This window comes from Myripristis murdjan, chromosome 1, assembly GCF_902150065.1.
Source record: "Myripristis murdjan chromosome 1, fMyrMur1.1, whole genome shotgun sequence".
Classification (NCBI taxonomy): domain Eukaryota; kingdom Metazoa; phylum Chordata; class Actinopteri; order Holocentriformes; family Holocentridae; genus Myripristis; species Myripristis murdjan.
In genome coordinates, this window is record NC_043980.1 from 3,578,258 (window position 1) to 3,650,346 (window position 72,089).

The window sequence follows — 72,089 nt, forward strand, 5'->3', positions numbered from 1 at the left end:
ATGTGGCTCATTGAATCCACAAGAGTCTGCAGGACATAATTAATGCAAACCAAACTCCTCATCAGTGTAAATGTTGTTGTGTAAATGTGTTCATGTCTTTAAGCTGGAACCTGCATGACTTCATGATTTGAGACACAAACCATCTGAGAGCAGAGAGAAGCAACACTTTTGGAAATTCCTGTCAAAATAAAAACAAACAAACAAACAAAAAAAAAACAAAACACAACGACCGAGTTCTTTGTTCACATTTTTTTATTTTCATTTTTTTTCCTCTAAAGAGGGAGATCCTCTTTAACATGAACACAACAATCCATCGCCTTTTTTAAAAAGTGTTTCCCAGACTGATAACAAAACAATAAATACTGGTGAAGCACGTGGAGAGACACGTACGGACACTCTGACGGTGTGAAGACGCCGCTGCTCGCTCGTGTTCGCTGCCCGGCCCTGACGGCAGCGTTCTGCACGCACACACACACACACACACACACACACACACACACACACACACACAGAGGCACGCACACACACATGCACACACTTTCCTACAAAACCTGGTCTGGTTAGCTCGGCCGCTAAACAAGACGACACACGGCCGACGGCGGCGGCATCACATCGTTTTGGAGATTGGACGGGCTCTTTTTTTTTTTTTTTTTTTACTTTTATTTATTATTATTTTCATTCTGTTGGCTTTATGTTCAGTATTTTCCAAAACTCGTAAAAGGGTAAATCTAAGTTTTAAAAAAAAGACACTAATTTGATGGATGAAATTAAAAAAAAAAAAAAAAGAATCCCTTGGATCAGACACCTCGGAGGAAGTGATGGAGGACGAGGAGGAGGAGAAGGAGGAGGAGGCCGGTCACGATGGAGGAGGTCCACATGAGGAGGAGGAGGCAGGAAGGGGGCGGGGCCTCTCGGTCCTCTGATTATTCTATATCGTCCTCGCTCAGGCTCTGTGCGCTCACGATACGCTGCAGACAGGAAGAGACACGACACATCAGAGAAAACGCAGGGAGGCACCGATCGATCAGTTTGGTCGTTGATCAGCTGTTTGATCAGCTGGTCACTGACGGTGTGTGATGACTTTATTTTTACAGGCTCTTTAATGCGAGGGCGTGTTAGTGCTGCTGTAGGGAGGAAAAAAGTAATTACAGCCGGGGGAGCGGGGGGTAATATTCTGAAGGAAAAACTCAGAATTTCTGAGATTAAAGTTGTAAATTTATGAGGAAATGACGGCGAACAGCTGCGTCTGCAGCGTGAGGTCGATCTGACCCTGCAAAGTGAAGCCATGAGGCTCTCTGATGAAAAAAAAAGTGAACAGAAAAACAAATTTACCATTTTATTTTTTATTTATTTATTTATTTTAATTATTAATTTTTCTAATTCATTTATTTATATTTTTCTGTTATTTTTTCTCTGTTTCGTATAGCTGTGATATATATTCATATGTTTTTTTGTGTGTTTTTAATTGTTGGAAATTTTCAATAAAAATATAAAACAAAAAAAAAAAAAGAAAAACTATGTTCTAAGTTTTTTCTTGCCAAATTTGTGATTTTATAATTTTTTTTCTCAGAGATGTGCGCTTTTTCTTGTAAATTTACCACTCTAATATCAGAGAACAGCCAAGTTTGTTTCTCAGAAATGTATGACTTTTATCTCAGTTTTTCCCCCAGGAATATATTTTTTTAAACAGACCTCAGAAGTCAAACATAACATTGACTGCAAACCTAAAGCTGAAATCCAACTGTGTCGTCTCCCAGTGAGACTGAAGCTGCAGTTTAACACGCTGATGTTTTTATCTGCGAGTCCTTTTCTCTGATCTGCTCTCTTCAGGAGGAGAATCACTGCAGCTCCGCTCGCTTCCGTCTCTCAGCAACAAACAAACGATCAAATATCAGGAGTGACTTTTTGAAGGAATTTTGAAAATCCCATTCATCTCTCCCAGAGACAATCCCTTTTTTTATCTGGAAAGTCTCAAAAACAAATCAGAGACGAGTGACAACGTGACTCCTGAGGCATTCTGGGAGGCTGGGCAGTGTGTGTATGTGTGTGTGTGTGTGTGTGTGTGTGTGTGTGTGTGTGTACCTGGCTGATGCTGGGCAGTGTGTGTGTGTGTGTGTGTGTGTGTGTGTGTGTGTGTGTGTACCTGGCTGATGCTGGGCAGTTTGGTCAGCAGCATCTGGAAGACGGGCGGCGGCAGCGTCTGGTGCAGCACCTGCAGCAGCTGCTGAGGCTGACCGCACACGGCGATGGCGTTGGTCAGGTGATCCACGCCGTTCTCATAGTCGCCTGCAGAGACACACACACACACACACACACACACACACACACACACAACAGGGTTTACAGGACATCCGAACTGGAGTTGGGACCAATTTCAAACCAAAGTAATAAACCAAAAAGTCAATAACAGAATTTTCAAACATAAAAACTCAAACTATATAAATATACATATACACTACTCACAAAAAGTTAGGGATATTTGGCTTTCGGGTGAAATTTATGGAAAATGTAAAAATGTTCACGCTACAGTGATATTATATCATGAAAGTAGGGCATTTAAGTAGAAGCATACACTGGTGATTTCCTCATCTCAAACAATTTCTTGAAACAAAAGCCAACAACAGTGGTGGATATACCACAACAAAAAATGTCAGTGTCAATAACTTGTCATGTGCCCTTGAGCAACAATTACAGCTTGACAACGACGTCTCATGCTGTTCACAAGTCGACTTATTGTCTGCTGAGGCATGGCATCCCACTCTTCTTGAAGGGCGGCCCTCAGGACATTGAGGTTCTGGGGTACAGAGCTCCGAGCCTCTACACGGCGACTCAGCTGATCCCATAGGTTTTCTATGGGATTCAGGTCTGGAGAAAGTGCAGGCCACTCCATCTGAGGTACCCCAGTCTCCAGCAGCCGTTCCCTAATGATACGACCTCGATGAGCTGGAGCATCAAACACCTGATGTGAATTTTGCCATTAAACTCCTTGTTAGAGAACAGCAACTTGTACAAAAAGTACTGAAGACCTTTATGGCCAAGAAAGTTGGAGTTGAATCTCATTTTACAGGGCTGTTTACTGTGCCTGATATTTTATGATCTAAAGTTTTATATCATGATCAAATTACACTTGTGGACTTTGATACTGAAGTTATGAGGAAGTTATTGCACCTTCAGATCTAAAGTACTCACACTCTCAGGACTGACGCAGGAGAACAAGCGGTGTCTTCTCTCTCTGGGTTTCCTCTCCAGGTGAAGCTGGAAAGTCTCTTGGATTTGAGGTGGATGTGATTCAGCAGGTAAAGACCCAACCAGGGATCAGTAGAAATGTTTGAAGAACAGGCTCCTACATTGTGTTTTATAACTGGAGGACTGGAGAGCAGACGGGGATGACAAGATGGCGGTGACATCTCTCAAAATGTGCTTTTGATGTTTTGTAGATCGACATTTTTACTGGAATTCCTTGTACCATTGTGTTTTCATTGCTAACATTTGACTTTGTCAACAACATTAATATTGGCTAAAGGTGTTTACCTGAATTTTTTTCAGTGGTGACCAAAGTGAGCAGTCAGTTTGATTTTAATCTCAGATCATGTGGTGAAATATGCAGGAGGAACAACATAAGGAATGCTCTTTATTCAAACATACTGTATCTAAGATGGCGACATGGATATGCTTGACTGAAAACAAATGAATTATAATTCATTACCTTTCACTTAAACTGTTATTTTCCCCAGTCCATGTGTGAAGAGTCCCAGAGGATTCAAAGTCCTCTGTAGATGAAGCTGCTCAGTGGGTTTGATGTAAAGGGCGGCTGCTCTGAGTGTTACGTCCACTCTGTATATGTGACATGGTGCTGACAGGAAGACAGCACACATCCTGTCATGGAAAGCTTGTTGTCATCGATCAGCCGCTGTGTTTGTGTCAAGGTGTTCGGCTATGAAATCGGCTCGGAAGAGGAAGAGGAGGCTCCCTGCCTCTGAAAGCACTCTGTCTGGGGAACATGACAGCCAGACCAAAGCTAAGAGGTGAGATGAGGATCTCTGACTGTCCATGACTGTTCTCCATCTCAGAGCTCAGCAGGCAAATCAGCACAGCAGCATTATTCACAGGAAAAGCTCTGTGTGTGCTCACATTAGATTATCTCTTACACATAATGTTGCTTCTGAAAATAAGTATTTCACTGATTCTTGGGAATTTGGATAAAACAGGTTTTAATCTTGAAAAAAAAGTGTGTTAAATTACAAAATCTGAAGGTATATCATTATAGGCCAAGGTCTTGGCTGTTCAGCAATGTACTGGTGCAACCTCCTCATTTTGCATTTTTTTCATAAAATAGGTTTTTCCAGTTATTAGGCTACTTTGTTTTTGTCATCACTGTCACTGTAATGTTTTTTTTTTTATTTGAAAACATATTTTTGTATTAAAGAGACTATTACTTTAATAACTCAACAGCACCAAAGGAACATATTGTAAACATATTCATTTAAAACAAATATAACTGCCTCTGACGGTGGTGACACTAATCTGACGGTGGTGACAGTGGCCTCATTAAAACATACATTTCCAAAATGTATACCACTCAAGTCAATGGCTTCTTGCTTAACAACTTTATTTAACTGTTTGGTACAAAAAATAACAATCCTGAACACTGTTATAAGCATTTTTCAGACATTTTTCAGCATTTTTCAGAATGTTTCTATCCAGAAACTGGATAGAAATGAAGTTGTCCAATTTTAGGTGTTTTTGCAGAGCATTCCAGTCAGTGGCAGCAGCTGATTGAAAAGGTGCATGACCAAGGGAGGATCTGGATTTAGGAGTAGTTAACTGTATGTGCAGAGAGGACCGGGTGTTGTATGTGACGGGGAGTCGGTGCAGCAGACGAGACAGATAGGGGGGTGTGCGGTGAAGGAGGGTCTTGTAGATGAGGGTGAGCCAGTGAATATGGCGGCGGGTGTGAAGAGAGGGCCAGCTTACCAGTGAGTAAAGGGTGCAGTGGTGGGTGGTGAAGGGGGCATTAGTGGCAAAGCGGATGGCAGAGTGATAGAGTGTGTCAAGTTTTGCGAGAGTGCCCTTGCATGCAACGGTCCTTGCAACAGTGTTGTTCATAGAGACACAGATCCCTTCACTGTGTTCATGATGTTTCTATCAGGATCCAGCAGGAGAGACCAGACTCCCCTGGACCCAGCTGTGTGTCCTTCGAGAGCGACGGGTCTATGGATCGACTTGATGAGTTCAAAGACACACAGCCCTCTGCTGATGATGGGTAATTATTTAAAGATGCAGAATCGGTTGGGCCCCTCAGACTCTGTTGACTGAGTTTCCTCTTTCAAAACATCACATCCAATAATCAGAGCAGCTTCTAACATGGAGTTCATTTTGTGTGTGTGTGTGTGTGTGTGTGTGTGTGTGTGTGTGTGTGTGTGTGTGTGTCCTCCTCAGAGTCCAGCAGCAGAGCTCGGAGGTTCCCAGTGGTCAGTCTGCCCAGGAGCATCAAACACACCTGGCCTCCATATTTCTGGTGTGTAAATGCAGCGATATGACACCAGAGCGAGTGCTGTTCTACTGAACATCAGCTCTCATGGAACGCCTCTCGTCCAATCAGATTGCTCCACTGGCACTAACTGTTGTATAATGAACAACAAGGTCCAAACTGAGCAGCAGCTCAGGTCATAATCGTCTCCATGCTGCACTTTGGACTTTCAGGCTCTTCAACCTGGATCTGATTTTGTGTTTTGTGTCCAAATTTGAAAATGGAACTTGGATTCTTTGATTTTTCTGTTGCAGCTGCTGGAGGAGAACATCAACACCTTTGTGAAGAAGGAGCTGAAAAACCTCCAGAGGTCTCTGAGTCCAGATTACCCAGAATGCTCAGAGAGGCAGAGGGAGGATGAGGAGGTGTTGGACGGTGAGGAGGAAGAGCAGAGGAGGAGCAGCAGGGAGGCTTTTCTGCAGATCACACTGCACCTCCTGAGGAGAATGAAGCAGGAGGAGCTGGCTGAGCATCTGAGGAGCAGTAAGAGGCTTTTAACTCCTTTAACAGGATGGAGAAGAGGAATGATGGAAAAACTGAATGTTTGCATTTGTAATCTCTGCTGGAAATACAGACATTTCTAAAACAAGAGCTCAGCAATCCCAGATTGGAAGGGAAATGAGCACAATCCTCATGGAGAACCTGCTTAAAGTGTTGATTTGTTCATATTTGTGTAAAATGCTGAACACAAAGTTGACATGGAAAATGTTGCCTTTCACATTTGGCTGCAGACAGTCAGGACTGGTTTTTCCACCAGCAGCTATGAGCTAAATGGATGCCATGCAGCCACAACTCAGATACATTTACCAGCAAATTTTCACATTTCTCTCATTAATGTGACATTCACTTACTGATGTTTTTGTTGTTTGTTCATTCAGAAACTGCCGCTGCAGCGTGCCAACGTGAACTCAGATCTAAGCTGAAGAAGAAGTGTGAGTGTGTGTTTGAGGGGATTGCTAAAGCAGGAAACCCAACACTTCTGAATCAGATCTACACAGAGCTGTACATCACAGAGGGAGGGAGTGGAGAGCTCAATGAGGAACATGAGGTCAGATGGATTGAAACGGCAGCCAGGAAACCAGAAACACCAATCACATGTGAGGACATCTTTAAACCTTTATCTGGAAGAGATGGACCAATCAGAACAGTGATGACAAAGGGAATGGCTGGCATTGGGAAAACAGTCTTAACACAGAAGTTCACTCTGGACTGGGCTGAACACAAAGCCAACCAGCATGTCCACTTCACATTTCCATTCACTTTCAGAGAGCTGAATCTGCTGAGAGGGAAAAAGTTGAGCTTGGTGGAACTTGTTCATCACTTCTTCACTGAGACCAAAGAAGCAGGAATCAGCAGGTTTGAGCAGTTCCAGGTTGTGTTGATCTTTGACGGTCTGGATGAGTGTCGACTTCCTCTGGACTTCAACAACAACCAGATCCTGACTGATGTTACAGAGTCCACCTCAGTGGACGTTCTGCTGACAAACCTCATCAAGGGGAACCTGCTTCCCTCTGCTCGCCTGTGGATAACCACACGACCCGCAGCGGCCTATCAGATCCCTTCTGAGTGCGTTGGCATGGTGACAGAGGTGAGAGGCTTTACTGACCCACAGAAGGAGGAATACTTCAGGAAGAGATTCAGAGATGAGGAGCAGGCCAGCAGAATCATCTCCCACATCAAGACGTCACGAAGCCTCCACATCATGTGCCACATCCCAGTCTTCTGCTGGATCACTGCTACAGTTCTGGAGGACGTATTGAAAACCAGTGAGGGAGGAGACCTGCCCAAGACCCTGACTGAGATGTACATCCACTTCCTGCTGGTTCAGTCCAAAGTGCAGAATGTCAAGTATCATGGGAGAGCTGAGACAGATCCACTCTGGACTCCAGAGACCAGGAAGATGATCCTGTCTCTGGGAAAACTGGCTTTTGAGCAGCTGGAGAAAGGCAACCTGATCTTCTATGAAGCAGACCTGGCAGAGTGTGGCATTGATATCAGAGCAGCCTCAGTGTACTCAGGAGTGTTCACACAGATCTTCAAAGAGGAGCGTGGGCTGCACCAGGACAAGGTTTTCTGCTTCGTCCATCTGAGCGTTCAGGAGTTTCTGGCTGCTCTTCATGTCTTTCTGACATTCATCAACTCTGGAGTCAATCTGCTGTCAGAAGAACCAGAAGAACAATCAGCCTCCTGGTGGTCTGCATGGTTCAACAAGAAATATGAACTAAAACTCCTCCAGAGTGCTGTGGACAAGGCCTTACAGAGTCCAAATGGACACCTGGACTTGTTCCTGCGCTTCCTCCTGGGTCTTTCACTGCTGACCAATCAGATTCTCCTACGAGGCCTGATGACACAGACAGGAAGTGGCTCACAGACCAATCAGGAAACAGTTGAGTTCATCAAAAAGAAGATCAGGGAGAATCCGTCTCCAGAGAGAAGCATCAACCTGTTCCACTGTCTGAATGAGCTGAATGACCATTCTCTAGTGGAGGAGATCCAACAGTACCTGAGATCAGGACGTCTCTCCACAGACAAATTGTCCCCTGCTCAGTGGTCAGCTCTGGTCTTCATCTTGCTGTCATCAGAAGAAGATCTGGAGGTGTTTGACCTGAAGAAATACTCTGCTTCAGAGGAGGCTCTTCTGATGCTGCTGCCAGTGGTCAATGCCTCCAGGAAATCTGTGTAGGTTCAGAGAAAACTGGACATATTAAACACGATGCTTTCTACTGAAGAGAGAAAAATGACAGATATTGTTTTCATCTTTGATTCCTCCTCAGGCTGAGTGACTGTAATCTGTCAGAGAGAAGCTGTGCAGCTCTGGCCTCAGTTCTCAGCTCCCAGTCCTCTAGTCTGAGAGAGCTGGACCTGAGTAACAACCAGCTGCAGGATTCAGGAGTGAAGCGTCTCTCTGCTGGACTGGAGAGTCCACACTGCAGACTGGAGGCTCTCAGGTCAGTGTTGTTGAATGTTTAAAGGGAAACCTTGTTAGTTTAACATCAGGATTTAACAGCCAATTTACTGCTCAGTCCCATGAAAATGGAAATCCTGAGCATTTTGTTAATCAGTCTTCTTCTCACCCAACTTTACATCCAGACAATTTAAACACTGACTGTCAGAGCTCATATATGAACCACATTAAATACTAGAGAGCAACATTTCTATGTCCATATATCTTTCCTCAGGCTGAGTGGCTGTAATCTGTCAGAGAGAAGCTGTGCAGCTCTGGCCTCAGTTCTCAGCTCCAAGTCCTCTAGTCTGAGAGAGCTGGACCTGAGTAACAACGATCTGCAGGATTCAGGAGTGAAGCTTCTCTCTGCTGGACTGGAGAGTCCACACTGCAGACTGGAGGCTCTCAGGTCAGGATTCCTCAACCTGCTCAACACATGACCAGTTCAGTCCTGATTTCCATGCAGCTTCATGTCACTGAACACATTCCTAAGCTGTGTAGGTTTTTGTGAAAACACAAAGCAGATGATGTGGTGGACTGATTGTGTTTGTGTTGGTGTGCAGGCTGTCAGGCTGTCTGCTCACACAGGAAGGCTGTGCTTCTCTGGCCTCAGCTGTGAGCTCCAACCCCTCCCATCTGAGAGAGCTGGACCTGAGCTACAATCATCCAGGAGACTCAGGAGTGCAGCTGCTCTCTGCTGGACTGGAGGATCCAACCTGGAGACTGGAGGATCTCAGGTATGGAGAGACACACACACAATGTCTTATAGAGGCCTGAGGAGTATTGTTTCATGGTTTATGGTGTATATGAGTGACATGGTCTGCTAAATCATTCATAGGGAAGGTTATTTACTGCCCATGTTTCCATCCTCAAAGAGAATCTGCTGCTCTGACTCTGTTTCTTCCTCCAGGGTGGACCATGGTGGACAGCAGAGGTTGAATCCAGGTCTGAGGAAGTGTAAGTGTGGATTTAGTTTGATTCATCAACACAAAACCTTCAGCTGTTTAGATGGTGCAGCTGCAGTTTCTGCTGTTTGTTCTCAGCTGCTTTTACCTGCTGAACCAAACACAAACAGATCTGATGTTCCACTGCAAACATGATCAGTTTTTCAATTTGGTTTTTACACATTTCTCCAAGTTAAGCTCCAAACTTTCAAAACTTGTAAATGTGCTAGAAACAAGAACAACCTCATGTAATTATGTAATAAATGACAAAATGTATGAAAGCATTGTTTGTAGCTTACACCAAGTGAATATAACTTGAAGATAATACTAATAGAGCAATATTAACATCTATAAAGAAATATATCAAGTGTAAATGTAGTTCAGTTTGTATATAAATGGCTCTTCCAGATGTAAAGTGAATTTCCACAGCAGTTTGTGACGTCCATTCATTCAGATCCTGCTGTGAATGAAGAGGACGGCTGACACCATGTGTCTTCATCAAAGAGTTAACAAATCAATAATCAAACTGTGAATCAATCAGCAGATAATAACCACAGCAGGTCTGTTGTGTCTTGTTCTCTCCATCAGATTCCTGTGAACTCAAACTGGACACAAACACAGCAAACAGACACCTCGTCCTGTCTGAGGACAACAGGAAGGTGACAGCAGTGAGAGAGGAGCAGCCATATCCTGATCACCCAGAGAGGTTTGACCGCTGGAAACAGATCCTGTGTAGAGATGGTCTGACTGGTCACTGCTACTGGGAGGTCGAGTGGGAAGGATGGGTTAATATAGGATTGACTTACAGAGGAATCAGAAGGAGAGGAGGCAGTTATGACTGTGAGCTTGGAGGGAATAAAAACTCCTGGAGTCTGTTCTGCTCTGATGGTGGATTCACTGCCAGACACACTAACAGAGGAACATACATCCCTGCCCCCTCCTCCTCTAACAGAGTGGCAGTGTATCTGGACTGGCCTGCTGGCTCTCTGTCCTTCTACAGCGTCTCCTCTGACACACTGATCCACCTCCACACCTTCAGCAGCACCTTCACTGAACCTCTGTACCCGGGGTTTAGGGTTGGGTTTGGTTCCTCAGTGTCTCTGTGTGAGATCTGAGGAGTGAGAGTCGCCTCCTGTGTGGAGAAACTCTCACACTGCTGATCAAAGACAGCTGCTGACATGACAGTTCACTCCAGAGGAACTTTCAAAAGTCAGTTTTATAAAGTTATTGTACGTTTTACAAACAGAAAAAACCTGAGAAACAATCACAATCAGAAATACTTTATCTCAGAGGGAAATTGGGTCAGTCGCAGTTACTCACATTACACAAACACTAACCCTTACCCGAATATAAGGGCATTTTAAGGATACAAGGATACAAGGATACAAGGAAGTTTATTTGTCATTATACAACAGGTTGTATAATGAAATTAAAGTGTGGTTCCCTCTTGACTGATTAATTGATTGTATAGAAAATAAAATTATTAAACATGGAGGAGTGCAGATGGTGCATTTAGTAGTCTCACAGCTTGAGGGAAGAAGCTGCTCTGTAGTCTGGTTGTACGGCAGCGGATACTTCTGTATCTTTTGCCTGACGGCAGCAGGGTGAACAGGCTGTGGCTGGGGTGGGTGTTGTCTTTTAGGATCCTTTTGGCTCTGCGCAGGCACCTCACCTCCCCGATATCACTGATGCTTGGTAGATGGGTGCCAATGATATTTTGGGCAGTTTTAACCACTCGTTGCAGAGTCTTCCTGTCCTGGGCCGTGCACATCCCATGCCAGTTTGTGATGTTTCCAGTCAGGATGCTTTCAATCGCTCCTTTGTAGAAGCTGACAAGAACTTGGCGTGGGAATTTTGCTTTCTTAAGTTTCCTTAAGAAATACAGCCGTTTCTGGGCTTTTTTAACCAGGGCAGAGATATGTGAGGTCCATGTTAGGTTCTCTGTTATGTTGATTCCCAGGAACTTAAAACTGCTCACTTGCTCCACCTCAGCTCCATTGATGTAGACAGGGTTGTGTGTCTTTGCCTCTTTTTTTCGAAAATCAACTATCAGCTCTTTGGTTTTGCTGACGTTGAGCAGAAGGTTGTTGTCTGTGCACCATTTTGCAAGATGGTTGATTTCCTCCCGATATGAAAACTCATCATTGTTGGAAATCCGGCCGATGATGGTGGTATCATCTGCGAACTTCACAATAGAGTTCTCTCCATGTCGGGAGTTGCAGTCGTGGGTGTACAGCGTGAACAGGAGGGGGCTGAGCACACAGCCCTGGGGCGCTCCGGTGTTGAGCACTAGAGTGGAGGAGGAGAGACTGCCAATCCGAACTGACTGGGGTCTGTTTGTGAGGAAGTCCAGTATCCAGTTGCAGAGAGTGGTACTGATGCCCAGAGTGTTCAGTTTTCCAATCAGCTTCATGGGGGAGATTGTGTTGAAAGCTGAGCTGAAGTCAACAAACAGCATTCTGATGTAGGTGCTGCTTTTCTCCAGGTGAGTGAAGACTGAGTGGAGAGCAGTGGAGATGGCATCCTCTGTGGATCTGTTGGTTCTGAATGCAAACTGCTGAGGGTCCAGACTGGCAGGGATGTTGTTCTTTATGTGCTGGAGAACCAGTTTCTCAAAGCACTTCATCAGGATGGGGGTGAGTGCCACAGGGCGGTAGTCATTTAGATTAGACACTGCAGACTTCTTAGGCACAGGGATGATGGTGGCTGTCTTGAAGCAGGTGGGAACACTCTCCTGTGACAGTGATATGTTGAAAATGTCGGTAATGACATCTACTAGCTGGTTGGCACATGTTTTTAGTACACGGCCAGGGATGTTGTCAGGCCCAGCAGCTTTACTCATATTCACTTTCAGCAGGACTTTCCTCACATCCACTGTGGATACTGACTGTGGCCGGTCCTCTGGAGGCGGAGTAGACTTTACAGCTGATACCCTGTTGAGGAGGTCAAAGCGAGCATAAAAAGTGTTCAGCTCGTCTGGTAACGTGGCCTCACACATGATGGGAGCGCTCCTGGTTTTGTAGCCTGTCACATTTTTGACCGCCTGCCACAAGTCTTTGCTGTTGTTGGTGTTGAGGTCTCTCTCCAGTCTCTGCTGATGCCTTCGCTTTGCCTCCTTGATGCCAGCTTTCAGTTTTGCTCTGGCAGTGTTGTAGGCTTCTTTGTCACCTGACTTGAAGGCAGCTTTTTTGGCTCTACATAGAGCTCTCACCTCTCCATTCATCCAGGCTTTCTCATTTGGGAATGATTTAACTGTCCTTATTTTTACCACATCATCAGCACATTTGCTGATGTATGATGTCACTGATGATGCATATTCTTCAAGGTCAATATGGTTCTCCTGGGTAGCAGCATCCCTGAACATCTGCCAGTCCGTGCATTCAAAACAGTCCTGTAGAGCCGCTGCAGCTTCATCTGTCCACACTTTAATTGTTTTTACAGTTGGTTTGACCCTTTTTGTCAGCTGGATGTAGGTAGGCAGGAGAAGCAGGGAGATGTGGTCTGACTGGCCAAAATGAGGACGAGAGAGGGCTCTGTAGCTGCCATGAACATTGGTGTAGACATGGTCCAGTGTGTTGTTTCCTCTGGTGGGGATGTGGACGTGCTGGTGGAATCTAGGCAGAACAGTTCTGAGGTCTGTTTGATTAAAATCCCCAGCAACAATCATAACAGCATCTGGCTGTTTTGCCATCTGGCTGCTGATGACATCATATAATTCCTGGAGTGCATTTTTTGAATTTGCATCCGGTGGAATGTAAACAGCAGCAACAAACACACTGGTGAATTCTCTTGGCAGGTAATATGGCCGACATCTGAGCAGTAAAAACTCAATGTCAGGTGAACATTTTCCATCCACTCTGACTGCACCTGTGCACCAAGCATCATTGATGTATACACAGAGCCCGCCCCCTCTCGTCTTACCGGAGTCCTGTGTTCTGTCGGCCCGGAACAGGCTCCGCCCGTCCAGTGTTAAAGCCTCATCCGGTATGTTTTCATGGAGCCACGTCTCTGTTAGGATGAGAACGCCACAGTGTCTGATCTCTCCCTGCTGGGTCAGCCTGAGCCGTATCTCGTCCATTTTGTTCTCCTGTGATCGGACATTAGCCAGGAGTAGGCTGGGTAGCGGCACAGCCTTGGGTCCAAGCCTACTCAGCCTCAGTCGCACCCCGGCTCGCCTCCCCCTCCTCCTGCGTCGACTACACCGCCCGCGATGACGTCCGATCCGAACGCCCGGGTCGTCGGATCTTAAGATGCCTAGAGCAGATATAATCCCAAGGTCCGCGGCACTCAGTTCAATTTTTGCACTTCCTTTCCTGATGTTGAGGAGTGTATTACTGTCATAAGTAATACACACGCAAGTGGTACGATTCTCAGCAGTAAAAACAGAAGAATCGCTCCTATTTTTGTTAAAATTGAGGGAGCCATCAGCTGCTGCATGCATGTGCGCCGCCGTTGCCATGGTATGGATTAACATAAAATTACCACATTTTGTGACAAATCAAAACTGACCAACCTGTTTCATTCAGTTAGAATTCACAACTTCAAGATATTTGGACTTCATGGTAAAAATTCAAAGCATTCAGAAACATAGAAATGACCTAATTTTTTATATCAATTTATATGTGCAAGGTTCTGGAGAGGACATTCTGTTGGACATGGATTTCTGTCACATTTAGCATCACATTAAATGATGCAATTCCTGTTATTTGGTCATAAAAAGGCAAGGGAACTTCTGTTCATCATAAATTCAATAACACTAGGGAGCTACTGGAAGGACTAGCAGTGAAATAAAGGCAGCTGAAAAGATACAACAAAAGGATCATTACCACCAGAAACAGAATAAATAGCAAAAAACAGTAATCAGGGGCCAGTTGTTCAAAGGTTTTAATCCAGATTAAAACTATCTGGATTTGGAAATCCCATTTTTTGCTATCCAGGATCAGGTAATCCACTGGATTGGATCACCCTGATCCAGATACTGTTGCAAACTCACGGAGGGAGGACCCAAGAGTAGAAAAAATGAATCTATTTTCAAAAAGCAAAAATAAGGTTAAGGCTTAGGGAAGGGGAAAAAATGGAGTGTCCCACTTGGGAAGAGGGAGGTGATGGTGGTAGTGAATGGCTGGCGTTGGCTGGAGGGAGAATGGAGGCTTTGTGGTAGGCAGAGGTGGCTTGGAGGAGGCAGACTGTAGGGCGGGCAGGCTGGTGGTAATGGTCCTGGAGAACAGCAGAGAAGACAGGAGTTAGTAGGAGAATCACAACAACAAAAGTTTTCAAAAATGTTTGTTAAGCAGGTCTGAAGTTTTCACCACGGAGGCTGAACAACAATCTGGTGTGGAGTGGAGGAGTGGTGGAAAAGCTGGAACAGATATACTGCAGTGGTGATGAGCTGATGGACTGCAGGCGTGGAGGAATCCAGGGGCAGAGTGAGTGGAGATGGCCACGCCCACACCAGCACACACAAAGAAAAACACAGGGAGAGAAACAAGGAAACAAAAGGGAGGGGAAACACAAGGAAACACAGGGAAATACAGGGCATACAGCCATGGCCACAACAGATACACAGTTTTCAGGATTACCAAATCTGGATTAGCAGTGCTTAAAATGGGACAACACATCACAATGTAGGCTACCAGCAATGTAAACAATAACAGGTAGAAAAGCCAACATGGAGACACTTTAGGTCTTCATTATTTTGAGACAAAACACAAAAATAAATGTCCACAAATATACATTAACAAATACATTGTGCATACTTTGAAAACATCTTAAATTAAAAAAAAAAAAAAAAAAAAAAAAAAAAAAAAGATGTCCAATAATTAACAAATAAAAATGTTCTGGGTTCTTCTTCCTCTGAGGAGAAGCCCTGTTTTTAGGAGCTGGATCTGAAGTTTTGCTTTGGCTTGCAGCAGTTTTGTCAGCTTGATTTGTTCCTGTGCCAGGAGGATCTGGTTTCTGCTCTTTCAGTTTCTCGTTCAATAAGTGATTCATAGGCATCATCATTATTATTTGGCAAAGGACGCCTCAAGCCTCTTTTCTGAGCTCCTGTGACTGCTGGCTCTACCAGTGAAGGTCCAGGTTGTTCTTCAATAACAGGATTGAGATTCAGAATAAATGTTGTTAGAAATGATTTTTGACAGGTTCATCTCTGATGATTGTTTGTTTTAAATTAATATTCAGTGATGAAAGACAGAAAAAAAATGAATGTATTATCTTTGTTTGTTATTGAAAGCTGTTTGATTATTTCATGGGTCATTTTCAAGATCATTAGGCCCTCGCCCTCCCAAAGGGAGAAGGGCCTATTGTTTCTGTACTGTTTCTTTCTTCTTCTTATTATTATTACGCGTCATTCGACCTTAATTTGACCCCCTAAACGTGCTCAAAAACTCACCAAATTTGGCACGCACCCCAGGTCTGGTGAAAAATTCGAGAAAATGGCAACTCGGACCCCCGAAGTGCAAAAATGGGCTCTCTAGCACCACCTAGGCACACTAAATCGGCCGCTGCGGCCCACAGGAACGTGATAGAAAGACCAAACCAGCGCCGAAACGTAGGTCTCATCAAGGCCGAGATTTCACGCACTTGCCCCCCCGACCTAAAATCAACAGGAAGTCCGCAATTTGGCTTTCAAAGTAAAAGTCGGGCCCCGAAATTGCGCGTTGAACAAAATTTATCTCCTCCTAGGCCGTAAATCGTGGCGGCTCGAAAAGCTAATAGATGAAAGAGGATACAGTGCTGAACAAAAGTTCTGAAGGATTTATTATTAATTCGAATCGTTTTTAAATTATAAGCCCTCGAAGTCGGCGTTACCGCAACCAAAAAGCCGTTTTTTCGCATGGAGTTTGGCGTGAAGAGGCGCACACTTGGCGCTAATCAGGCCCCTGGTGTCTAAAGTAAACGTCGCACGGCTTCGAAACGTATGCCGACGGAAAGAGAATGAAAATTCCTACAAAAATATGAAATTAATTTTTAAATTGGAACAAGTTTGTGGCCGCTGTCAAGACTTTTCAACCATTTTGGACCCTGGTGTCCTCTCCTCTGCACTCTGCCCGGTCATGTCACTCACTATAGGCAACGGACAGTTCCGCAATACACACCCATTATAAACCGTCAGCAGGAGCAGAGAAAACAGTCAAACTTAAACTGCCATAACTCAAAAACGGTAAAAGATAGCAAAATCGTGTAAATACGAGATTTATAGAGCCGAGTCTTGTGACTAGTTTAAACTTCGAATCACGTCTGTAACTCAAACGATGTCCGAGCGGCATTACCTCAAACAGGTGTGGGTTTGATCGATTTCTCCATTGGATTGCATGGGGATTTCTCTGTCTGCCTGCATTTTGGTCTGATCATGACACAGCTGCCAGTACTCATGTATTAGCGCAGTACTCATGTCACTCACACACTAGGACATCCTGGGCCTTTCAAAATAAAAGCCCAAAACTCTTTCCAACTTAAAGCACCGAAAAATACCCTTACAAATGGGAAAAAAGGATGAAATGTCTGCACTTCAAAGACACGAACATTGTCGCGGACTGGCACCGGTGCGAGGGCCGACCAACGCTGCTTGCAGCTTTAATTTTTAATTTCTATTTTCTTTTTACTTTATTGTACTGAAAAGCTTTTAAATTGTTGGCCTATGTCTGCTTTATTTACTTTATCACTGTAAGGGTTAAACAAGTCAAGTGCAAAATATAAATAAAAGTATACACTAAATGATACAAATGTTGTATTATTTGGCCAATTTAAATGTTTTACTACATTTTCTTCCTGAAATCCACCTTGAAATCCTAACCTCTGCTGGGATAAGGATAATCCTTTTTTTAATTAATTAATTTATTATTTATTTATTTATTTATTTATTTATTTATTTTTATCAAAGTTACCCAAATCCTACTGAAAAGTTTTGAACAACACAAAATGAAGATTTGATCCAGAAAAAAACTGAATTGGATTACATGATCTAATCCAATTTCAGGTTGGCGTCCTCCCGATGGCGCATTACCGCCACCTCCTGCTGAAACAGTAGACTGAAAAAAGTTGTCTCAAAATTAAATAATTTCCATTTAAATGAAAACAAGACATATATCCTACCACCTATACTTGAATTGAATTGAATTGAATGCCTTTATTGTCATTGTACATTACATTGCAATGAGATTAAGAGTGCTACTCCACCATGGTACTCAACTACAATAAATAAATAAATACACAGTATACAATAAATGCAACACCTGAACAATGAATAAAACAGTTAAAATACAGAGCAGGTGCACATGTGCAAGAGGACAACAGGAGGGGAGGGATTCTTATCTGTGTTTGTTTAATGAGGTTATGGCGTATGGATAGAAACTGTTTGTGAATCTGGTGGTTCTGGATTTGATGGACCTGTAGCGCCTGCCAGAGGGGAACAGTTCAAACAGATGGTGGCTGGGGTGAGTATTGTCCTCAATGATGTTTTTAGCTCTTGAAAAAATGTGGCAGTTTGCAATGTCTAACAGAGAGGGGAGGGGGCAACCGATGACTTTTTCTGCTGTCTTTATTATTCTCTGGAGAGCTTTCTTGTCTGCAACAGAGCATCCAGCAAACCACACAGAAATGCAATATGCCAGGATGCTCTCAACTGTTGATCTGTAGAAGGAGACCAGCAGCTTTTCACTCAGGTTGTTTTTCCTGAGTATTCTCAGGAAGTGGAGGCGCTGTTGTGCCTTTTTAACAGTTGCAGAGGTGTTTAGTGACCATGACAAACAGTCAGTGATATGGATGCCAAGAAATTTGAATGAGTGAACTCTCTCCACACACACATCATTAATGCAGAGAGGCTGGTGGCTTGTGTTGGGTTTCCTAAAGCCGATTATGAGTTCTTTTGTTTTTGTAGTGTTGAGGATGAGGTTGTTAGCAGAGCACCACTCAGACAGGTTCTTGACTTCCTGCCTGTAGGCGGACTCATCCCCGCCTGTAATAAGTCCAACCACAGTAGTGTCGTCTGCAAACTTCATAACAGAGTTAGAGGGGAATGTTGGTGTACAGTCAGAGGTGTATAGTGAGTAGAGGAGGGGGCTGAGCACACAGCCCTGAGGTGAGCCGGTGCTGAGTGTGATTGTGGAGGACAGGTGGGGGCCGACTCTGACGGACTGTGGACGGTTAGTCAAGAAGTCTTTAATCCAGCTGCAGGTGGGTGGGGGCAGGCCAAGGTTCAGCAGTTTGCTTATCAGGATGTCTGGGATGATGGTGTTAAAGGCGGAGGAGTAGTCAACAAAAAGCATCCTGACCTGCACTCACGCGCGCCGCCATTATACTATTTTTCCTATGCCTAATACCAGTAATCCTTTCAGCAATCCATCATGGCACACAGGCTTAAATGCCTTACCACTTATTTCTGATGCCAAATCCCTAAGTCGTAGTTTTAATGCCACAAGTTGTCAGCCGTGTCATTGATTTCAGCTTTGTATTGTAGGTGAGTATTTTCTGGGGACTAAATAGAACTAGGTGTACCAGGGTGTACTCAATGTTTTTGTAAGAGGAGCCACACAAGAGCAAGAATAACATCACTCACAAAATTCATATTTATTCAAAGGGCTGATCTGCAGGCCTGGACTGGCCATCTGGAGTTAAGGCTGATTTGTGGCTCTGCGGACACGAGACGCAAAAACCATAAATCGGCCTTTACTTTCACTGTTGGAGTCGTACCCAACATAAATGTGCAACAACAGTGTAGCTCAGAGGAAGAAGTGGTAGCTATTGAGGTGGATTCGGAGGAGGAGGAGGTCCAGAGAGACGTGACCCAGGGACAGATTGAGGAGGAGGTCAGAGGAGCTGCTGCCAGCCCGGTAAGGAGTGATGTCAGCAGAATGAAGAGGGACTTTGATGCAGGGAGAGAGGGCTGCTGTGTGGCTGCGGGTTAGAGTGACCACCTGCTCCGCTTTCCATTGGTACATGCATTTGAGCCCTGCTTTTATATTGCACAATTGTCACTGAGATGAGAAAACACAAATTAACTATCCAAAACAAATCAACGAGCGGCCGGCTTCATAACACCCTCAACTTTCATCCAATGAGAGATGAAGTCAGTCATGAAGGGTCGAAATTGCTGTCAATCAAACTGACGCAGTACAACAAGCAAACCTATCCGATTTCTTTGCGAAGGCAGGCCCACACACAGGTGCACACACACAGGCACACACACACACACACACACACACACACACAGGGCCACATAGTCAGAGAGAAAACAAATGTTGTTTCAGACTGGAAATGACACAGAAATGATGACAGCCTGTGGAATTAAAAAGAAAAATGTTTTGAGATGTGTGTGTATCTTAACCAGATAGTACCAAAGGGGACTGTAAATGCGTGGAAATTGCTCAATATAGGAAATTATTAAAGGTCTCAAAATTTTATTCAGTCAGACTAAAAACATTCATTATAATAAATAAAATGATTTCACTAACTAGGACCACGCCATTATGTAAGGTTTAAATAGTTTATTTGATCAACAAGAAGATTCAGGGAGAGATAAGATGAGGGTCGTTGACGATGGATGTTAGTGTCGGAGGGAGTGATGGGATCTTGATGAGGGCGGATGGCGTGTGCGGAGAGAAGAAGAAGTCGAGGCAGGAGCGTCTGGGAACCCGGGGGAGGAGACTCAGGGTGGGGGCACGTCTCGATGAGCAGTTTTTTCTGCTTCATCATCCCCCGATGGTTCCTATGATGAGGGAGAGAGTAGAATTACTGAGGGTTTGGGGGGGTGGGGTTTGAGAGAACTGAGACAAACGGGAGAGGTGGAGGTTAGGCGTGCTTATATGTGCGTGCAGGTATGTGGCTGGGAGTGGCACAGGTGATTTGGGTTAACAAGGCACGGGTGTTGTGAATTAGTGGGAAGGAGCGAGGCGTGGTCCTGTTCCTGAACTTAGTTATAATAATAACTTCATTAGAATTATTAGCCTGCTTTTGAGCTAGACATTGGCAAAGATCTATATTTCATTGAAAACTGAAAAGACATCTCTAACAGTGTTTCTTTGACAAGTCCTTTCACCTGAAGATGGCCATTGTGTGCCCTGTGGCCATGTCTCCCAACATGAAAGTCTCTCTGTGACTGAAAGAGCGTATTGATTTTTTAGCATGGTTACTTACTAATCGTATATCATATGAATAATCATGGTGAACTCAAACCATATACACTACTCACAAAAAGTTAGCGATATTTGGCTTTTGGGTGAAATTTATGGAAAATATAAAAAGTTCACGCTACAGTGATATTACCGTATATCATGAAAGTAGGGCATTTAAGTAGAAGCATACACTGGTGATTTCCTCATCTCAAACAATTTCTTGAATCAAAAGCCAACAACAGTGGTGGGTATACCACAACAAAAAATGCCAGTGTCAATAACTTGTCATGTGCCCTTGAGCATCAATTACAGCTTGACAGCGACGTCTCCTGCTGTTCACAAGTCGACTTATTGTCTGCTGAGGCATGGCATCCCACTCTTCTTGAAGGGCGGCCCTCAGGACATTGAGGTTCTGGGGTACAGAGCTCCAGCCTCTACACGGCGACTCAGCTGATCCCATAGGTTTTCTATGGGATTCAGGTCTGAGAAAGTGCAGGCCACTCCATCTGAGGTACCCCAGTCTCCAGCAGCCGTTCCCTAATGATACGACCTCGATGAGCTGGAGCATCAAACACCTGATGTGAATTTTGCCGTTAAACTCCTTGTTAGAGAACAGCAACTTGTGCAAAAAGTACTGAAACACTGAACAGTTGGACATGTGCATTCAAAAGTTTACAGAAGGTCACATTAAGTTCACCTGTAAAGGTTATAATACATTTTAGCTTCATCCTGAAATTTCACCTGAAAGCCGAATATCCCTAACTTTTTGTGAGTAGTGTATATTGTGCTTATTGTGTTTGTGTTATGCAATAGGCGGCATATTTTTGATACCTGAAATCTCAGGTCAAAGGGTGTTGTTGATTATTTATTAACCAAATGGAAGAGAAGGTGGATCACATACTTAAAGATAACGTGTCAAAAGACTTTAGTTTTTAATAATAAAGAAAAGAGCCTTTTAAGAGAAACAATGCTACAGTCTGTCTCTGGAAGTTGCTGTCCTCACTGACTGAGACTTTCCTTCATGATATCAGAATCAGAATCAGAAAGACCTTTATGGCCAAGAAAGTTTGAACAACAAGGACTTTGAGTTGGAGTTGAGTCTCATTTTACAGGGCTGTTTACTTTGCCTGATATTTTATCATCTAAAGTTTTATATCATGATCAAATTACACTTGTGGACTTTGATACTGAAGTTATGAGGAAGTTATTGCACTTTCAGATCTAAAGTACTCACACTCTCAGGACTGACGCAGGAGAACAAGCGGTGTCTTCTCTCTCTGGGTTTCCTCTCCAGGTGAAGCTGGAATGTCTGTTGGATTTGAGGTGGATGTGATTCAGCAGGTAAAGACCCGACCAGGGATCAGTAGAAATGTTTGAAGAACAGGCTCCTACATTGTGTTTTATAACTGGAGGACTGGAGAGCAGACGGGGATGACAAGATGGCGGTGACATCTCTCAAAATGTGCTTTTGATGTTTTGTAGATCAACATTTTTACTGGAATTCCTTGTACCATTGTGTTTTCATTGCTAACATCTGACTTTGTCAACAACATTAATATTGGCTAAAGGTGTTTACCTGAATTTTTTTCAGTGGTGACCAAAGTGAGCAGTCAGTTTGATTTTAATCTCAGATCATGTAGTGAAATATGCAGGAGGAACAACATAAGGAATGCTCTTTATTCAAACATACTGTATCTAAGCTGGCGACATGGATATGCTTGACTGAAAACAAATGAATTATAATTCATTACCTTTCACTTAAACTGTTATTTTCCCCGGTCCATGTGTGAAGAGTCCCAGAGGATTCAAAGTCCTCTGTAGATGAAGCTGCTCAGTGGGTTTGATGGAAAGGGCGGCTGCTCTGAGTGTTACGTCCACTCTGTATATGTGACATGGTGCTGACAGGAAGACAGCACACATCCTGTCATGGAAAGCTTGTTGTCATCAATCAGCCGCTGTGTTTGTGTCAAGGTGTTCGGCTATGAAATCGGCTCGGAAGAGGAAGAGGAGGCTCCCTGCCTCTGAAAGCACTCTGTCTGGGGAACATGACAGCCAGACCAAAGCTAAGAGGTGAGATGAGGATCTCTGACTGTCCATGACTGTTCTCCATCTCAGAGCTCAGCAGGCAAATCAGCACAGGAAAAGCTCTGTGTGTGTTCACATTAGATTATCTCTTACACATAATGTTGCTTCTGAAAATAAGTATTTCACTGATTCTTGGGAATTTGGATAAAACAGGTTTTAATCTTGAAAAAGAAGTGTGTTAAATTACAAAATCTGAAGGTATATCATTATAGGCCAAGGTCTTGGCTGTTCAACAATGTACTGGTGCAACCTCCTCATTTTGCATTTTTTTCATAAAATAGGTTTTTCCAGTTATTAGGCTTCTTTGTTTTTGTCATCACTGTCACTGTAATGTTATTTTTTTTTTTTATTTGAAAACATATTTTTGTATTAAAGAGACTATTACTTTAATAACTCAACAGCACCAAAGGAACATATTGTAAGCATATTCATTTAAAACAAATATAACTGCCTCTGACGGTGGTGACACTAATCTGACGGTGGTGACAGTGGCCTCATTAAAACATACATTTCCAAAATTTATACCACTCAAGTCAATGGCTTCTTGCTTAACAACTTTATTTAACTATTTGGTACAAAAAATAACAATCCTGAACACTGTTATAAGCATTTTTCAGACATTTTTCAGCATTTTTCAGAATGTTTCTATCCAGAAACATTCTGTTTCTGGATACAAAATGAAGTTGTCCAGTTTTAGGTGTTTTTGCAGAGCATTCCAGTCAGTGGCAGCGGCTGATTGAAAAGATGCATGACCAAGGGAGGATCTGGATTTAGGAGTAGTTAACTGTATGTGCAGAGAGGACCGGGTGTTGTATGTGACGGGGAGTCGGTGCAGCAGACGAGACAGATAGGGGGGTGTGCGGTGAAGGAGGGTCTTGTAGATGAGGGTGAGCCAGTGAATGTGGCGGCGGGTGTGAAGAGAGGGCCAGCTTACCAGTGAGTAAAGGGTGCAGTGGTGGGTGTTGAAGGGGGCATTAGTGGCAAAGCGGATGGCAGAGTGATAGAGTGTGTCAAGTTTTGCGAGAGTGCCCTTGCATGCAACAGTCCTTGCAACAGTGTTGTTCATAGAGACACAGATCCCTTCACTGTGTTCATGATGTTTCTATCAGGATCCAGCAGGAGAGACCAGACTCCCCTGGACCCAGCTGTGTGTCCTTCAAGAGCGACCGCTCTATGGATCGATTTGATGAGTTCAAAGACACACAGCCCTCTGCTGATGATGGGTAATTATTTAAAGATCCATAATCGGTTGGGCCCCTCAGACTCTGTTGACTGAGTTTTCTCTTTAAAAACATCACATCCAATAATCAGAGTAGCTTCTAACATGGAGTTCATTTTGTGTGTGTGTGTGTGTGTGTGTGTGTGTGTGTGTGTGTGTGTGTGTGTCCTCGTCAGAGTCCAGCAGCAGAGCTCAGAGGTTCCCAGTGGTCAGTCTGCCCAGGAGCATCAAACACACCTGGCCTCCATATTTCTGGTGTGTAAATGCAGTGATATGACACCAGAGCGAGTGCTGTTCTACTGAACATCAGCTCTCATGGAACGCCTGTTGTCCAATCAGATTGCTCCACTGGCACTAACTGTTGTATAATGAACAACAAGGTCCAAACTGAGCAGCAGCTCAGCTCATAATCGTCTCCATGCTGCACTTTGGACTTTCAGGCTCTTCAACCTGGATCTGATTTTGTGTTTTGTGTCCAAATTTGAAAATGGAACTTGAATTCTTTGATTTTTCTGTTGCAGCTGCTGGAGGAGAACATCAACACCTTTGTGAAGAAGGAGCTGAAAAACCTCCAGAGGTCTCTGAGTCCAGATTACCCAGAATGCTCAGAGAGGCAGAGGGAGGATGAGGAGGTGTTGGATGGTGAGGAGGAAGAGCAGAGGAGGAGCAGCAGGGAGGCTTTTCTGCAGATCACACTGTACCTCCTGAGGAGAATAAAGCAGGAGGAGCTGGCTGAGCGTCTGTGGAGCAGTAAGAGGCTTTTAACTCCTTTAACAGGATGGAGAAGAGGAATGATGGAAAAACTGAATGTTTGCATTTGTAACCTCTGCTGGAAATACAGACATTTCTAAAACAAGAGCTCAGCAATCCCAGATTGGAAGGGAAATGAGCACAATCCTCATGGAGAACCTGGTTAAAGTGTTGATTTGTTCATATTTGTGTAACATGCTGAACACAAAGTTGACATGGAAAATGTTGCCTTTCACATTTGGCTGCAGACAGTCAGGACTGGTTTTTCCACCAGCAGCTATGAGCTAAATGGATGCCATGCAGCCACAAGTCAGATACATTTAGCAGCAAATATTCACATTTCTTTCATTAATGTGACATTCACTGACTGATGTTTTTGTTGTTTGTTCATTTAGAAACTGCCGCTGCAGCGTGCCAACGTGAACTCAGATCTAAGCTGAAGAAGAAGTGTGAGTGTGTGTTTGAGGGGATTGCTAAAGCAGGAAACCCAACACTTCTGAATCAGATCTACACAGAGCTGTACATCACAGAGGGAGGGAGTGGAGAGCTCAATGAGGAACATGAGGTCAGATGGATTGAAACAGCAGCCAGGAAACCAGACACACCAGAAACACCAATCAGATGTGAGGACATCTTTAAACCTTTACCTGGAAGAGATGGACCAATCAGAACAGTGATGACAAAGGGAGTGGCTGGCATTGGGAAAACAGTCTTAACACAGAAGTTCACTCTGGACTGGGCTGAACACAAAGCCAACCAGCATGTCCACTTCACATTTCCATTCACTTTCAGAGAGCTGAATCTGCTGAGAGGGAAAAAGTTGAGCTTGGTGGAACTTCTTCATCACTTCTTCACTGAGACCAAAGAAGCAGGAATCAGCAGGTTTGAGCAGTTCCAGGTTGTGTTGATCTTTGACGGTCTGGATGAGTGTCGACTTCCTCTGGACTTCAACAACAACCAGATCCTGACTGATGTTACAGAGTCCACCTCAGTGGACGTTCTGCTGACAAACCTCATCAAGGGGAACCTGCTTCCCTCTGCTTGCCTCTGGATAACCACACGACCCGCAGCGGCCAATCAGATCCCTCCTGAGTGTGTTGACATGGTGACAGAGGTGAGAGGCTTCACTGACCCACAGAAGGAGGAATACTTCAGGAAGAGATTCAGAGATGAGGAGCAGGCCAGCAGAATCATCTCCCACATCAAGACGTCACAAAGCCTCCACATCATGTGCCACATCCCAGTCTTCTGCTGGATCACTGCTACAGTTCTGGAGGATGTGTTGAAAACCAGTGAGGGAGGAGACCTGCCCAAGACCCTGACTGAGATGTACATCCACTTCCTGCTGGTTCAGTCCAAAGTGCAGAATGTCAAGTATCATGGGAGAGCTGAGACAGATCCACTCTGGACTCCAGAGACCAGGGAGGTGATCCTGTCTCTGGGAAAACTGGCTTTTGAGCAGCTGGAGAAAGGCAACCTGATCTTCTATGAAGCAGACCTGGCAGAGTGTGGCATTGATATCAGAGCAGCCTCAGTGTACTCAGGAGTGTTCACACAGATCTTCAAAGAGGAGCGTGGGCTGCACCAGGACAAGGTTTTCTGCTTCGTCCATCTTAGCCTTCAGGAGTTTCTGGCTGCTCTTTATATCTTTCTGTCATTCTTCAACTCTGGAGTTAATCTGCTGTCAGAAGAACCAGAAGAACAATCAGCCTCCTGGTGGTCTGCATGGTTCAACAAGAAATATGAACTAAAACTCCTCCAGAGTGCTGTGGACAAGGCCTTACAGAGTCCAAATGGACACCTGGACTTGTTCCTGCGCTTCCTCCTGGGTCTTTCACTGCCGACCAATCAGATTCTCCTACGAGGCCTGATGACACAGACAGGAAGTGGCTCACAGACCAATCAGGAAACAGTTGAGTTCATCAAGGAGAAGATCAGGGAGAATCTCTCTCCAGACAGAAGCATCAACCTGTTCCACTGTCTGAATGAGCTGAATGACCATTCTCTAGTGGAGGAGATCCAACAGTACGTGAGTTCAGGACGTCTCTCCACAGAGGAACTGTCCCCTGCTCAGTGGTCAGCTCTGGTCTTCATCTTGCTGTCATCAGAAGAAGATCTGGAGGTGTTTGACCTGAAGAAATACTCTGCTTCAGAGGAGGCTCTTCTGAGGCTGCTGCCAGTGGTCAAAGCCTCCAGGAAATCTGTGTAGGTTCATAGAAAACTGGACATATTAAATACATGATGCTTTCTACTGAAGAGAGAAAAATGACAGATATTGTTTTCATCTTTGATTCCTCCTCAGGCTAAGTGGCTGTAATCTGTCAGAGAGAAGCTGTGCAGCTCTGGCCTCAGTTCTCAGCTCCCAGTCCTCTAGTCTGAGAGAGCTGGACCTGAGTAACAACCAGCTGCAGGATTCAGGAGTGAAGCGTCTCTCTGCTGGACTGGAGAGTCCACACTGCAGACTGGAGGCTCTCAGGTCAGTGTTGTTGAATATTTAAAGGGTGACCTTGTGAGTTTAACATCAGGATTTAAAGGCCCCATAGCCTGAAAATGCATTTTTCGTTGTTTTTGCGTGATAGTGAAGGTCTTGGGGCCACATAAATACTGTCCCATGCATTAAACCTGTGATGAATGGAGAAGTGCGCACAGCCTGTTTTTTGAAACTCTCCCTGTAAAACGAACGGATTGCACTTCTGTTAATTGATGATGTCATGAGGACATGACTCCACCCACAGCTCGCCTTCCGTCCCCAGGCAACAAGCTCAAAGTCAGCAAACTTAGCCAGTCCGGCTCCGTTCCCCCGGCAACAAGCTCACAACATATTTACAACATATTTAACAAACATAACTTAACATTCTGAAACATCCTGTAATAAACGGATTTGAGGTGGTTCGGTTTCATCTGTGGTTCGGGATCGGAGTCGGGCTCAAACACGTACGGTTGTATAACATCACGCTCAGCGGTTGCCATGACAATCTTACATAAGATGGTAATTCCTGTTTACCGGTGAGCACCATTGAGCTCCGTTGAGCAGCAGAGGTTTCAGTTACTTGTGATTGGCCCGACCATATATCACTCAGAAAACAGTCAGCCAATCAGTGGAGAGGGGCTGATTCTCTCTTCTGATTGGCTAAACGAACCGTGCTGCCAGAGCTCTGGAAGAAAGGCAAGAGAGAGGAGCTGTGAAACTATATTCATCAGACCACAGGTACTCAAAACCACAAATACATCATGCAGGGAGATCAACAGTTAAAATAAAACCCTGGAAAAGTTTGCAGCATGGGGCCTTTAACAGCCAATTTACTGTTCAGTCCCACGAAAATGGAAATCCTGAGCATTTGTGAATCAGTCTTCTTCTCACCCAACTTTACATCCAGACAATTTAAACACTGACTGTCAGAGCTCATATATGAATCACATTAAATACTAGAGAGTAACATTTCTATGTCCATATATCTTTCCTCAGGCTGAGTGGCTGTAATCTGTCAGAGAGAAGCTGTGCAGCTCTGGCCTCAGTTCTCAGCTCCAAGTCCTCTAGTCTGAGAGAGCTGGACCTGAGCAACAACCAGCTGCAGGATTCAGGAGTGAAGCGTCTCTCTGCTGGACTGGAGAGTCCACACTGCAGACTGGAGGCTCTCAGGTCAGTGGTGTTGAATGTTTAAAGGGTGACATTGTGAGTTTAACGTCAGGGTTTAAAGGCTCCATGGCATTAAAAATGCAATTTTCATTGTTTTTGTGTGATAGGGAAGGTCTCGGGGCCACATAAATACTGTCCCATGCATTAAACCTGTGATAAATGGAGAAGTGCACACAGCCTGTTTTTTGAAACTCTCCCTGTAAAAGAAGTGGATTACACTTTTGTGAATTGATGATGTCATGAGAACATGACTCCGCCCACAGCCCACCTTCCCTCAAAGCTCAAAGCCAGCGAACTTAGCCAGTCTGACTCCATTCCCCAGGCAAAAAGCTCACAACATATTTACAACATATTTAACAAACATAACTTAACATTCTGAAACATCCTGTAATAAACAGATTTGAGGTGGTTTGGTTTCTCCTGCTGTCTGTGGTTTGGCATCGTACGGTCGTATAACATCACGCTGAGGGTCCCTCAGGATTTTAGTCCAAATTTGCTCATCTGTTGGGCTCAGTTCAGCGCCGACTGTTTCATCAACCCGACACAATACAATGCCGGTTTTGTCTGTGGTTCGGGATCAGAATCGGGCTCAAACACGTACGGTTGTACAACATCACGCTCAGCGGTTGCCATGACAATCTTACATAAGATGATAATTCCTGTTTACCGGTGAGCACCACTGAGCTCCGTTGAGCAGCATAGGTTTCAGTTACTTGCTTGTGATTGGCCCGACCATCACTCAGAAAACAGTCAGCCAATCAGTGGAGAGGGGCTGATTCTCTCTTCTGATTGGCTAAACGAACTGTCCAGCCAGATCTCCGGGAGAAAGGCAAGAGAGAGGAGATATAAAACAATGGGTTTGTCCCAATTCAAAGGCTGTACTCTACCTAGGTTGTATCTGTAGGCTGCTTACATCATGGCGGCGCGACAAGTGCTGTCCCAATTCAGTTTTACCGCGTGGGGTCCTGCAAATGCAGCCCACAGATCAAGGCTATTTCTGACTAATTTGCAGGAAACACCTCCACGATGCTTCACGGCTGACATCACAGCCTACTTCCCAGGGTACCTTTCGGTCCAGTTGAATTTCTGGATCAGCCACCATTGCTGGAATTATGAAGCATGTTTTAGACCGTCTTAATGTTTATATCATGACGTTTTGATAAGTTTTCATGCCTATAACTACCACCATAGATTCGGTTTAGCTGTTCACTGTATCCGAACAACGCTTGTAAATGGAAGTTTAGTTAGATGAGCTAGATAGGCATTTTGCATGATGTTTCCATAGCAACCATCAGCGCATCAGGTACATTACAATGTAGCCATGTGTACAATTACTTTAATTGGGATAGTCTGTTGCAATTTGTGAGGTGTAATAATTATCTTAATTTTCTGCATCTTCACGAAGACAAAATAAAATAAAATACATAAAACTTCAGAATCAATGTTGTCCATCTTGAAAGCGTTGAAGCTGCTTATCGTTTGGTTTCATGCACAGGTGTTCACCGACACACCTCCCAAACCTACTTTGGCATTTTACACTGCAGCACTCGAATGCGCTTCGGGAAGCCTCGATAATAATGACGTAGGAATCCTCCGCAGGCTACACCGTCCCAATTCACTAAACTTTTAGTTCCGGAAAACTTGATACCAGCACCTACGTCGGACGCCTCCTACGTGGGCACCGTAGGCTGCAACCTAGTAGTCATCCAGCCCTTCGACTGAGACAGACCCTATATTTATCAGACCACAGGAACTCAAAACCACAAATCCATCATGCAGGGAGATCAACAGTTAAAATAAAACCCTGGAAAAGTGGACAGCATGGGGCCTTTAACAGCCAATTTATCGTTCAGTCCCATGAAAATGGAAATGCTGAGCATTTTGTGAATCAGTCTTCTTCTCACCCAACTTTACATCCAGACAATTTAAACACTGACTGTCAGAGCCCACATATGAATCACATTAAATACCAGTGATTAACATTTCTGTCCATATATCTTTCCTCAGGCTGAGTGGCTGTAATCTGTCAGAGAGAAGCTGTGCAGCTCTGGCCTCAGTTCTCAGCTCCCAGTCCTCTAGTCTGAGAGAGCTGGACCTGAGTAACAACCAGCTGCAGGATTCAGGAGTGAAGCGTCTCTCTGCTGGACTGGAGAGTCCACACTGCAGACTGGAGGCTCTCAGGTCAGTGTTGTTGAATGTTTAAAGGGTGACCTTGTGAGTTTACCATCAGGATTTAATAGCCAATTTACTGTTCAGTCCCATGAAAATGGAAATCCTGAGCATTTTGTTAATCAGTCTTCTTCTCACCCAACTTTACATCCAGACAATTTAAACACTGACTGTCAGAGCTCATATATGAATCACATTAAATACTAGAGAGCAACATTTCTATGTCCATATATCTTTCCTCAGGCTGAGTGGCTGTAATCTGTCAGAGAGAAGCTGTGCAGCTCTAGCCTCAGTTCTCAGCTCCCAGTCCTCCAGTCTGAGAGAGCTGGACCTGAGTCACAATGATCTGCAGGATTCAGGAGTGAAGCATCTCTCTGCTGGACTGGAGAGTCCACACTGCAGACTGGAGGCTCTCAGGTCAGGATTCCTCAACCTGCTCAACACATGACCAGTTCAGTCCTGATTTCCATGCAGCTTCATGTCACTGAACACATTCCTAAGCTGTGTAGGTTTTTGTGAAAACACAAAGCAGATGATGTGGTGGACTGATTGTGTTTGTGATGGTGTGCAGGCTGTCAGGCTGTCTGCTCACACAGGAAGGCTGTGCTTCTCTGGCCTCAGCTCTGAGCTCCAACCCCTCCCATCTGAGAGAGCTGGACCTGAGCTACAATCATCCAGGAGACTCAGGAGTGAAGCTGCTCTCTGCTGGACTGGAGGATCCAACCTGGAGACTGGAGGCTCTCAGGTATGGAGAGACACAGACAATGTCTTACAGAGGGGTGAGGAGTGTTGTTTCATGGTTAATGGTGGATATGAGTGACGTGGTCTGCTAAATCCTTCATAGGGAAGGTTATTTACTGCCCATGTTTCCATCCTCAAAGAGAATCTGCTGCTCTGACTCTGTTTCTTCCTCCAGGGTGGACCATGGTGGAGAGCAGTGGTTGAAACCAGGCCTGAGGAAGTGTAAGTGTGGATTTAGTTTGATTCATCAACACAAAACCTTCATCTGTTTAGATGGTGCAGCTGCAGTTTCTGCTGTTTGTTCTCAGCTGCTTTTACCTGCTGAACCAAACACAAACAGATCTGATGCTCCACTGCAAACATAATCAGTTTTTCAATTTGTTTTTTTACACATTTCTCCAAGTCAATGTCCAAACTTTCAAAACAGTTAAATTTGCTAGAAATGAGACAAACCTCATGTAATTATGCTATAAATGACAAAATGTATGAAGCATTTTGTGTATGTGGTATACACCAAGTGAATATAACTTGAAAATAATCCTAATAGAGCAATATTAACATCTATAAAGAAATATATGAAGTGTAAATGTAGTTTAGTTTGCATGCAAAAGGCTCTTACAGATGTAAAGTGAATTTCCACAGCAGTTTGTGACGTCCATTCATTTAGATCCTGCTGTGAATGAAGAGGACGGCTGACACAATGTGTCATCATCAAAGTGTTAACAAATCAATAATCAAACTGTTAATAAATCAGCAGATAATAACCACAGCAGGTCTGTTGTGTCTTGTTCTCTCCATCAGATTCCTGTGAACTCAAACTGGACACAAACACAGCAAACAGACACCTCGTCCTGTCTGAGGACAACAGGAAGGTGACAGCAGTGACAGAGGAGCAGCCATATCCTCATCACCCAGAGAGGTTTGAGCAGTGTAAACAGATCCTGTGTAGAGATGGTCTGACTGGTCGCTGCTACTGGGAGGTCGAGAGGGAAGGATGGGTTGATATAGGACTGACTTACAGAGGAATCAGCAGGAAAGGAGACAGTTATGACTCTGGGCTTGGATATAATGAAAACTCCTGGAGTCTGTTCTGCTATGATGGACGTTTCACTGTCAGACACAATAACAGAGGAACATACATCCCTGTCCCCTCCTCCTCTAACAGAGTGGCAGTGTATCTGGACTGGCCTGCTGGCTCTCTGTCCTTCTACAGCGTCTCCTCTGACACACTGATCCACCTCCACACCTTCAGCAGCACCTTCACTGAACCTCTGTACCCGGGCTTTGGGGTTTGGTTAGGGTATTCACCTGGTTCCTCAGTGTCTCTGTGTGAGATCTGAGGAGTGAGAGTCGCCTCCTGTGTGGAGAAACTCTCACACTGCTGATCAAAGACAGCTGCTCACATGACAGTTCACTCCAGACGAACGTTTAAAAGTCATTTTTATAAAGTTATTGAACTATTTACAAACAGAACAAACCTGAGAAACAATCGCAATCAGAAATACTTTATTTATCTCAGAGGGAAATTGGGTCAGTCGCAGTTACTCACATTCTCAAGAGAAGAATTAAATTATAATAAATGCAATAAATAAACTAACACTAACCCTAACCCGTATATAAGGGCACTTTCACATAAAATGACCACGTTTGGTTTCAAATACAGTGAAAAATCAAAACTGACCAACCTGTTTCATTCAGTTAGAATTCACAACTTCAAGATATATGGACTTCATGGTAAAAAATTCGAAGCATTCAGAAACATAGAAATGAAATAGAAATAGAATTTTTTTTTTGCGTCAAATCATATATGCAAAGTTCTGGAGAGGACATTCTGTTGAACATGGCTTTCTTTCATGTTTAGCATCAAACTGAATGATGCAATTCCTGTTATGTGGTCATAAAAAGGCAAGGGAACTTCTGTTCATCATAAATTCAATAACACTAGGGAGCTACTGGAAGGACTAGCAGTGAAATAAAGGCAGCTGAAAGGACACAACAAAAGGATCATTACCACCACAAACAGAGTAAATATCAAAAAATAGTAATCAGGATATAGAACAAAGGTAATAGCAAAGAATAATACAAACATGCACATTGTCCAAAAATATGTCCCCTCCAGAACATTACTGGTTGCTTTCTTATTGTTGATAAGTAGAGCACAAAGCTAATTGTAGCCATTATGTACAATCATATAAATGCTGTTAGAAATGAAAGCAGTTGTTTTTGTCTAAAACGAGTCTTTGTCAATAGTATGAGGATATTAGCTGAAGTGGAAGGCTGCTTAAAAACATATTTTGAGAAGGTGATCATAATTTAACTTATGAGCAGAGAAAACTGTAATTTGAACATGTTAAGGCAAACAGTAATAATACATTTATGAACAAAATTAATCATAATATGCATATCCATGAAGTTCAAACCCATTAAATCTAATGACACACATTTTGTCCTGGAGAGGACATATTGTCCAAACTACGTAAAAGCTCACAAAAATTACAATTCTCATGAATATATTCAGTTCTGAAGTATATCTGATTTTCATTTCTAAATTTTGTGTTAATTTATGTCACTTTCATTTTCCTCATATTAGTGAGTAATAAAATAAGGAATGTGCTGGAGAGGACTGGCTTTGGACGGACATTTACAAGGATACAAGGAAGTTTATTGGTCATTATACAACAGGTTGTATAGTGAAATTAAAACGTGGTTCCCTCTTGATTGATTAATTGATTGTGTAGAAAATAGAATTATTAAGCCTGGAGGAGTTCAGATGGTGCATTCAGTAGTCTCACAGCCTGAGGGAAGAAGCTGCTCTGTAGTCTGGTGGTACGGCAGCGAATACTTCTGTATCTTTTGCCTGACGGCAGCAGGGTGAACAGGCTGTGGCTGGGGTGGGTGTTGTCTTTTAGGATCCTTTTGGCTCTGCGCAGGCACCTCACCTCCCCGATATCACTGATGCTTGGTAGATGGGTGCCAATGATATTTTGGGCAGTTTTAACCACTCGTTGCAGAGTCTTCCTGTCCTGGGCCGTGCACATCCCATGCCAGTTTGTGATGTTTCCAGTCAGGATGCTTTCAATCGCTCCTTTGTAGAAGCTGACAAGAACTTGGCGTGGGAATTTTGCTTTCTTAAGTTTCCTTAAGAAATACAGCCGTTTCTGGGCTTTTTTAACCAGGGCAGAGATATGTGAAGTCCATGTTAGGTTCTCTGTTATGTTGATTCCCAGGAACTTGAAACTGCTCACTTGTTCCACCTCAGCTCCATTGATGTAGACAGGGTTGTGTGTCTTTGCCTCTTTTTTTCGAAAATCAACTATCAGCTCTTATATGTGTACCATATTTGACATCAACTTGGTACATGTGAACAAAGTGACTCCGTAACCTCTTCCACGTCATTAATAATCATAATCCTTTGTAAAACATATAATTAATGTCAAAATGTGAGATAGTGGTTGTATTATCTTTTTGATAGGCATTATTCTGGAGAGGACATTATGAAATTCCTTTGGATGGACAAATTGTTGCTTCACAAATTTTGTTGTAAAATCTTTATTGGATGGTGGATTTTCTTCAAATAAACTCTGTTTTACTCATGAGTTATGTACTATCTCAGATCATCATTGGAAAATACCTTTAGTAATTCATATATGTAGGAATGTATTGTGATAATATTGACTGAAAAAAACATGTCCAAAAACAGGATTTCCACAACATTTTTGCTCCGATTGATATGAAATTTGTTCTGCAGCTTGAGAACAAATTCTCAAGCTGCAGGTAATATAAGTAAAATTGACACGGTGTTGAAGATTTTCACAAATAACAGGACATAAACGATGATGAACAGAGTTATATCATTTCAACCCCACCTTGAAATGATAATGCTAATCACCTTTTCAGGCTATTATCAATTTACCTCAGAAATAAAGACGACAGTTTTCTAACCCTACTCTAACTCTAACCCTAATGAAATCAATGTCCTTGGCAACTCATAAAGAATAAACAAATGAATAACGATTAATAGGCTAATTAATAACTGATAACATTAACGCATTAATAACAAGAACAAAGTTATAGCTGCACATCTCCGTGGAAACTCTGACAGGTACTGTCCGTGGTGCTGAATCTGCCTCAGCAGGTACTGTCCGTGGTGCTGAATCTGCCTCAGCAGGTACTGTCCGGGTGCTGAATCTGCCTCAGCAGGTACTGTCCGTGGTGCTGACTCTGCCTCAGCAGGTACTGTCTGTGGTGCTGAGTCTGCCTCAGCAGGTACTGTCCGTGGTGCTGAATCTGCCTCAGCAGGTACTGTCCGTGGTGCTGAATGTACCTCAGCAGCTACTGTCCGTGGTGCTGAATCTGCCTCAGCAGGTACTGTCCGTGGTGCCTCTGAGGCATTTCATTCTCTTTATTATAGAAATTAAAGCTCCATAAAATCCACGGAGGATCTTGTTCAGCTCTTCTTTCCTTACAGCTGAGAAATCAGCTGTTTGCCCGGTGTTTGTCAGGTAGTCTTGTAGACATTTGACGGCCCAAGACGTTGACTGGGCCGTACCGGCTTCATTTCCTGACCTCTCCAGCTGATCCAGCTCTTCACTCGTCACTCTCGCGTATCTCGGCTTTATCTGTTCTGTCTTGTCTTCCTCCTTCAGCCATTTATCCAAACTTAGGTCGCCAAATAAATCAAAATTTACAACCAAACTGTCCATTATGCGGGCGAACAAAGTTGACAGTGGCTTTTGATGCGGGTTTCAGTGAAAAGTTTCGTGTTGCTGTGGAAACCACACAGACTCTGGCAATAAGATCTTTAGTTCTTTGGTTTTCCACAGTGCTTTCATAATTATTTACCCATAAATAGGTAATCTAATGGGCGCAAAACGATGAAAAATGCTTAATAACAAATTTACTATGTGGCTGCGCCATATTTTGTCATTCTGATGTTTAGCAATGTGTATATTTGGCATTGAAATTTAGCCACATTGTCTCCTGTGCTGTCTACATGCACTCTGTTTTATTGAAAATGTTTATTTTGTTGTTTTATTGATGTAGGACTACAGCTCATGCAGAGGATGATCCAGACAAACTGCAAACACATATTCTGTGTGTTGCAGGTGTGTTACTGTATGTTAATGTGAGCTCAGTGTTGATTGCTCCTGTGTCCAGCAGGTGGCGACAGTTTACACTTGTTAGGATTATGTTTGTGTTTAGCTATGCATTAGGATAATATGGACAGAAAGATATGTTTTTCCTTATTAAATGCTGCCTCTGTCTTTCTAACATGTAGAATTCATGTTAGTTTTGGTGATTTTGTGAACACTATACTATCACTGCCTTCCTGGATTGCTGTATGTTTATTTTAAGGACAAAAGTGTATGTGTTTTTATTTTATTTTATATTTGTTATTCTGGAAACTTAACCCAGAGCAGATGTTTTTCTCTCTGCTGAGGGGGTACAGCTCATTCAACAGATGATCCAGACAAACTCCAGACACATATTTTATGTGTTGCAGACATGAAATAAATGGAGAAAAGCAGTCCATGTTGCTTTTAACTGTTTTTGAGCACTGGAGAATTAATAAAAATGGTCAGAAGTCCCTCCAAAATCCCACATTAGGACACCAAGACCATGAGGAACACCACAGAAAAATTCATTTTTGATTTGGTGAGAAAAACTTTTGACTTTTGCAGCTTTCTATAAGACTTGCTGTATTCCTGTGACTGGATGTTGGGCGTTGGGTTGTGGAAATGTGTCAGAAACTGGCCCTTATTGTCAGTCTACCTGGAGAAGCAGAGCTCCTCTGAACGGCCTCGCTCTCTAGTTTGTGTCTGTAAAGTTTGATGAGGCTGTGATTCTCCTAGAGGTCACTAGAGGTCATTTTCTCCAGCGACGTCCAGTTTGACAAAAGTCTCTGCCTGCAGTGAAATGGCTGCTATGGGGGCCAACATCATCACACAGGAATCAAATGTGGCTCATTGAATCCACAAGAGTCTGCAGGACATAATTAATGCAAACCAAACTCCTCATCAGTGTAAATGTTGTTGTGTAAATGTGTTCATGTCTTTAAGGTGGAAACTGCATGACTTCATGATTTGAGACACAAACCATCTGAGAGCAGAGAGAAGCAGCACTTTTGGAAATTCAAGTCAAAATAATAAAAAAAAAAAAATTAAAATAAAAACAACACAACGACCGAGTTCTTTGTTCACATTTTTTTATTTTCATTTTTTTACCTCTAAAGAGGGAGATCCTCTTTAACATGAACAGAACAATCCATCGCCTTTTTTAAAAAGTGTTTCCCAGACTGATAACAAAACAATAAATACTGGTGAAGCGCGTGGAGAGACTCGTACGGACACTCTGACGGTGTGAAGACGCCGCTGCCCGCTCGTGTTCGCTGCCCGGCCCTGACAGCAGCGTTCTGCACACACACACACACACACACACACACACACACACACACACACAGAGGCATGCACACACACATGCACACACTTTCCTACAAAACCTGGTCCGGTTAGCTCGGCTGCTAAACAAGACGACACACGGTCGGCGGCGGCGGCGTCACATCGTTTTGGAGATTGGACGGGCTCTTTTTTTTTTTTTTTACTTTTATTTATTATTATTTTCATTCTGTTGGCTTTACGTTCAGTATTTTCCAAAACTCGTAAAAGGGTAAATCTAAGTTTTAAAAAAAGACACTAATTTGATGGATGAAATTAAAAAAAAAAAAAAAAAGAATCCCTTGGATCAGACACCTCGGAGGAAGTGACGGAGGGCGAGGAGGAGGAGGAGGAGGAGGAGGCCGGTCACGATGGAGGAGGTCCACATGAGGAGGAGGAGGCAGGAAGGGGGCGGGGCCTCTCGGTCCTCTGATTATTCTATATCGTCCTCGCTCAGGCTCTGTGCGCTCACGATACGCTGCAGACAGGAAGAGACACGTCACATCAGAGAAAACGCAGGGAGGCACCGATCGATCAGTTTGATCGTTGATCAGCTGTTTGCTCAGCTGGTGTGTGATGACTTTATTTTTTACAAGCTCTTTAATGTGAGGGCGTGTTAGTGCTGCTGTAGGGAGGAAAAAAGTAATTACAGCCGGGGGAGCGGGGGGTAATATTCTGAAGGAAAAACTCAGAATTTCTGAGATTAAAGTTGTAAATTTATGAGGAAATGATGGCGAGCAGCTGCGTCTGCAGCGTGAGGTCGATCTGACCCTGCAAAGTGAAGCCATGAGGCTCTCTGATGAAAAAAAAAGTGAACAGAAAAACAAATTTACCATTTTATTTTTTATTTATTTATTTATTTTAATTAATTAATTTTTCTAATTCATTTATTTATATTTTTCTGTTATTTTTTCTCTGTTTCGTATAGCTGTGATATATATTCATATGTTTTTTGTGTGTTTTTAATTGTTGGAAATGTTCAATAAAAACATAAAACAAAAAAAAAACAAAAAAAAGAAAAACTATGTTCTAAGTTTTTTCTTGCCAAATTTGTGATTTTATAATTTTTTCTCAGAGATGTGCGCTTTTTCTTGTAAATTTACCACTCTAATCTCAGAGAACAGCCAAGTTTGTTTCTCAGAAATTCATGACTTTTATCTCAGTTTTTCCCCCAGTTACCCTCCCGCTCCATATTGTCTTTTCTCCCTACAGTGGCCCTAACATGCCGTCACACCAAGTCTAAAATAAAAAAGATGACATCTGTCACATGACCTGATGTGAAGTTGGTTTTTGTTTTGTTGGTGTTGTGGTCAGGCAGCTGACTGATGCACAAACACGATCATCATGCTGCACTTCAGTTTTCTAAGAGTTACTTTACGCATCAAATGTGTAAATTTTCATCTCAGTTACAACGGCCAAAAAAATGAAACCGGTGCCTCCCTGGAACAAAACCGAAAAACTGACAGGAAAACAAAACGTAATCTGTCAGAAAAACACAAGAACCAAGCAGGAAGACGGTACAGACACAATGAACATCCTGATCAATTATTTCAGTCAAAAATACTGTGACGTGATTTTGTCCCTCTCGCCCAGCCCTAGCTGCAACTTTTTTTTTTTTTTTTTTTTTTTTTAAAACACAGACCTCAGAAGTCAAACATAACATTGACTGCAAACCTAAAGCCCAAATCCAACTGTGTCGTCTCCCAGTGAGACTGAAGCTGCAGTTTAACATGCTGATGTTTTTATCTGAGAGTCCTTTTCTCTGATCTGCTCTCTTCAGCAGGAGAATCACTGCAGCTCCGCTCGCTTCCTTCTCTCAGCAACAAACAAACGATCAAATATCAGGAGTGACTTTTTGAAGGAATTTTGAAAATCCCATTCATTTCTCCCAGAGACAATCCCTTTTTTTTATCTGGAAAGTCTCAAAAAACAAATCAGAGACGAGTGACAACGTGACTCCTGAGGCATTCTGGGAGGCTGGGCAGTGTGTGTGTGTGTGTATGTGTGTGTGTGTGTGTGTGTACCTGGCTGATGCTGGGCAGTTTGGTCAGCAGCATCTGGAAGACGGGTGGCGGCAGCGTCTGCTGCAGCACCTGCAGCAGCTGCTGAGGCTGACCGCACACGGCGATGGCGTTGGTCAGGTGATCCACGCCGTTCTCATAGTCGCCTGAAAACACACACACACACACACACAACAGGGTTTACAGGACATCCGAACTGGAGTTGGGACCAATTTCACACTAAAGTAATAAACCAAAAAGTTGTCAATAACAGAATTTTCAAACATAAAAACTCAAACTATATAAATATACATATATATACACAGGTTAGCAGCCTTATGCAGCTGTTATTGATGATCAGTGACTCGCTTGTCATTCAGCCAATAAAAATTTCAACCTTTCTGATTCTTGTCTTACTTTTCAGTCTCTTTGACATTTAAAACACTTTAATAAAAATCGACAGTAGGGATCATGATTGGGTCATGATTCTTGATCAGTAACAAAACTGTAGAGAGTATATAATCAGAATATTATCCAACATTTCCCTGTAGATACTTAATTATCTGAAAAGCCCATCCTTGATTAACAGATTAATCAGTGAAAACAATCATTAATCTTCGCCGTGTTTGGTAGTTTCAGCAGGATGTGGCGTCACCTGCTCCACATCTGAGGACAGGAACTGATACTTTATTGATGCTAATACCAATATTGATTCTGCTTATTGTCCCATTCTTTATCGATTCCTGATCAATTTTCTGTGAGACAATAAAAGCAGAACTCTGTGTGTTTCCAGTGTAAATACTGCTGGTCTTTCCAGCCTCACTGGAAATTACGTGACAGTCTTTACAACGAGCACTGCTGTCCTTTTTTTTTTCTTTTGGAGAGAAGAAGCAGCGAAGACGCGTGAAGTCGACATCGATTTCCAAGCACAGCGCTCAGAGGAACAGGAACCGATCAACTCGTGTGATTCTGATGGATTAGATAATCTGGAGGCGGTGTGTGCAGATCTCCGGCTCTGCTCAGACTGAACCAGATTATGTGCTGCGTTCTGTGCGGCCGCCGGGGCTGCTGGGAGTCTCACCCTGAGCCAGCAGCTCCTCTCCCAGCTGGATCTCCTCCAGGAAGAACTTCTGCACGGCCTCGGCGTCCTTCAGGTCCGGAAGCTGCACAACGACACCAGATCATCACATCACATTTCGTTTCGTTGTGTTTCTCAATCCATCTTAGCACAACTCCAACAAGAAACCTGCTCTGGTCTTTGCATTGCTGCACCTCCATCTCACTTATCCATCCCTGACAGTTCATCTTGGCCAATTTTATTTAATTGCATAATTGACTGTCTCTCTTTTAGTGTCATTGTCTGCCGGTCTCTGTTTCCCACATGGATATGTTGTATTTTTATTCTAATTTTATGTCTCCTGTGTCCCTGTTTTTTATGTATTATGACCCCTGTGTCCCTTTTTGTATATTTTAATGGTTCTTTAACATCATGCCGGAGGACTGCGGTTGTAAACTAGCCTCTGGCTAACACTGGCGCATTTACAGCAATGTTAATTAATGTGCACTGTCCTCTCTAAATAAATAAATAAAATAAAATAAATAAAAAACATCACATCACATCACATCACAGCAGAGAAACATCAACAAACTGAGATGGGACTTTAGTGAAAAATTAAAATGATTAAGTGATGATTTGAGGATATTTTGGAAAAAAAGCCCAAAAAACACTGAAAATGTAACAACACTGACTCATGTTAATCAATTATTCATCAATAACTATTATTTCATGTCAAAAATATTGCACTCTATACTCTAATGAAATAATAGTCATCTTTTATTGTAATAATGTGATGTGTCATTACATTGGAGCAGATTTTATGACTCATTAAAGGAACATTTCACTACATTTCAGGTCCTGTGGGCCATAAACACAGCAGTCGGCTCATACTGGAATATTAAATATGTAAGAAAACTGTTTTTCATTTTTATTTTTTCATAAAGGCATGTTGATTTGATTGACAGGTGGTGTGTGAGGAGCAGAAACACCACAGGAAGTGGCAGACTGACCTTGGACAGGCCGGCTCTCTCTTTGGCTGCCTTCTGCTTTCTCCGCCCTGAAACACACACACACACACACACACACACACACCACTGTTAATGGAAACTGATTCAAAGCCCTGGAAATCTCTCGCTGAGGCAGTGAATCCACACTAGAGCTGAAATATGTGAGGGAAAAAAAATTTAAAATATGATTCACAATTTCAGTAGGAATGATCATCATAATTTAAATTTTCACTGAAAAGCCAATTAAAGGGTTTTTGCTGGGTTCCATAGCAAACAAAAATGTTTTCTGGGATCAGGAGAAACATGACTTGTATGAAAAAAAAAAACCCAGCAGCTTCAGCGGTTTGGATCCTGCACTCAGACATACGGCAATTTCAACAATGTTTTGATTTTGATAATATTTTTGATTGTTCAGCCCTCGGCCAGAGATCAATTAAAGACCAAAGACTGGAAACAGAAGAAATTAGGGATGCTAACCGGTGGCTGTTTGATCGGTTGTTGACCGTTTGAACTTTAACCGAATCATCTTGACGGTTAATTTTAAGGCCGAACGTGTCGTCGCCGACACAAATGCGCATGTCATCTTGTAAATACTGTAACTTCCATAAAGTTTGCTCTATCAAAAAAATTCCAACTGTTCCTGAAAGCTAAGAAGTTGCTCTTGCGCCCACATACAGTTTAATACGGTAAACATGGCGACGGGACACTCTGCCAGGCTTGGATTACGCCATTACGCACAGAGCTCAGCTCGGTAGAGACAGACCGGAGAAGCAAGCCAAGCTCATAGTGATCACGTAGAGTTTTGAACAAAGTTTGTCATGCAAGTCTGCAAGAGTCATAAAACCACCAAGCAGACTCATCGAGGGATCTGGAGACAATATTTTTCACGAGGAGAGAGAGATTTCTTCTACACCACGGTAAGCAACATGCCTAAATTATATAATGTTTGTAGGATATCATGTAGGCTATGTACAATATTTGACTTTGGGATGAATGGTGTTCCATATTATCTTCTGTCTGAATTGGTTTTGGGCCTGCTGAGGGGACACCCGTGGTACAGAAGGGACACGGTCGCGTTCTTGACTGTCTGTAAACTTTACAGACGGTCAAATAATATTTTCGGTTAACCGAAATAAACCGATTAATAGGCCCGGTGGTCGACCAAGAAAATTTTCCATTTTCACCATCCCACCATCGGACTGACTGTGGATTTTTTCCCTCCTCTTTCTTGGCCTGGATAGCTGTCATTCCCATGTCAACTACACTGCAATTTACAGGAATCCTCCAGAGTTTTGGAAGTGAAGCTGTCTGAGTTACACAGTGGATCATGTGGATTTGAATGACTCAGTGTGGGGAAGTCGAAAAAAGGGGGATTTTACCCAAAATGTTGAGGTATTCCTTTACAGTATGAAAAACGCTATATTCAAAATAATTCAGCTGAGCCAATGCAGCAGAGGCGTCAGGATATCTGAAACATGTGGATGTAAACGGCTTTCAAAACAATAAAGTTTTGTGTGTGTCAGGATAAAAGATGATATCTGGAGCTGCCCTGTCCTGAGAGGCACCGACAGGCTGATCAGCTGACCTGCACACATCCCTGCTCTGATTTCCAGTGCTGCATTGGTGCAAGAGCTTTTTCTCTACAGGTTTATTTTCTGGACTGAAAATCCTCAGGAGGAAAACGTCACAGTGGATTTTCAATCTGTTCCGGAGCCGGTCGGCCTCTCTGCCCGGCTGCCAGACGCCTTTAACAGGTCCACTTTTACTGTGAAACTCCGGTTCAGCGGTGTGGGCTGCAGGAGGAGAGGCAGAGCGCGGCCTGGCCTGCAGCCTCAGCAGAAAGAAGACACCACTCACTGTTTTGGTTTGAGCTGAGAGCCGCTCACATGTCAGCATGTAAACAAACTGAGCACAGGAAGCCAACAGGACTCGACCAACACCGACTCCAAAACACACCGAACTGCAGCAGAGGGCGACAGCCATCACCGACACCCCGCTTTAATGTGGATCTTAAAGTGCATTAGGGTGAATTTTTCCTTTAACTGACACCACAAATCATAAAAAGTCCCTAGTTTTGCTTTTGGAGGAGGGCTGGGGGTCAAAGCGAGTTCCCCCGGTTCCTGTGTGTTTGTTTACAGAACAGAGGACTGTATGCAAATGAGGGGGAGGAGTCTGTCAATCAGCAGAACAGCATTCATGACCTCTGTGCTGGTGAGACGCTGCGTTTGGTTTTGGAGACGAGACGCTCAGAGACTGAAATCGGCCAATCGAGAGCGATGTTTTAATCATTTGTATTTGCAGTCTCTCGCTCCTGGGTCATTCCATGTCAGATCATCAGAATTTTCATACGTTTGTCACCATGACCTCGGGAATTTCTAAGAAAATCTCACATCTGATGAAGCTATATGTGAAACAAACAAATTCCTAACTCAGTTGACGAGTTGTGTTTCGGCACACCTTCAATGTGCTGTAACTTTATTAATTTTACCCAGACCTCCTGTTTACCACGTTATGGCATTATTATTATTTTCAACTTTAGCAGGGCAGTAACTGGAATGGGTTCTTAATTCAGACATGCTCTCTAGTTATTTTAGTTTTAGGAGTGGAGATAAATACATTTAAACATGCCAGCTCAAACCTTGTGACATATCTTGGTTCTGAGAGAGTCCCAATAAGGCACAGCCTGAAAAAAATTCAAAGTTTGGTCCTCAGTAGCTCCAAAAGTTTATATTTTAGACAGAAAGCAACAGCAAAATCTGATTTAGCACCTTTCATTTAGTAAATATGCAAAGTTTCACTACTCTAGGATCAAAATTTATAAAGTTACAGCACATTGAAGGTGTGCCAAAATGCAAATCTGTATACGATGTATGTCAAAAAAAAAAAAAAAAAAAAGTCAACATTTGTAAGACAGCACCCCACTTTGAAAATTCACCAAGAATCTATTTTTCGTCCAAAGTGGGTGAAATTTGGAAAATGCTCATAAAACATGGTTTTCTAACTATGGGATCAAAGTCATTGAAATCTGAGTCGCCACAGTGACACCCATTTGATGATCTGACATGGAATGACCCTCCTGTTGTTTAAAAAAAAAAAAAAAAAAAAAAAAAAAGACACCTGAACGCAGCTTGTATCACACATTAAACCAATCGGGGATCTTTCAGCGCTGAAACTCCAACCTGACAGGATGAAGGAACTCAGAAACAGGAACCGGCAATTCCATATTTTTCGGATGTGGAATAAGTCAAACAGTTTCTGGGGTTAAAGCAAAAATTGCTGCAGAGCTAGAAACAGTTCCAGGGGTTGAGTTAATATTCAAAATACTGCACAAAAAGATGACTGGCTGCTCTTTATGACCGAACAAACATCAAGAATTTGTCGGGTAATCTTGGAAATGGAAAAACAGACTTAACAGCTTAAGAAGGAGATCCAGTCACTCCAAATAAAATACAGGAAATGTGACAATGAGGAAGGAGATGTTCAAAAGCCTCTGTTGCAGTGGCTAAAACATATTTAAAAACTTAAAGTCGACATGTTTTGACCACTGAAGGTCTTCCTCTGGCCTTCAGAGACTCTCACTGTGTGTACTTGTGATGGTTTGTCTTTTTCTTTGCTTCACAAAGTCATTTATACTTTTCCGATTCTTTCAGTTCAGAGGTTGGAGTTGAAAATGCAACTGGAGTCGGTTCTGATCCCAGTTCTTTTGAGAACGGATTCTCAGAGTAAACGTGATGGAACTGAGTGTAAACCAGAGAGAAGACATGATCCCCGGGGGCAGAGAGAGAGAGAGAGAGAGAGAGAGAGAGAGAGACAGGTTCCTCCAGTGGGAACAACAGGTTCCTGGTTCGTGCAGCTGAGGAGTGAAACACTGCACACGGTGTAGAGAACGTCTTACCCCACTCTGAACGCCATCTTGGTGTTCTCGGTCATGTTTACTGAGTTAAAGGAGACAAACTTTCAAACTGCCAAAAAAATCAACTGTTGTTTTTGCACCTCTTGCACAATGCACGTAACGACCACTTTTTACAACAACGATTAATGCACAAAGCAGGATTAATGCACATATTTCTAAATAATGCACACGCTTTTTTAAAATATGTACAAATTCTCAAAGCACGTTTTTCTATTTAATCTTCTATAACAAATATAACTGAGCCGATTTCCCTTCGGGGATCAATAAAGTATTTTTGATTCTGAAACTGTGTATGGTCAAAACCATTGTGACACAGATTAGTATTTGATGATATCTCTGCTCCACTTCACCCCCCCAAAAAATCAGCAACATCTGACGACAGCCTCCTTTGCCTTCTCTAACGTCTAGTTTGTCCTGAGTGAGGAGCGTCGCCTCACCTGTCAGCATCTGCTCTGCAGGTAAAACCCACGAGGCCCCCTGCAGAGACCATGAGGGGAAAAGCAAAACTGCAAACTGCTTTACCGCCTGAGGTGTTTCCAAAGGCCGAGCCCTGCTGAGAGGTCTGCCAGCACAGGCCTCAGTCAGCACAGCAAACCACCTCAGTTCTCACACGGCTGACCTCAGACCTGCATTAATCCCTGTTTGGCAGGACGCTGCTGCTCACTGCTTACATAACAGCTTCATTTGTGGACCCGAGCTTTATGAAGTGAATGAGCCTGCACAGCTCCGGTCCGGGGGGGTGGCCTTCATTCACATGAGGAGTCCTGGATGCAATTAGAAAATGTGAATAACAGTAAAAGCTGATGCAGCAAAGACTCTCAATCTCATTAACCTCACCTGCCGTGTTATCCAACTTACTATCCAAACTCCAAGCGAGGTCAACAAGTCAACACGGGTCAGGACGGCAGAGATCCAGCAGCTGCTGTTCTCGTGATGCAGAGAGGCTCACACCAACGTTCATTCAAATTTCTGACACTTTGATGAAACCTTGCTTATTCTCAAATGCCCATACATGGTAGAAACCGAGTAAAGAACATTTAAATATCATTAGGAAGGGTTCTACAGTTCGGCTTGTAGCACTTGTTTGAATACCTTCCACTTTCATAATAATCTCCACTTTTGGAAACCTTGGTTCACTCTCCTCCTCCATGCAGAAAGTGAGGTTTAATCTGAATAAATTCCTTGTAGGTGTGTGTCGTTTACAGGCCAAATTCATCAAAGAATATTACCAATTTGTTTAAGGTGTAATAATCTGTTCTAACACTGCAACTTCCTAAGCCAGCAAAAAAGCCAAACTGGACTGACAGGTTTTTAAATGGAGTTTGATTTAGCAAAAAGCCATGTAACATTTCTGTACACAACTGCTGCTTATGTGAAAACATGCAGTGTGGCTAGCAGACAGGTTGAACCCAACCAGGCAAGACTCACAAAATGATTACACCGAGACCAAGACGAAAGCCGAGGCCGGTGCACCTGCTGCACTCTTTCAGGAAAAAGAACCCCACACCAAACTCCATTCAGATTTCTGTCGGTTTTATGTGACCTTGTTTGTGCGACCCGAATTAAGAGGGATTAACAATCTTTACAATTCAGGAAGCACTTACTTGAATAATCCCCACCTTTAAAATAATCTGTACTTTTACTGACAGCCTTCTTCACTGTGGAGGAGGCAATTATTGTGGAAAATCGGGTTTGATCTTTGTATAGTCCTGCTTGGTGGTTCACTTGTATGCCGAATCTAGCAGAAGACACCACTGATTTTTTTTAAGGTCTAAATCTATGTCCTGTCGCTGCTATTTCCTAAAATAGCACAAAAACTTATACTAAATTCACAGATTTTAAATGAAGTTCGTAGTGCCGAAACGCCCTGTATCATTTCAGTAGATAAGCCTGCTTATGTGACGGCACACAGTGCGCATAAAGTCAGGATTATTGTGAGTGTTAGCCCTGCTTAGTGGATCACTTGTACGCCGAATGCAGCAGAAGACACCAACAACTTGTTTAAGGTCTGAAATTTGTTCAGTCGAGGCAGCAACACAGAGCCGATAGGAAAAGAGCGTTAAAATGACAGATTTGTAAACGGAGCCTGGTGCGGCCAGCGCGCATGGAGCGTCCCCGAGCCTGACGGCTGCTGCCCGGCTAACAGCGCGGCGAGCTGACGGGCTAAAGACACAACAAACCAGCCGGGGACGCAGACTGAGACAAGCCAAACCGAGGACACGGAGACACCGGGTGGACAGCAGAGCCCGGCCGAGGAGGAGGAGGAGGAGGACCGGGGAGATGAAGATGAAGAGCGACGTGAGGTCAACACTCACGTTCTCGCAGCCTGTTCTTGAAGTTGGGGTCACTCCGCCTTTTCCTGTCGAAATAAATGCAGTAGCCGACGAACAGGGCGCCGCAGACCCCGGCGGCTATCGTGCTCGATCTTCCGCCCATCATAACTCCGGGAGCGGCGGTGCGTCTGCGGCTGAATTAGCGATAATTAAACCGGGTTTAATTAGTAGGACAGGGTTTAGTAAGGGGGGATGTCGGCGCAGCGCTGTCAGGGCAGGAAGGACCCGGAAGGACCCCGTCGCTCCACGGGCTTAGCTGTCCGCCCGTTCGCTTGAGTGGAAATAATATTTTCATGAGTGGAAATGTGCGAAATAAAAGGTTTCACGGACACAGAGGCTGGAGAGTGAGTCGCTAGGATGGAGTGCATACATCTGATTTTTTTTTTTAACTATACAGTACAACACCGCTTCGATTTTAACGATGAATTGCACTTCTGCGCAAAGCGGCGCGCAAAGGCCCGCTGCGTACATCATTCATTGAGTGACGGCAGATGATGCACCAGGTAGGGAAGGTGTGCGCACCTCCAAGACCTGCTCATACCGACTGTCCAACCCTGCGTTCCAATACCCATACTACCATACTATTTAGTAGGGAAAAAAAGAATTAGTATGTCCCAATACATACTAAACTACATACTTTGTAAGGGCAGCTGCCTGCAGTACATACTAAAAGTAAAAAGTATAAGTATGCGATTTGGAACGCAGGGAATGACCCAGCATCTGAAGAAATCAACAACACACACACACACACACACACACACACACACACACACACACACACACACACACACTCATTTTGCTTGGAGAAATAAACAAAACCGTCTAAAAAAATGAAGTAGTGTTGCTCTGAACGAAACTTTTAAAGCGAAATGGATTAAGGAATGTCTTAAAGCTCCAAATTCTAAGTGGTTTTTCATTCCAATCAGTACTTTCAGAAAACTGGGTGGTATCCATTATCTACCTGTAATTTTAACATGAATTGCCTATAATATTATCTTAATTTTATCAACAGACCCTCCTCACTTGGAAATTATGTTTCCTACGTAACGTTTCCCCTCACAAAACCAGCAGATGGAATAATGGAGACATTACAGTTGGGAAAAAAAAATCTGTATTTTAGCAAAACTGGGTGGATAAATGTAATGATGTAACAGTGAAGAATCAGTCCCAGCTGAACCCTTAATGCTGTCAGATGGTACCGACATTATCAATACTAATAATACAATAATAAACATAAAGGTAATGTATTCTATGAAAGTTGTTCTGATGTTTCTGTATAATCAAATGTGATGATCTGAATGTTAGAACAGCCCAACCACACCGTTTTTTGTTTATTTATTTACTTATTTATTTACTCATTTACTTATTCATTTATTAATGTAAATCTTTTCAATATATAAAAAAAAAAAAAAAAAAAAAAAAAAAACACTGTACAATGTTATGTGTGATATTCTGAGTGTTGTAAATGACCGTCCCTGGTTTTTGGTTATTTATTTACCCATTCATTCATTCATTCATTTACTTATTTGCTTTTTTATGTAAAGCTGTTTAATATGCAATACATAACATGCAGGTATAATGAATTTATAAAACTGGGACTGAGACTGTAATATTTTATTTTTTTATCAGAGTAGAATGAAAAAACAGCTTCAGATTATTTTTCCAGACCTGAAAATTAATAGAAAATATAAAAATATAATTTTTCTAACAGCACGGTTGTGGCTGAATATTACACCCACAGATTCAGGTTTAAAAGAAAAAAAGGTCTTCCTGAATTCTGTATTATGACAAACAATCTGCAGAGGGTGTGTGTTTGTTTTTGTGTTTTTGCATCATTTATTTAATTTTTTTTTTTTTTTTCCTTTTCCACATTATGATCAGGGGCTTTGACTGTTTTGGTTAAAGTGAATGAAAAGATAAACAGTGGAAAACCAGAGCCACTAGAGGGCAGCAGCACTGCATTAAAAAAGCTCTCTGTGTGTGTGTGTGTGTGTGTGTGTGTGTGTGTGTGTGTGTGTGTGTGTGTGTATGTGTGTGTGCGTCAAAGCCCTTGTCCATCCTCGTCCTTACACCACAAGTCCCTCGTGGGCACCAGCTGTGTTGCCGTGGTTACCTGGCCAGCCTGTAACCACGGTAACGGAGCCGGAGATTGCGGCGTGACGCAGCAGGAGTGAAGTAACTGCTGAGTCAGCACACAGAAAGTGCTGAGGTCACAGTTTCTCAGCAGCACAGAAGTGTAATTACTGCTGTTTTTTCTTTTTTTTTTTTTTTTAAAGAAAATAAATAAACTTCAGTGGAAGTGAAAAGTGTCTCGTTTTAAACTGGTTTCCTGCTGAGACCAGGACGCGTTCCCACTGCCGGGCTTGATCTGGTTTGGATCCGGATTCGTTGCCAGTTTGGAGTTTGGAGATGAAACATCACGAGGACGGGACTCCTTCTCAACCTTTACTGACATTAAAACAGATTTGACAGCATAAAATAAAGCATGAACCCACATTTCTTGACACAAGTATATTATTTTGTTATTTTCACTGCTGTCAGTTGTTTTATTTTTAATCTCTAGTTTTTAATGATTATTTTTTCTGTATTTTGTTGATTTTTTTCCTTCTCCCATAATAATATAAAGTCCCTCTCAGGCTAAAAACGCAGCTCTTTAGGGAACACCTCCTCATCTAATGGATTGGGTAATCCCCCATATAACTAAAAAAAAAAAAAAATCTCCCTCTGTATTTTCTTCCTCTGTCCTCTGCACCAGAAGCTTCATGGAGCTTGATGTCGTTGTTCTCCTGCATTGATCTTTTCTTGTTGGTGTATAAAGTCTCATATGTGCGTCACAGCCAAATGTGAATTGTCATTGTAAATGTAATAAAGCACACTGCACTCCATTTGTCTCTTGTGGTTTGTTGTTGTTGATTTATATTTCACTGTTAACTTTGTGTTTAATGTCCTTAGTGCAGCATGGGTAAATGTGCTCGATAAATAAACTTTACATTTTAATGTAGGAAAACTATAGCTAATATTTGATCGTTTTACATTCCGAAACCTGTTTGGTCCAATCTTGGATTTAAACTGTAGAGAAATAAAACACCGAGCATATACATAAAGGATGCAAGTGACTGGATAACAAGCGACTTTTCATTTTGAGGGTGAACTAACTTTCTTATTTCAAGAAGTGCTGGAAAAAAAACCCAACTAATAGCATACTTACACGTAAAAAAAAATATGAAAGCACAGAAGAATGAAAGTGAGATATAAGACCTTAAGGATGCTCAAAAGCCTGGGAGAACATGTGAGTCTTCAGGTCTGTCTTTAAAAGGAGATCGAAAATGACACCTATATTTCTGGCAAATGGATGTAAATTAGGTGCCAGGAGCCCCAAGTGCTCAGCGAAACCCCCTGGTGGAGCTGAGGGGTCCAAATAAAACCATGTTGGTCTCACTGTCTTTTAGCTGGAGACGGTTTTTATCCATCCGAAGTTTCACATCCTGGAGACGAAGGACGAGGGACGTAACTGATTCTGTGTTGTTGTGACTCTAACAGGAAGTACAGCTGAGTGTCACCTGCATGGCCGTGGTTTGAGATGCTGTGTTTTTGGATTATGGAGCCTCGTGGGAGCGTGCAGAAGGCAAATAAGGTGGGACCCAAGAGGGAGCCCTGTGGTACTCCACAGCATGAGGGGTCTGGCTCCAGACAGATTTGGGCTCAGAGTTTAGTTCTTCTTTAAGGTAAGAGGGGGATTTACACTTGAACGCACCAACTGAAATAAACCTCGAGGCTTTAATGTGTTTTTGATATTTTTTTATATTTTATCCTTACCCTTTTATTTTTCTGTGTCTGTGGCATCTCAGGCAAGATTATTCAGCAAATTATTCAGTGAGGACCATCAACTGATCAATCTGTATGTTTAATTACTAGCATTTTAATTTGACAAAAGGTGCATAATGCAGCTTTAATGAAGGTTTTAGATCAATTATGTAACTTCTGCAGGAGCTCTCTGTCTGCCTGCATGGATTCATAGCAGCAGTTTTACAGTTTTGTTTTGGAAACAGACGCTTTTATAAGTTGATCAGGAGCACCCTTCTGTGTGTGTGTGAGTGTGTGTGTGTGTGTGTGTGTGTGTGTGTGTGCTAGTCACTGCAGACCAACAGAAGTTTAATTATTTTGAGATTCTTTGTGTGTTTTGGCGAGAGAGAGAGAGAGAGAGAGAGAGAGAGAGAGAGAGAGAGAGGGAGTTGTGTGTTTGGGTTTGAATGGAGGACGAGGCTGAAAAGGGAAACGAGGGAGGCGAGCGAGGCAGAACAGAGGGAGTGTTTGTGTTTTGCATGGCGCTCTGCCTCAGCAGCCCATTGGAGCTCCCACCAGCCCTCTGACACACACACACACACACACACACTCTGCAGTGTGGGGTCAACGAGGGAAAGTGAGCGATCTTAAAGCTGCATGTTGCTGCACGGCAGGCACGTTACGCTGCCTTCAAGCACCGTTGGGAAAAAGCAGCGTCATGAGTCGACTGCAGAAGATCAGCATCACAGGCGACTGGGCCGTTTGCAGCAAGAATTTCTCATTTTCTTTCATGAAGTCCCTCCTCAGTGACTCAGGGCTCTGTGTCAGGACGGACGCTGCTGCACATGCTCATATCTGCTGGTTGGTTCATCTTTACTGTCTGATGTTGGAAGCAGCGCCTGCAGGTGGATAATAAGCACAGGTTCAAAAAACAGCCAATCAGAAGGCTCCAAATGAAGCGTTCAGGAGCTGTGACCACAGATGTGATTTCCATCACGTTGTTTTTAACCAGACAGACGCCTCTTTACCTCGCGGCACGTCTAAAAACAGCTGGTTATGGTTAGAAAAAGGTTATTGTTCAGGTTTTGGAAAGGTCAGCAGCTGCTTTACGTGGAGTCCCTCAACGCGACACCACAGTGCTGTCATTTAGTGGACCACTAGAGGGCGCTAGTGGTCTGCAGGTCCTGGTCAGCTGCTGCACAAACGAGCTGGGTTGTGTTTTTGTCTGGACACACAAAGACTGATAAAACAGCCTCGTCGTCTGATGTGTTTAAGAAACCTGGGGAAAAAAATCAATCAGCAACTCAACAGGGAACGAGCCAAAAAGAAAGTAAAGAGTTACGAAAAATTTGCAAGAAAAAAAAATACAGAAATGACATGAAAAAAAATAAAGACCAGACCAATATCAGCCAAAAAAAAAAAAAAAAAAAAAAAATACAATTACAAAACATATATACAATACATACTATTTATAATAATTATACATCTAATTTTCTGGCATTTTCCTTTTTTTGATAATTCTCTAATAATTCTTTTTTTCTTTTCTTTTCTTTTCTTTTCTTTTCCAGGTGTTTATCTTGGAACCTGTCACTAGTTCCTTGCACTGTTTGTTGTGTTTCTGCTCAGACTTTAAAGGGTTAAATGCTCGTGAACGACTTCTGAAGGTTTTCTTGCCGGCAGACGAGCAGCAGCTTTTAAATTTGGAAGCAACAAAATGAATTTTCTGGATGAAGGTCATAATTTTTGACTTCATAACCGCCTGCCTCCGTGTCTGCTGACGCATGCTGCCTTCAGGAGCTCCACAAAACCTCCAAAATCTGAGCTTCTAGCTGTAAAGACGACATCAGTTCTTTCATGGACATCTTGAAGGAATAATAATAATAATGTGTTTAACATCACTGCATCTTTCTTTTCTTTTTCTTCTCTTTTCATTTTCCCTTGAAAGACGCTGACGGATACAAGATCATAGATCAGATTCAAACTGAAAGGAAAAGAGAAAAACAAAACAACATGTCTTTTTTTTTTTCACCACAGGAAAAACTTTTTATGTGTCAAAGTTACTAATAAAACCTTTCAAGAAAACACAGAGAGAAGAAAAAGAAAGAAAGAAAGAAAGAAAGAAAGAAAGAATGGAGGGATGACCTGTTCGAGCAATTGAAAAAGAGAGAGAGAGACCTCTGTCCTTGTCTGTCCTCCTCCATCCTCCGTCCTCTTCCCTCCTCTCTCCTCCATCTTCCTCCTCCATCCTCTCTCCTCCTCCTCTCTCCTCTGTCCTCATCTGTCTTCCTTCATCCTCCTCTCTCCTCCGTCTTCCTCTCTCCTCTCTCCTCCTCTGTCCTCCTCTCTCCTCCATCTTCTTCCTCTCTCCTCCTCTCTCCTCTGTCTTCCTCCTCTCTCCTCTCTCCTCTGTCTTCCTCCTCTCTCCTCTCTCCTCTGTCTTCCTCTGTCCTCCTCTCTCCTCCTCTCTCCTCTGTCTTCCTCTCTTCTCCTCCTCTCTCCTGTCTTCCTCTGTCCTCCTCTCTCCTCCTCCTCTGTCCTCTGTCTTCCTCTCTCCTCTGTCTTCCTCTCTCCTCTCTCCTCTGTCTTCCTCTCTCCTCCATCTTCTTCCTCTCTCCTCCTCTCTCCTCCATCTTCCTCCTCTCTCCTCTCTCCTCCTCTCTCCTCTGTCTTCCTCTGTCCTCCTCTCTCCTCCTCTCTCCTCTGTCCTCCTCTCTCCTCCTCCTCTCTCCACTGTCCTCCTCTCTCCTCCTCTCTCCTCTGTCCTCCTCTCTCCTCCTCCTCCTCTCTCCTTCTCTCTCCTCCTCCTCCTCTCTCCTTCTCTCTCCTCCTCCTCCTCTCTCCTCCTCTCTCCTCTGTCCTCCTCTCTCCTCCTCCTCCTCTCTCCTCCTCTCTCCTCCTCCTCCTCTCTCCTTCTCTCTCCTCCTCCTCCTCTCTCCTCCTCTCCTCTGTCCTGCAGATGCTCGTTGCCACAGGAGATCCTGTGCAGCAGAGGAAGAAGAGCTCTGAGTGAGGAGAGCGGCACTGACCAGGGAGATCCAGCAGGGGTAGCTGCTGCTCCAGCACAGCGTCCACACACACACACACACACACACACACACACACACACTCTGAGAGAATACACTGGCTCAGTCAGAGCCCAACACACACTCACAGGGAAACACACTGAGAGCAGAGCAGCATGACAAACTGAGATAAGTTGATATCTGGGAGACGTGACAGTGTTGGAGCTTTACACACACACACACACACACACACACACACACACTGACAGTGTTTGTAAGGCTTGTAAGGATAAATGAATAATACACAACAGTGGAGTTTATTTCCATCCTGCAGCAGCTCGTCTGCCTGTTGTTTTCCTACCAGAGTGCCCCGCTGCATCATGGGAAACAGCATCACTACTGCGTGTCCCATGTTGCCAAGCAACCGATTTTTATCTGGAAACTGTCGTCGGTGTTTGAACTGAAAAACCAGACGATATCATGTTCGACACGGCAGCTTCTCCGAATCAAACCAGTTCCAGGAAAAATGTTTCTGTTAACGCAAAACAAGAGGAGGACGAAATGTCACGCTGCCACGTTACGTCACAAATAACACAACATAAAATGAAGAAAGTAAAACAAGACCAAATAAAACAAAATGTAAGTAAAGTAAAGTAATGAAGTAAAATGAGATGAAGTAAAACAAGATGTAGTAAAACAAGATGTAATAAAATGCAACATAGTAAAACGAGATGTAGTAAAAGGAGATTTAGTAAAACGAGATGTAATAAAAGGAGATGTTATAAAACGAGATTTAGTAAAACAAGATTTAGTAAAACAAGATTTAGTAAAACGAGATTTAGTAAAACGAGATTTAGTAAAACAAGATGTAGTAAAACGAGATTTAGTAAAACAAGATTTAGTAAAACGAGATGTAGTAAAACGAGATGTAGTAAAACGAGATGTAGTAAAACGAGATTTAGTAAAACGAGATGTAGTAAAACGAGATGTAGTAAAACGAGATGTAGTAAAACGAGATGTAGTAAAACGAGATTTAGTAAAACGAGATTTAGTAAAACAAGATGTAGTAAAACGAGATGTAGTAAAATGAGATTTAGTAAAACGAGATTTAGTAAAACAAGATGTAGTAAAACGAGATGTAGTAAAACAAGAATTGGTAAAACAGGATGTAGTGAAAAGAAGATTTAGTAAAACGAGATGTAGTAAAACAAGAATTGGTAAAACAGGATGTAGTAAAAAGAAGATTCAGTAAAACGAGATGTAGTAAAACGAGATGTAGTAAAAAGAAGATTCAGTAAAACAAGATTTAGTAAAACAAGATGTTATAAAACGAGATGTTGTAAAAGGAGATTTAGTAAAACGAGATGTAGTAAAACAAGATGTAGTTAAAAGAAGATTTAGTAAAACGAGATTCAGTAAAACAAGATGTAGCAAAACAAGATGTGGTAAAACAGGATGTAGTGAAAAGAAGATTTAGTAAAACGAGATTTAGTAAAACAAGATGTAGTAAAATTAGATTTAGTAAATTGCGACGTGGTAAAACATGACGAAATAAAATGTGACGAAGTAAAATGTGATGAAATAAAATGTTACAAAGTAAGGTGAGACCTAGTAAAATGTGACGTAATAAAATGTGATGTACCGAAGTAAAAGGAGTAAAAAACACGAGGTTGGCGCTCGGTGGGCTGGACAGTCAGCAGAGTCCCGTGTGAAGCCAAAGCCGTGTTCGTTTTTTAGCTAGCTTATACAGCGTTAGCTCGCGTTTTGTAACGTTAACCATGACTCATGGCACTGACCAGGGAGATCCAGCAGGGGTAGCTGCTGCTCCAGCACAGCGTCCACACACACACACACACACACACACACACACACTCTGAGAGAATACACTGGCTCAGTCAGAGCCCAACACACACTCACAGGGAAACACACTGAGAGCAGAGCAGCATGACAAACTGAGATAAGTTGATATCTGGGAGACGTGACAGTGTTGGAGCTTTACACACACACACACACACACACACACACACACACTGACAGTGTTTGTAAGGCTTGTAAGGATAAATGAATAATACACAACAGTGGAGTTTATTTCCATCCTGCAGCAGCTCGTCTGCCTGTTGTTTTCCTACCAGAGTGCCCCGCTGCATCATGGGAAACAGCATCACTACTGCGTGTCCCATGTTGCCAAGCAACCGATTTTTATCTGGAAACTGTCGTCGGTGTTTGAACTGAAAAACCAGACGATATCATGTTCGACACGGCAGCTTCTCCGAATCAAACCAGTTCCAGGAAAAATGTTTCTGTTAACGCAAAACAAGAGGAGGACGAAATGTCACGCTGCCACGTTACGTCACAAATAACACAACATAAAATGAAGAAAGTAAAACAAGACCAAATAAAACAAAATGTAAGTAAAGTAAAGTAATGAAGTAAAATGAGATGAAGTAAAACAAGATGTAGTAAAACAAGATGTAATAAAATGCAACATAGTAAAACGAGATGTAGTAAAAGGAGATTTAGTAAAACGAGATGTAATAAAAGGAGATGTTATAAAACGAGATTTAGTAAAACAAGATTTAGTAAAACAAGATTTAGTAAAACGAGATTTAGTAAAACGAGATTTAGTAAAACAAGATGTAGTAAAACGAGATTTAGTAAAACAAGATTTAGTAAAACGAGATGTAGTAAAACGAGATGTAGTAAAACGAGATGTAGTAAAACGAGATTTAGTAAAACAAGATTTAGTAAAACGAGATTTAGTAAAACGAGATTTAGTAAAACAAGATGTAGTAAAACGAGATTTAGTAAAACAAGATTTAGTAAAACGAGATGTAGTAAAACGAGATGTAGTAAAACGAGATTTAGTAAAACGAGATTTAGTAAAACGAGATGTAGTAAAACGAGATGTAGTAAAACGAGATGTAGTAAAACGAGATGTAGTAAAACGAGATTTAGTAAAACAAGATGTAGTAAAACGAGATGTAGTAAAACAAGAATTGGTAAAACAGGATGTAGTGAAAAGAAGATTTAGTAAAACGAGATGTAGTAAAACAAGAATTGGTAAAACAGGATGTAGTAAAAAGAAGATTCAGTAAAACGAGATGTAGTAAAACGAGATGTAGTAAAAAGAAGATTCAGTAAAACAAGATTTAGTAAAACAAGATGTTATAAAACGAGATGTTGTAAAAGGAGATTTAGTAAAACGAGATGTAGTAAAACAAGATGTAGTTAAAAGAAGATTTAGTAAAACGAGATTCAGTAAAACAAGATGTAGCAAAACAAGATGTGGTAAAACAGGATGTAGTGAAAAGAAGATTTAGTAAAACGAGATTTAGTAAAACAAGATGTAGTAAAATTAGATTTAGTAAATTGCGACGTGGTAAAACATGACGAAATAAAATGTGACGAAGTAAAATGTGATGAAATAAAATGTTACAAAGTAAGGTGAGACCTAGTAAAACGTGACGTAATAAAATGTGATGTACCGAAGTAAAAGGAGTAAAAAACACGAGGTTGGCGCTGGGTGGGCTGGACAGTCAGCAGAGTCCCGTGTGAAGCCAAAGCCGTGTTCGTTTTTTAGCTAGCTTATACAGCGTTAGCTCGCGTTTTGTAACGTTAACCATGACTCAGTCCTAACCTTAACCCAGACGTTGTGCTGACTCATGACTAACAGAGGCTGCTCTCCTCTCACTGATGAATGATTAGATGATTGGCGAGTATAAATAAAGGTTGAGGTGATGAATAAAGAAAAAGTCATCCATCCATCCTTCCCTCCGTGCATTTCCCACATGCAGAGTTTCATGTTCGGGGTCACGGTGGAGGCAGCGTGCACTCTGGGAAATGTAGTCCGCCGGCTGGAATTTCCTTCCTGTGGGGCCGCCGGCCAGGCAGAGGAGCAGAGCAGGAGATATGGGTGGGCCCGCCGCTCGGTGTGGGACCCTCCATCACCGGGACGTGTAGCAACATGCAGCCTGAGCCCCCCAACACACACACACACACACACACACCCTCCTCCTCCTCCTCCTCGGCTCTGGGAGTCTTTGGGGGATTAGTGAGGAGTTGGCTGAGCTTCGGCTGGAGTTTCCCATCGGCTCACACACACACACACACACACACACACACACACACAGACGAGAAAACACACACTTCCATCAGCTTAAGATCTTGGAGGGGGGTGTTGAGGAAGGGGGGAGGGTGGGCTAACAGGAAATGATGACTCCTCCAAATGACAAGCCTCTGTTTAGATTTCCAGGCTTGTTTGTTCCTCCCATGCTGTGTGTGTGTGTGTGTGTGTGTGTGTGTGTGTGTGTGTGTAAACAGAGCCATGTGGAGCTGCAGCGTCCGCTCATGTAAACAGCAAGAAGAAGAAGAAGAAGAAGAAGAAGAAGAAGAAGAAGAAGGAGAAGAAGCCGCTGCAGGCGTGAAAATGTCGGCTGGTGTTTTGAAGCCACTGAGGCTTTTTGCTCGGAGACAAGAAGGAAAAAACAACAACAACAACAACAACAAAGTGTAGTAACAGGATACAGCGACGGCAGTGAGAGCCCAGCAGGCGGGTTGCAGAAACACACACCGCTCACACTCACACTCTGAAAAGTTATATAAATATATTTTTAAAACGTAAGACAAAATCACAGGAGGTGCAAACTGCAGCAGCAGGAAAACAGAAAAATATCCAGTTTCAGTTTGTTGAAAAACAGAACAAATTCATGCAAAAAATGAAGGCAGAATTCCTCTTTCGTGTTGCAGTTTAACATCATAATTATACATATTTATTATGCATGCATCGTTCAGTATATAATAGCCCGTTGGGTCTCTCTGCCTTCCACCCGGTGCATGCTGGGATACGCTCCAGCCCCTGAGACCCAGCACAGGGGATAAGCCGGCATGGAAAATGAATGAATGAATGAATGAATGAATGAATGAATAAATATATGTATGATAATATTGAACCATTTTAAAGAAATGACTATGATGCATCTCTAATGTTTTTATTTCACACACAACAATAAAAACAGATGTGAATCATGTGGCTGCTGATCAGGTGACGCTCAGTGAGTCAATGTTTATAATGATGTGACTCTGTGATTTACATGCAAATTCCTGTGAGCCAGTGTGTGTGTGTGTGTGTGTGTGTGTGTGCGTGTGTGTGTGTGTTTGGGGATTTAACCACACTGAGGAATGCAGAATTTGACCCCGTAACCTCCCACCAGATTTAGCAGCAGCTCAGAGGACAAAAGATGTGTGTGTGTGTGTGTGTGTGTGTGTGTGTGCGTGTGTGTGTGTGAACATGAGTGTTGCAGGATCAACTTACTGCAGAGGTCGATGTGTGACCTTCTGCTCGTTCTGTTTTACTGACTTCATTCACTTTATGGAAGATTTTTTACCATCACTCAGTAACATTAACACACTCACACACACTCACACGCGCACACACACACACACTCACACACACACATGGAAAGAAAAGAAAACAACACATCAGTGATGATAAACAAAGACGCGGCGGCTGCTCTCATGTCGCTTGATGCTTGTTTTTCTTCTTTGCTGTGGTTTTGTGGTTTTATTAAAAATTCAGTTTTGGTGTCAAACTCAGAAATCAGCAGAGCTTGTGCACACACACACACACACACACACACACACACACACACACACATAGAGCAAGAAAGAATTCAGGTTAACTATAAATGTAGGACAGGCGCTGTGCCGCTGCTGCCCCGCTGGCTTGCTGCACGCTGGGGGAAGCAGTGGGTTTTGTTTTTACATTTTGGCCTCAAGGTGGCACTAGAGCACACATGTCAAACTCAAGGCCCGTGCAAGATGATGTTTGATTTACCATTAATACCAGCCTGGTTTCATAATGTCCACAGTGTCTATACTACAAACCCCAACATGCACTGCAGCGTCCCGCACTATCAGCACCTCAGGACACCTGCCTGGCCCCGCCCCCTCCTGCATGGCCCCGCCCCCTCCTCCTCCCTCATCAGCTGCTCAGATCGTTTCCATACAGGTATTAGCGAGCTAGCTCGTTAGCAAGCCAGCCAAAAGCAACGTCAAAACAGAAAGTGGAAAACAAGCTGATGTGTCGGAAATGAAAGAATAAAACAATATTCTAGAGACAGACAATTATTGTTTTTTTTTTCATTTTCATTTGTTTTTTTCAACCTGCTTACATTTTGATGTTTGACTTTTGAAACACTTTGACATATTTTGGCAGAATGACTCATGTGGTTTAACATGAAAAAAGGAGTTTGGTTTCCAGCTGCGTTTGCGTTGCGGTGTTGTGTTTGATTGCAGATCGGTCAGTTATCTGGTTGCTTTTGATTCCGTGTGATCAGAGTGTTTGTTATGTGACAGGAAAGGAAAGATGCATGTCACTTTCTACTTGAATCAAAGTCTGAGGGTTGTCAGTTATTGACAACCCTCTTCTGGCTACCCAGAACACTATAGCAACCGCCTAGCAACACCTTAGCAACCACCCAAATCACCATAGCAACAGCCTACCAAACATCCAGATCACCACTAGCGAACACTTAGCAATTCCCCAACAGCAACCCCAAACACCTAGCAACACCCTAGCAACCACCCCGAACACCAGAGCAACTGCCTAGCAAGCCCCTAACAACCACCCCAAACACCTAGCAACAGCCGATTAACAGCTCGGAGCACCATAGCAAACACCTAGCAACACCCTAGCAACCATCCCGAACACCAGAGCAACTGCCTACCAAAGCCCCTAACAACCACCCCATACACCATAGCAAACATGTAACAACAGCCTAGCAACCACCCCAAACACCAGAGCAAACACCTACCAAGCCCCCAACAGCCACCCCAAACACCTAGCAACAGCCGATTAACAGCTCGGAGCACCATAGCAAACACCTAGCAACACCCTAGCAACCACCCCGAACACCAGAGCAACTGCCTAGCAAAGCCCCTAACAACCACCCCAAACACCATAGCAAACATGTAACAACAGCCTAGCAACCACCCCAAACACCAGAGCAAACACCTACCAAGCCCCCAACAGCCACCCCAAACACCGTAGCAACTGCCTAGCAACATCTTAGCAACCAGCCTGAACACCATAGCAACTGACTACTAGGCATCCAGAACACTATTGAAAATGCCTAGCAACATCATCACAACCCTCTGAACACCAAAGCAACTGCCTAGCAAGCCCCTAACAACCACCCCAAACACCTAGCAACAGCCTAGCAACAGCTCGGAGCACCATAGCAAACACCTAGCAACACCCTAGCAACCACCCTGAACACCAGAGCAACTGCCTAGCAAGCCCCTAACAACCACCCCAAACACCAGAGCAAACACCTACCGAGCCCCCACCAGCCACCCCAAACACCATAGCAACTGCCTAGCAACATCTTAGCAACCAGCCTGAACACCATAGCAACTGACTACTAGCCATCCAGAACACTATAGAAAATGCCTAGCAACACCATCACAACCCTCTGAATACCATAGCAACTGCCTAGCAACCCCCAACAACCACTCCAAACACCGTAGCAACCACTTAGCAACCACCCCGACCACCACAACTGCCTAGCAACACCCTAGCGACCGCTGTGAACATCATAGCAACCCCCTAGCAACACCTTAGCCTTAGCAACCACCCCAGAACACCATGGCAACTGCCTGGTAACACCTAGGCAACCACCCCGAACACCATGGCAACAACCTACCAACACCCTAGCAACTACCCTGTACACCTTAGCAACCACCTAGCAAGGCCCTAATGACCACCACGAACACCATAACAACTGCCTAGCAACCATCCAGCAACGTAGCACCTAGCAACCACCCTGAACACCAACCTAATGGTCTAGCACACACACACACACACACACACACACACACACACACACTGTTTGATTAACAGGTGGCCTTATCTCTCAAAGAGATGAACACTCAGCAACAAACATGGAGTCTGGGCTCAGACATGTGATGAGACTGTTTCACAGTAAAAGTCTCTACACTACAACTGATACAGGGTTTCCTATTTAGTAACAGTGTGTATATGTGTGTGTATGTGTGTGTGTGTGTGTGTGTGTGTGTGTGTGTGTGTGTGTGGCTGAGGTCCAAATGAAACAGTTACATAGGTCAGGAGGAGAAACATAAACGTACAATTTCCTGGAAACACACATTCTCGAAATCCCTGAAAGCCTCAGACTGAGTGTGTGTGTGTGTGTGTGTGTGTGTGTGTGTGTGTTTGACATATAGTACAGACGCACTACAGTTGCCTGAGTGGTTAGTCCCTCAGCTGAAAAAAAGCCAATGCTGACAGAATTTTTGACCAAATACACACACACACACACTCACACACACACACACACACACACACACACACGTATAATGGAGTAACGTGTGCATGTGTGCATGTGTATGTGTGTGTGAGTGTGTGAGAGTGTGTGTGTGTGTGTGTGTGTCAAGGCCGAGTAAGATTACAGGGGATTTGGACTTACGTACCGGTCGACCCCGTTAACCCCTCTGATACACACTCACACACTCACACTCACACACACACACACACACACACACACACACACACACACACACACACACACTTGGTGCTAATAGAAACTAAATGTGCACCAAAACACGTAAAATTAAAAAACACATGGGTCGACACATTCAGATATATATGCACACACACACACACACACACACACACACACACACACAGGAATGCGCTGAAGCACAGCAGTGATAGGAGAGCCTCTCTCTCTCGCCGGGCGGTGGGCGGGCGGAGCTGATCCTCGGGCCGTGGAGCGCACGGGGTCACGGCCCGCGACCGACCCACAACAACGACTCCACGCGAAATCTTCCTCACGCACGCAAGATTTCCCAGCAGGCCTCTGGACCTCAGGGTGCCCGGGAGAGAGGGAGAGAGAGAGAGAGAGAGAGAGAGGAAAACATTGCAGAGCTTATTGCAGCTCCCCAAACTCCCAAAGTCAATATCAGCAGCATCTTCATCAAATTATCTGATTTTGTGAGGCGAAAGCGGGTGTGTGTGTGTGTGTGTGTGTGTGTGTGTTCTCGTTCATTTGCTGGAGGTCAGGAGGACGTTCAGTGAAAAACGTCTTTGCTGGTTTTGGAGTTGGGCGTCTGGATTTCATCTGCTGCCTGTTTTTCCCGACCAGAAACAGGACAGTGAAGGCAGCAGCAGTCAGCTGGGCGGTGGCGGCGTCGCGGGGCTTTACGGTCACCATGGCATCAAACTCGCGCCTCTGGTGCCACTGGCCACACCGTGTCGATCCGTACAGTCACACTGAGGTAAACCCTGCAGAATAAAACTCCACTGTCATGTGTTCTTTACTCATCGCGGCCTCCTGTCTTTCCCACAGGACTTGAATGCACCGTCACATGACTGACCTCCCTCATCCGTCCCAGTTTACTTTGTATAATGTATAATTCCAGTCCTGGTAGGAAAAGCCCTGAAATCACTTCTCCTACCCGATCAATATTTTCCATATGGTCTGCCTATCTTTTATCTTCCTTGCCTTATGGAAACTATCAGCCACATCACATGAGAGTAAACTCTTTGAGAGTTTCTTGCATAAATAAAGAAACCAAACCACAACCATCTCCCATGTTTGTCATCACTCAGTCCTCCAACGTGGCGGCAGATTCCTGCTGACGGCTGCACTGCAAAAAACTCAAAATCTCACCAAGAAAATTTGTCTTTTCAAGTCAAAATGTCTTATTTCTAGTCAAAATATCTCATTACACTTACAATAACCTCAGAAGTAACTTGTTTTTAGACAATTTTCACTTGTTTCAAGTGAAAATTTGCAAAATTTGCCAGTGGGAAAAGTGAAAATTAGCTTGAAACAAGTTAAAATTGTCTAAAACAAGTTATTTCTTAGGTGATCATGTCTTATTTTAAGTGTAATGAGATATTTTGACTAGAAATAAGACAAATTTTCTTGGTAAGATTTTGAGTTTTTGCAGTGTGGAAGTCATTCTCTAAATCAGTGGTGGTTGTGAGGAGGCGGTTTTCCCCTGTGAATCGGCCGACCTGCTGCGTCAGTCGGAGCGCCGTAAGCGTCTTTAAACCTTCGTGGACCAGCTTGCCGTCGAGGGATTCTCCTCCTTGCAGGTCAAAGTTCACGGCGGGGGAAGACTCTTAGTGAGAGCGGAGATCCTCCCGTCGTCTTACAAAACACAACACAGCTGAAGTGGGTCAGCGCCCGCTAGGTAATCTCTAGGTAATGGAAACGCCCGCAGTTCCAGAGAATCGATAAACCCTCGCCAAGCCACAGCCACGCCGCACAGATTACCGGGAACAGAGCGGCTCCTCCCTGTCGGTTTCCAGGAAAATGAGGAAAATGAGGTCAGATGGCGAAGGTGAGGTCTGTGCTGTGCTGCCAGGGAAGAGCTCGGCGTGCACGGACGCTCGCTGACGGTCCTTATCTGGCGCTGCCTTTGGTTTGGGCACGAGGCGTCCGGGCAGGAAACGTGTCCATGAGCGGCGCTGTTTGGGTGCAGAAACGAGCACCGCTGCATGAACTTTTGACCACAATCAGAGTGAGGAGGAAACCCCGAGTCCGTTTCCTCTTCCCTTAGATCTATTGTTTGGGTTTCCTGTCCCAAACTAGCGTTTAACACGCCACAAATCAGTGTTTATTGTTTTGAGTGACAGGTTTAATGACGCCCCGCCCCTGGGACAAAGACAAAAGTCACTTTGAAAGCTTTGCTGCCTCCAAGTTCATTCATCTTGACCTTTAGACTTAATGACTCTTATCAAATCTTCTCTCCAAGGCATCATGATCCAATCCTCTCTGTCTGCTGTGGTCACAAGCTTCTCGTGACCATGTGACATGTTGACCTTTGACCCTCGGTGACCAAGCAGACGGTATCTACACGCTCGCAAAGCAGCTTTTCCCTCCAGTCCGCCAACGGCCTTCGATAAGCCTGCTGATCGTCAGACCCAATTGGCTCCCTTGTCAGTCAGGGAACCAAATCAAGCAGGTTGCATTTGCCCAAACGGTGAATCGTCCCGGCCTCTAAATCCTAAGGTTAACCAGGCGGCGAAGGGGAAATTACCTGAGACGCCCCCCCCTTTCTATTTAAAACCGTCTTGGCAGAGGCTGAGGCCGAGTTGATGGCTCCCACCCGATAAGGCCGAGCGAGTTCGCGATACGATACCTTGTGAACGGAAGAGCGCCCGGCTCTCTTTTCTCTGCGCCGATGCAGAGCTGCTTTTGAAGGGAACAGACGCCAGACTCTGGAGGAGGACGAGGAGTCTGGGACGCCGGCCAGAGGCGGCTAAAGAAGCAGCCATTTGTTTCTCATTTGGCCTCGCGGAGCTTCAATGACCGGAGCGGATACTCGCTTTTCTCCGGTTACACAGCTCCGTCCCGTTCTGTTGTGTTTCCAGGATGATGGGGGCCTGGAGCGCACACAAAAACTCAAAACCCAGGAGTTAACTATTCCTTATGGGAGGAGGAAGAAGAAGAAGAAGTAGAAGAAGAAGGAGGGGGGGGTTGGATTGAGTGAAAGCTTATGGTTTACGGTTGAGGCCTTTCCAGCCTATCTCGAATGTGCCAAGTGTAATTCTTGGACACCATTAACTCTGCTGAGATTTATTAAAGACAAAAAAATCTCATTTTTCAGCTTTGACTCCGAGTGCTGGTTACTGGCAGGCAGGACGGAGGATTTTTCCAACATCTTTGGGAAGTTTTCCAGTTTGTAGTCTTTGGAGACGATTAGCAGTCCTCTGAACGTGATGTCAGGATAATGAGGACAGCAAAACACTGTTAGACTGTCGATTAGCAGCTTTAAGACGGCGCTTTCTGGAGTTTCACTGCTCAACTTCATAAATCATACAGAAGTGAAACAAAGCCCACAAAGATATCGCTGCATCTGTGGGGACAAATGGGACGTCAGTTGAATAAAACAAACAAACAAACAAACAAAAAACACCCTACTGTGTTGAGAGAGGAAGAACTGCAGATTTTTTTTTTTTCTCCGCAAACAATTCAAAGCATTTTCAAAATGCATTTTTGAGTGAGCGCTGACAGGAACTGACAAAACGGCAAGTTAAGTGGCGATTTATTTGGCATCAAGCTTGTTTGCACAGAAAAACTCTTAAAATCTTTCTTCAAACAAGGTAAAAAAAAAAAAAATCTGTCAGTGGTAGATGATCCCGCTTGTTCCCAGTTCAGTTTCATTTGTTTCAATCTGTCAAATCTGTTGAAACCTGGCAGAATAAGACAGATTAGGATCAAGAAAATGCCACCTGAGAACATTCTGGAAACGAGTTGATTAGCGTCAGAAACAAGTGGGATTATCTCATCCCACTGGCAGATTTTTGACTTGATTTGAATAGAAAAATTGCAGATGAGATGAAATGACTTGACAGCGTTCTGACCTCATTTACACCTGGTATCAAAACGCAGTCCGCATCTGTAAATCTAATCTGAAACTGGGAAAAAAAAACACATGTAATCTGTAAACACACACTGCACTGCTCCAGCTCCCTGACGCCTTGAGCCCGGGAACGCCTGCACACGTCCCATGATTCGTTGCACATATCTGCAGACCTGAATGAAAGCGATTCACCGCGGTTGCCTCTAATCCGACCTGCTGTGCCCTCTGCGCTTTGAAGGCTCTCTGCTATCATCAAAGCGAGCGCGAGGCGAGAGACGGCGCTTTATTCTGACGCCGACGGCGGCCGATAAGCCCGTGACGCTCAGAGGGCCTGACAGCCGGCGCGCACAAACAGCCGGGATAAACGTGACGGCCCGATCGTCTCCGCCGCTGCTCGCCGCAGATGAAACGGGAGAAACGTTCACTTTCTGTACCGGAGCGACGTCGGCAAAGAGGCTTAGGGAGGAGGAACCAAAGTGAAAGAGGCCAAGTTTCCTCAGAACAACAGTTTATTACTTTGCCCGCCACTTCATTTGTTTTGGTTCGGGCCAGGGTCACATGACATTATCCATGGCTCGCCACCAGTGCCTCTGTTGTTGTGCTACAAAGCAAAGAGTGTTTTCAAGAAGCTCCATTTTCGGTGGAGGAAAGTCCAGTTTTATTGTGGACAGAGGGGCAAAATGCAGAAATGAAGGTGTTCTGTTCAGACCCGGTGTTGTGGCCTGAGAGTCGACGTGGACGACCTCAAGCACAAAGCCGTTAGCTCATCACATTCTGTAAATCTGTAAATCTGTGACTGAATTCAACAGCAAGCAATGTCGCAAATACCTCAGAATACATAAATAAATGAGACCGGCGGGCTGCAACCAAACGCAGCGCACAGTTTCATGTGACAACCCTCCCATATGTGATGCAGAAGACAGTTTTGCATTGAAACCTTTGATTAATAACCGGCCCGGTTTGAGTGGTCTGTAAAAAAATCATGACAACGAGTTAAACACCAAACACCGCTAAGATCAAATCCATCATGCGCTTTGATTGGTGGAAGAGAGGAATTCATCCATCCTGTTCATTTTCAGGTCGAGGTCTGCTAATGTTTCTGTTGAGAGCAGAAACAGAACAGATGGAACAGGCGAAGACTGGAAAATATGACTGAAGACCTCCAGACTGAGACCGTGAAAATCCCTCTGGTGTCCTTTTTGTGCCTTTCTTTTCTGTAACGGGCTACTTACAAAACTGATAATCTCTGCGTTTATGAGTAGATGTGAGTGGATGATGTTTCCTCCTCGGAGTGTGACGTGGCGGCGGAGGTCTCGATGTGCCAGGTGAGATCTGACGCTGGTCACTAACATCAGATCTGGAGGCCTGGTGGGTTTTCACGCTCACACAAATATCCTTGGCACGGTCAAACTGTCTTTTAGAACCAAGTCTTCTTCACCACAGTGACCTCACCAGTGCTCCCACTGCTATGGACAGTAAACCCAGTTTGAAAAGTGGATTTTCAGATACCCCTTTTCCACCAGGGCTGGTTCGGAGCCCGTGCCTGACTTAGCACCAGTTTTTTGGTTTCCACCGCCCAAGCACCGGCCAAACTGGTTCCACATCGGTTCCAAGCAAGCACCAACAGCGAGCAGGGGCTAAACGGGAGCCAGAGAAAGAACCGATGACGCGACCCACCACGTCATTGGTGGGCGGACTTACAGACTCAAACGGGAGCAGCGATCGCTATAAACGTAAAGCTAAGCATACTCACCGTTCGTTCCGACCACAAATACGACGGGTAGCCGGCAATAATTGCGTTTTTCGCCTCTGGACTGCAATGTAGGCTTGTAAAGACACGAGCAGTATTTGCATCGCTACGGTGGGGCGTCCATGTTTGTTATTGTGAATCCGAGCAAGCGTCTCACACACCCACGTGATCACGTTTTACGATGACGTCATGACGTGGCTCTGACGTGGCTCCGCTTGGCTGTTGGCCGGTGGAAAACCAAACCGGTTCTTTGTTGGAACCAGTTAAGTACCGGCTCTAGCACCAGCTCTGAACTAGCACCAGGTGTTTTTTGGTGGAAAATGGGCATTATTGAGTCTCATTCTGAAGTTCTTCATGAAGAACCATCTTCATCAGGGTTCTTCAGGAGCGTTCCTCTGAGTTACAAACGAAAATAAAATGGAGTTTTATTCCCGTCCAGCAGAAACTGGACCTGCAGCAACATGTCGGCTGATGGTATCCTAAAGCTAACAACACATTGGCTAACGTTTCCCTTGTTAGCATGTTAGCTGATGTTTTCCAAGCTAACAACATGTTAGCTAACATTCTCCTGTACCTAACATGTTAGCTGATGTTTTCCCTGCAGCTGACGAGGTTCGGCTCCATCAGACTGAAGGCGGATCGTCGGCTCGCTGAAATAATCCTGAGAGGAAACGGTGGATTTCTGTGCGGCTGACACTTCCTGCTCCTCACGGCCGTCTGATGAGCTGAGTGGAGGAGAGCAGCTGTCAATCAAATGGGGGCGGGAGGAATAAACACTGAGGTGTGCTCTGATTGGACGCTCCACTCTGACATGTGAAAGTCACTTTTTAATCCCAGTGAAAGTGCAATCAGCTGACAGAGAGACCTTCAGATTGTCACAGTGTCAACATGTTCATCACGATAATAATAATAAAAAAAAATATATATATATATTTTAATTTTTCTTGTCCGTCCCTCTGTCGAGTCCTCGGCTCTGTCCTCTGAGACCTCGGAGCCAAACTCAGTGACGCCACAAAATTCAATCCCACTTTTAATATTTAACATAAATCTCATTTTTAACAAACTTGACATGATGTGGAAAACAGCGATGCTAAAACTGCTGACATCAGGGATCAGCTGACGGAGAGAGCCTCAGGTCCTCCCAGCTTCATGTTTGGTAAAAGAGAGAGAGAATATCTGAGGGGAAATTCACGAGGAGGTGAAGGTGAGGAGCGCTCAGACCGCCCCTCCGCTCCTCTGTCACTTTAATTGGCGGCTACGGCGAGCCAAGCACAATAACCAGATGACATTTGCAAATTTTCCTCCTCGGTAACCTTCTCCCGAGAGTTTCCACACCGGCGAGCCGTTCCTCTCTGCAGAAACACTCAGAAACACTCAGGCCGGCTCAACTTTCGAAGAACACCTCATCCACATTCCTGCTCGCTGCGGGCCGAGCGCCTCGCCGCGGGACACCGAGTCCCTCCGCCTCGCCTGACGCGGCTCCGCGCTCCTTTCTCCTCAAACAAGGTCAAAAAAAATCTGCCAGCGGCATGAGATAATCCCACTTGTTTCCGACGCTGATCAGCTTGTTTCGGGAACGTTCTGGAATCATGTGTCATTTTCTCGATCTTGGAAGCTGATCCGCCTCGTTTCAACACATTTAGACTGAAACAAGTGAAACTGCTTCGGAAACAAGTGGGATTATCTCATCCAGCTGGCAGATTTTTTTCATAAACAGGATTTCTAACAGTGAATATGAGACTATGACTATATGAGATGGTGATTTTATAAGTCAGTTTCACTGGGTCCCCTCAGGGATCAGTAAAGATCAGTTTGTGATTCTGAGGAAGGAAAAAGGCCTCAGCTAAATGCCCCAAATGTAAAATGTGTGTGTTTTCCTCTTGCTGAGATTATAATCCCCTTCCTCAGCCTCCTGATGGAGGACGTCTGCTTCTTGAATGAAGTTCATTGCTGCCTCTGCCTGCCTGGTCTCAGCAGATTTATACTTGCTTGCCCCAAATACCTGAAACTGCATTGGAAATATGTGGGATTATCTCATCCCACTGGCAGATTTTTTTTTTTTTTTATCTTGTTTGAAGAAAAACATGATTTGAACTCTGACTATGAGGCTGATGTTCACCACCATGGAGATGAATGAGCAGATGTTTTCATGTTTTCAACACCTGACTTTAATCTGAGCGGTCCTGTCCGTCCATCCGTCCATCCGTCCGTCCAGCTCTCTGCTGCAGGTGAACACAGATATCTGTCCTCCCTGTCATCCTGAAGCTGTTGCCCTCCCTCTCTCTCTCTCTCTCTCTCTCTCTCTCTCTCTCCCTCCCTCTCTCTCCATCACCTATCCCTCCTCGCCGCCCCGGCTATTTTTATCTCCACTCTTTGATCCATTATGTATTCCTGAGCTGCAGTAACCCCCTTTTCTCTCCCACCAACACACACACACAGAGAGAGAGAGAGAGAGGGAGAGAGAGAGAGAGAAAATGGGTGAAATGATGGCTCTCCACGAGCAGCGACTGTCGAGAGCCCTGTGCTGGTCACACCTGGAGGACACTGCAGAGAGGAAGAGGAGGAGGAGGAGGAGGAGGAGGAGGGGAGTGACAGCAAAGAGAGAGAGAGGGAGAGAGGGAAGATGGGAGGATGGAGATGCAACAGAAAACGAGAGCAGACAGAGAGGAAGTCAGCGCTGAGGGGAAACATGTTCCAGAGGAAACAGAGGCAAATATTTATTCTCTTAGTCGTCTTTCAAATAAGCGAGTCATTATTTTATATTCTCATTTATCTTGATTCTTTTGTTGGTACAAAACAAAGAAATGAATAAAGTCCCAGGCGGTTTGTACCTGCAGGTCATTTGAGTCCTCTGCTGTGGACTGCAGCAGAGACTGAGGGCCCTGTGTTACAGACCCCGTAAACTGGACTCTTACTTTGTTGATTTGATGAATTTCTTGTTGAAACAGGAAGTGTGGGCGGGACACGGTGCAGATAGGGATCATTCACACATGTAAACCAATAGGATGTCAGTTTGGGAGAGAAACACACTTTTATTTTGTAGGGACAGGTGGATGAGAGAGGACGTTTACAGCTTTGTGACGTTTTATGTCACTGGCTGAATCTCAATCTCCTCCCTAAGCCCTGAGCCCTGAGCCCTCACTGACTTAAGTAGCTGCACCTGGAAAGTGACTGAGTGTGTGAGGCTGCAAGGGGCTGAAGTAGTAAAAAGGGAATGGGACAGCCCTTTGTTTGGTTGTCAGCAGCGATGCATCATGTTTCTCACAATCGCAGCTTTGGGACTTTTT

The 72,089-nt window shown here is 43.7% G+C and overlaps 1 protein-coding gene across 2 annotated transcripts; it reads right to left on the bottom strand.

The window, feature by feature from the left end:
• Positions 1–234: 234 nt before the first annotated feature.
• On the bottom strand, positions 235–48,127 carry tomm20b (translocase of outer mitochondrial membrane 20b). 2 transcript variants are annotated; one of them, XM_030052297.1, is made up of 5 exons: positions 47,857–48,127; positions 41,632–41,678; positions 40,646–40,727; positions 2,144–2,286; positions 235–968 (listed from the first exon to the last, which is right to left on the bottom strand). In XM_030052297.1, exons 1-5 carry the CDS (start codon positions 47,978–47,980, stop codon positions 924–926), a joined length of 441 nt encoding a protein of 146 aa, XP_029908157.1. In that variant the 5' UTR covers positions 47,981–48,127; the 3' UTR covers positions 235–923. The 2 variants fall into 2 exon arrangements, with proteins under 2 accessions (XP_029908157.1, XP_029908082.1); XM_030052222.1 differs by lacking the exons at positions 235–968; positions 2,144–2,286 and adding exons at positions 37,322–38,042; positions 39,589–39,731 and having other exon boundaries at positions 47,857–48,121.
• Between the last annotated feature and the right edge of the window lie 23,962 nt (positions 48,128–72,089).

Bases quoted from the DNA above. Each gene is read 5' to 3' on its own strand.
- tomm20b (XM_030052297.1), bottom strand. From the start codon at position 47,980: ATGATGGGCGGAAGATCGAGCACGATAGCCGCCGGGGTCTGCGGCGCC. The intron at 40,728-41,631 runs GTCAGTCTGCCA...GTCGTTGTGCAG, and splicing joins AGAGAGCCGGCCTGTCCAAG to CTTCCGGACCTGAAGGACGC. The intron at 969-2,143 runs GTACACACACAC...TCCTGTCTGCAG, and splicing joins AACTGCCCAGCATCAGCCAG to CGTATCGTGAGCGCACAGAG.